The sequence below is a fragment of the Ruditapes philippinarum genome, unplaced genomic scaffold (genome assembly GCF_026571515.1).
Source record: "Ruditapes philippinarum isolate M1 unplaced genomic scaffold, ASM2657151v2 ctg3610_1_1_1_1, whole genome shotgun sequence".
In the NCBI taxonomy this organism is placed as follows: Eukaryota; Metazoa; Mollusca; class Bivalvia; order Venerida; family Veneridae; genus Ruditapes; species Ruditapes philippinarum.
Window position 1 is genome coordinate 48,801 of NW_026866660.1, and position 72,089 is coordinate 120,889.

General features: G+C 30.9%; 4 protein-coding genes across 4 annotated transcripts; all 4 read left to right on the plus strand.

The window, feature by feature from the left end:
* The first annotated feature begins 8,178 nt into the window (after nt 1–8,178).
* LOC132733262 (uncharacterized) lies at nt 8,179–14,163 on the plus strand. Its single transcript, XM_060719866.1, has 11 exons — nt 8,179–8,303; nt 8,875–8,956; nt 9,950–10,017; nt 10,174–10,246; nt 10,543–10,610; nt 11,035–11,107; nt 11,452–11,519; nt 11,662–11,734; nt 11,976–12,043; nt 12,325–12,349; nt 12,770–14,163. Exons 1-11 carry the CDS (start codon nt 8,225–8,227, stop codon nt 12,792–12,794), a joined length of 702 nt encoding a protein of 233 aa, XP_060575849.1. The 5' UTR covers nt 8,179–8,224; the 3' UTR covers nt 12,795–14,163.
* Nucleotides 14,164–21,142: 6,979 nt separating this feature from the next.
* On the plus strand, nt 21,143–24,794 carry LOC132733264 (uncharacterized). Its single transcript, XM_060719867.1, has 5 exons — nt 21,143–21,305; nt 21,939–22,398; nt 22,646–23,055; nt 23,343–23,411; nt 24,605–24,794. The coding sequence occupies exons 1-5, from the start codon at nt 21,239–21,241 to the stop codon at nt 24,745–24,747; spliced, it is 1,149 nt and encodes a 382-aa protein (XP_060575850.1). The 5' UTR covers nt 21,143–21,238; the 3' UTR covers nt 24,748–24,794.
* A 13,389-nt stretch (nt 24,795–38,183) lies between these two features.
* LOC132733257 (uncharacterized) lies at nt 38,184–43,699 on the plus strand. Its single transcript, XM_060719861.1, has 4 exons — nt 38,184–38,662; nt 40,388–40,798; nt 42,975–43,126; nt 43,640–43,699. The coding sequence occupies exons 1-4, from the start codon at nt 38,275–38,277 to the stop codon at nt 43,697–43,699; spliced, it is 1,011 nt and encodes a 336-aa protein (XP_060575844.1). The 5' UTR covers nt 38,184–38,274.
* Nucleotides 43,700–63,471: 19,772 nt separating this feature from the next.
* LOC132733258 (uncharacterized) lies at nt 63,472–65,807 on the plus strand. Its single transcript, XM_060719862.1, has 2 exons — nt 63,472–63,601; nt 64,970–65,807. The coding sequence occupies exon 2, from the start codon at nt 64,971–64,973 to the stop codon at nt 65,805–65,807; it is 837 nt and encodes a 278-aa protein (XP_060575845.1). The 5' UTR covers nt 63,472–63,601; nt 64,970.
* Nucleotides 65,808–72,089: the final 6,282 nt, after the last annotated feature.

Below are 72,089 nucleotides of genomic sequence, written 5' to 3' on the forward strand. Positions count from 1 at the left end.
ATTGTTGTTTTTTGTAAAAGTAAAAGAGGTTTATGTAATATTCCAGCCTTTAGTTTTGAAGGTAATTTGCTAGAAATTGTTGATGATTTTTCATATCTGGGTGTTAAGTTCTCTTATAATGGTAAATTTGCTAAAACAAAGAATCATTTATTAGAACAGGCAAGAAAGGCTATGTTTTCAATTATAGTTAAGGCTAGAAAATTGGATTTGCCTATCAGTATGCAAATTCATTTATTTGATAGCATGGTAGCACCTAAATTGTTATATGGTAGCGAAGTGTGGGGGATTGAAAATGTGAATATCATCGATAGATTTCAATTAAAATTTTATAAACTCATATTAAATTTGAAACAAAGTACTCCAAATTGTATGCTTTATGGAGATTTAGGGATATTACCTTTATCTATTCATATAAAAAGTAGAGTTTTGTGCTTTTGGAATAAGATTTTAAGTAGCAAACAAGAATCAATAAGCCACACATTGTATGATATGTCACACTCTTTGTATTGTAGAAATGTGTTGAAACTCCCATGGATGAATAGTGTTTGTAAATTATTAGATTCACTGGGTTTATCAAATTTTTGGATTAATAATGTTGCCACTTCTCTTCTATTGTTTAAGAAAATTGTTAAAAATAGACTGAAAGGTCAGTTCATTCAAAATTGGCATAGTGAAATGTCACAATCAAGTTAATGTCTGAATTATAGAATGTACAAAAGTGAATTCAGATTTGAAAAGTATTTAGATATTTTACCATCTCATTTAGCTTTGGTACTATTGCGCTTTAGATGTATGAACCATAAAATGCCTATTGAGTCTGGTAGACTTTGTAATATACCAAGAGAATTAAGAGTGTGTAATTTATGCAACAATAGCTCACTTTGTGATGAATATCATTATTTATTTAATTGTCAATTATTTAATACTGATAGAAAAAAATATATTACTAGAGAGTATAGTACTAATGTTAATTCAATCAAGTTTTCTATGTTAATGAATAGCACAGATAGGAGTATATTGTTAAAACTTGCAGTATTCTGTAAAAAAATTATTTCAGCATTTAAGTAACTGATAATTAAGCTTATTTTCATAATGTAACATTTTCATTTTTGATTTATATTTGCCATGTAATACATCAGCATATTTCGTGGATATCTCTTTATATGTCATACTTTATGTATATATTATTGTATATGTGACTGATGCCTCTATGAGGCCCAGCATTTTCAATAAACTGTTCAAACTGTTCAGGATATTACCACTTTATGCACATATAAGCAATCACAGTACAGGCATTCAAATCAACCATCACCATGCCTCTACAGGTCTCGATATATATGAATTAATTCATCAATCAATCTTTGAACAAAGATTTAAATTTTGACCTTTTGTAAATATTTTTAATCAGTGGCCACACATAATTTTTGAGTGTTACAATAGATCAGATAACCAGACCCATTCCCAGTGGCAATGGCAATTTGGCAAATTATGCTTATTGTTCCCCAAATTTGGAAAGAAAAATGTCCCTATTAAACTGAAATTCTTGAAATCAAAACTGACAAATTGATACAGTTTATTCCACAGTGACAAATTGATACAGTTTATTCCACAGGCACAAGTATCGGACCTGGGAAGAAAAAAATATGCCCGGATTGATAAAAAAAAACTGTGTTCATCTTAAAAGTGTCATAAACCAAAAAAATGAAAATTATGACCTTCTTTTAAAATATACTATAAGTTAAAAAAAAAGCCGGAAACTCCAGATTCGAGCCTACGAGCAAGTGATTCATTTCCCGGGCTGATGTGAAAACAATTGGCCAGACAATTAAAAAATACCTTTTTCACTATTTTCGCGAATTCGTGCTAAAAATCTTTGGTAGACAAAATTGCGGCACAACGATTCGGTACGTAAACATAGACTAATACATGTTTGTCAGCTGAGTACCGGTCAAAATCACTTGAATTTACTAAATAATATTACTAAATACATTAAGTTAGACCACTCACAACCGTCAGTAGCATCTGATACCTGTAAGCGAAATTAGAATTTCAAACCTTTCCACGGACTTAAAGTTCCTTTCTAAGCCAATCTCAATCAGCTTTTTATATTTTGTAACTGGAAAAATATTTTAACCATAATTAAAATGTATTGTAAATAGTGAAAAACATTCCTGCCACAGTTTAAAGATACAAAATACTCACCTGACTCGAAGTGTAACAGACAGACAGGCATCTTCATCATGGCGTATATAAATAAAAGGGCAGTAACTCCTGTATTTTAGTTATCCTAAATTATGTTGCAATATTTTTACAGTAAGTAATTGTTGTGCTTATGGTTATATAATTCGGGTCTGCTGCAGTCATTTTCTGTGTTTTTTCATTATTGTAACGGTAGTGTGGTGGTGTTGGTACTTTTAAGTCCTGATCACAGCAGTTATATATTTATAGAGAAAACAGGAATCCCTAAAGAAAGCCCAACACGGCAAAATTGAAAATGTTGCATCGCGCCTGTTTATGGACGGTACTGTCAAATGCAAACTACCGTCCACGCCCCCTCGCATCGACTTAAGCAGAATTCAACATTTAACATGAAGTTAAACTGGTACAATTTTGAAACATCCGCAGATGTGTTCATATGGCAGTCATCATGGTAGAATCTTCAATGTGACACGTAAGTGCCATTCCATGAAAAGTGGCATATGATCCCCAATTAAAAAAATGCGTGTGCCCTAAACGAGAAAACAATGGGCGGAAATAAATAAAATGGAATTCTGAAAGGGGATCTGAGGTTATGAAGCCTGCATAACACAGATAAGACGTCAAAAGCAAAATATATAAAAGCAGGCCACATATCCTAAGGGTGATTCAACAGTATTCAAGTGAGGAATACTGGAACCACGCAACAAGAAATAGCCGAATAGAAAGCACTAAATAATACTACCACAAGCACAACAATAATGTCGTTCTTAACGATCTTTAAGGATCAAAAATAATATATCTGATTGCATGTATGGGGCGACTTTTAACAGCCTCCACACGACACAGACATCGCTGATGTGGCAATAAAATAGAGAAAACAAGAATCCCCAAAGAAAACCCAACAGGGCAAATTGAAACTGTTCCAGGTTCGATATGATTGAGCCTATTCATGGACAGTACTGTCAAGTGCAAACTAACGTCCACGCCGCCTAGCACCGGCTTAAGCCAAATTCAACATTTATCATGGACTGGTACAATTTTGAAAACTTCCGGAGATGTGTTCATATGGCGTTTATCGTGAAACCTTCAATGTCACACGTAAGTGCCATTCCATGAAAAGTGGCATATGGTCCCCAAGTAAAAAATGCGTGTGCCCTAAACGAGAAAACAATGGGTGGAACTAAATAAAATGGAATTTTTAAAGGAGATCAGGTTATGAAGCTTGCAAATCACAAATAAGACGTCAAAAGACAAATTTAAAAAGCAGGTAACATATCCTAAGGGTGATTCAACAGTATTCAAGTGAGGAATACTGGTACCACGAATAAAAAATAGCCAAATAGAAAGAACTAAATTACTAAAATGACAACAATAATGTCGTGCTGAACGATCTTTAAGGATCAGAAACATAACATCTCTGATTGAAAGTACGGGGCGACTTTTTACAGCCTTCACACGGCACAGACAACGCTGATGTGGCAATAAAATAGAGTAAACAAGAATCCCTAAAGAAAGCGCAACAATGCAAACTACCGTCAACGCCCCATAAACATCAACAGATGTGTTCAAATGGCGGTTATAATGGAACCTTAAATCTGACACATTAGTGTCATTCCATGAAAAGTGGCATATTGTCACAAAGTAAAATCAAAGGGCTGCATGCTCTGTGGTATTTTCTGATCTTTCCTGTATAAGTTTATTTTTATTTACTATTAATCATCTTACGCAGCGACTGCGTTTAACAGTTTGTGATTGATACATATGGAATTTTGCATGCTTAGAGTTGCATCAAAAATCATTTTTCATTTTTTATTACAGCCACACTTTATTCTTGCATATCGTGGCAACTTCCTTACAAAAGACACTAAAAAAATGTTGCCTCGACAAGGATTTTAACCTTAGGCCTCTCACACCCTAAACGAGCGCGCTACCTCTGCACCACAGTGAAGTAATACGTATGTAGCGTGAAAAATAACAAATATATTGTAATTCTAAAATTGAGAATTTTCATTTCGTATTTGTAATCCTTATTAATTTCGAGGTATTTTGTTCACGATAAACCTGTTGTTAAACACTGATGAAAATAATTTAACGAAAATCTTGTCGCCAAAACAGTCCGACATGTATATATTCCATTACTCGACAGTCAGATTTATTTGTGTACTACGCTCTGGAGTATTCGGTAATCGACATAGCTAAAAATAGCATTTTCATTTATTAAGTTTTACGGAAATAGTCGAACATTTTTCATTGGGTAAAAAAAATATTCATGCGCGAAATTTGTGATTGTAACCTCATATTTCTATTGACTAATGTAAACTTTTAATGCACTGTAATTCGTTCAATGCCTACATTAAAAATTATTCTTTCTTTTTAATTGCTGGTTTTTAAGCAGTTTTGAGTGACAACTGCTTTGCGTTGTTAGGTCTGTGGGGAAATTTTGTGTTAGACCGTGGATGTTAGCTTTGCATTTACTGATCTTGCGATCAGAAAATACAAAAATGCGTGTGCCCTAAACGAGGAAACAATAGGCCATTGAATTAACAAGAGCACAGTTCAACCACCGCATCATTATTGTAACGGTAAACTATACCTTAAATTAAATTTTAGATCTAGTCCATAATCTAATTTATCTATGTTTATTGTTGAATGAAATGACATTTTGTTTGTTAAACCGTTATTTGATATAATAATACATCAATACATTTATATTTATGTAACTGTGACATATGATTACCGCCGTATTAACACATCCGCAGATGTTCCTTAATTCAAAATTTCACCATTTTTGTGTTTTAATGTTGAATTCTGCTTAAGCCGGTGCTGGGGGAGGGGGCGTCGACGTTAACTTGCACTTTCCAATACCGTCCATGAACAGGCTCAACCAAACCAAACCTGCAACATTTTACAATCTTCACCATTAACCCCCCCCCCCTCCACACACACACACGTGCATGGAAGCCAGAATGGACGTGCTTAAAGAATGTTAACACAACGCCTGAGTTCCAGCTATCATATCGCGCATTTCCAATTAGAAACATGGCGAATATAAACAATAACCCATAAGTGTGTATCAATAGCTTTTTATCTCAAATAAAATAGATAATATAAATATAAATATGCCCTTACAGCAGTGTAGATATGAATGATAGAGCTTGTACGCAAGTCACTGAGTAATACAGATTTATAATTATGTAGACAGAAATGTCATTTCTTTAATATTCTTTGTATTTTTGTTGATTCTTATTAGGACTACGAGTTAGAAGTTAAAAAGATGAAACAGTCATATCATACGTGAAAAACGTGTTTAAATTTTCCATAAACATTGCATTATATTTAAAAAGTACTGTAAATTACCTGTTTTGTTCCGTTTTCGGATAACTCCTAATTTACTCCGTTTTCGATAAGTACACGACATGACATTGTTCCTTCAACAACGTGGTAATCCTCATTATAATTAAAAAGTTATTATGTCCAGGTCATCTCATGGTAAAAGTCTATTTTGCCTTAACCCTCCACCCCTGTAAGATAAGTCGCGTGTTTTAAATGGTGCTTAAATATTATGAATGATTTGCGTTCTTAGGATGACATGATTTTGCTGTTATGAGTGAAATTGTAAATGCATACCCTACTATTGGAAAAAAAGCTAAATGAGAATTTTACTGAGTCCTTCCAAGTCAGTTGGCAAAATGATGTCAATAATAATTTTTGATTCAGTTGGAACTATATTCAGTCTTATGGTATAACAGAGGCAACGTCTGTACTGACTGCAAGTTTAAATTACGGACAATTTTGTTAACAATACTTTATATATAGTACATGTAATAGTTACCTTACGAGAAATAGTCTGTATTGTTTTGTCAAACCAGTGTTGCCATTTGAAAAAAAATGTATGTGCATACTTTTAATCATTGTTTTTTTAAACAGTACTTTCTATGTAAATGTCAATAGATTTAAAAGTCATATAGAACTTTTTTAACAAATGATTAAAACATTTATCAAGCTGAATCTTCTGCAACTTTCAATACCATTGGTCAAAAGTAATTTACCGCAAATCAGATTTTAAGTATAGAGATTATTTTGTACTTAATCGTAAATCGTAAACTGGTTGTTATGCACCTTGGTGCACAGTAATTGACTACTGAAATAATATGAATAATTTAATCAGTCCATAGGTACATGTTTTATGATAACATTTAATTAAATGTTACTTTGATCAATATATTTGGGGCATTATGTACATGAACAAATACGGTTTGATAATTGTTGAATAAATATTATCACTTCACTGGTTTCATAATGATATAAAGAGGAAGTTTTGTATTGTTTAACTATGTCATATTTAAATCTTAAATTTCTCCTTTTCTTTATTGTATTCACAGCAAATGAAGGTAAGTTATAACACTGATTTGTTTCAAATATTTTCTTTTATTAATTTCCGTTTTATTCTACGCAAAAATTGATTAGAAAATGTTCATTCCTTGAAAGTGAAATGATCCCTAATAGAAAGTCTGCAGTATCATAAAGCATTATTATGTAAGTATTTGTTTCATTCATGACAATAAAACCATGAAGAAAAACTGTGGATGTTGTTAGTGTGAGATACCTTATACAATAAAACAATTTATATAATCGAAATATTATTATCTAGCTTTTTAATGTTTATACTTAATAACATGAAACTCTATCAACATTGCTTTATTTCCTTTCTTTTCACACTGTTTCAAGAATATTTCAGAGTATCCAATTGATATATTTCCATTGTTTTGTCAATAATTTACTTACTCCATCGTAGACCAATCTATTTTAACATTAGTACATTTCAACGTTACACTCGTATAATACTATTTTCAAGCTCTGTAGTATGATATAAGTCACATATAAAGTTTGCAGCGAATTATTACATTGTTATATTGGAAATAATGTTATTCAAAATGTCGTATATTCAAAACTTTTGTTTTTCAGATGCATTCATGACACAAACTGGTTCCGACGATACAGGTAAATTGTTAAGATGATTCTACAAAACATTTCGGAGTTCTGTCCAGTTGGTCTCTCTTGTACACATGTATGTAATGCGGTAATTGTAATGTGGGCATTTTATGTATGCATTGCGGAAATTATAATTTGACATATTAGTTCAATCGGTATGCATGTATTTAAACTATCAAAAATGTTCCACAATACAACTTCTTTAATCTTATATGCTTACTTAACATTCTGAATTTGTTTAATTCAATAATTGTAATGAGACAAATATGTAATGCATTACACAACATTATTTCACATGACTATCAATCAAAAAAGGTTAATTATTTCAAAAAACATTAAACCGTCATTAATGATATATGATCACTTTTAGCAGCTCTCCAGGTAGAATTATAGACCTTCAGTAAGCAAGTCTAATAGATTTCAAAAGCCCAGTGCTAAGAATGTATATATATAATATAATATCAGGATTTTTTTTGTTCACTTTTTCAAGTCAGGTCCTAAAATTTATGTTATGCAGTTACTGTATAATTTGGAAGATTTAGAATCAAAGTATGAATGTGAATGTTTCAGAAAGTATTTAAAGTTTATGTAAGTCATGCATTAAACATGATATGATCCTGATGAATACGTGTAATTGTTTTGGGTAGTTTTGAAAATGGAACAAAACATTAAGGAATTTAAATGTCAAAATACAAAACAAAAATGACAGGCCAACAATAAAGGATCTGGTCAGACTGCGCGGATAAACATGTTGATCTAGCTATAATGCTGGTGACAAAAGGCGCAGCTGGCACTGTCGGTTCTAGCAGGGTGGACGAAATCTGATCTTCTTAAACCCATTTAGACATTAAATGTACACAAAAGTACCATAAAAAGTGCTAGTCAAGAAAATGGACCCATCGCTATATATAACATAAGTTATATCATTACACCTGTATATAACATAATACATACATTATATTTGATTTGAAGAGATAATTCAATCATTTCAGGATACGGCGATTTTGACCTACCATTTATTATTTTGGTTGGCATGGGCGTATTAGTGTTTGGTTTTCTGTTTGGTGTTTGCTGTGCTTGTGCGCTTTTACGCAGAAAAGAAAGTGTAAAAGGTAGCATTATGTTTGTTTATGATTGTTTTAAATCACTAATCTTGCTAAAATTTTGTGTTGACATTTTAATGCTTTGTGTAGGTCAATATATAAGAAACGATAAATTGTCATTCTATTGACAATTGAGATTTCTATTAATATTTGAATTGTTTATTGGACGCAAATACAACACAAAACATAAGGAATGTAGTACACAAAATTATCTTCAATTCAATACCATTAGAAGAACCACTGAAACTATAATGTTGGAAATTTGGCGCATCTATTCAAGATATTGAAATAACCGTTTACTTATGTTGCAATAGTTAAGATACCACTTAAACATTTTATCCATCGAAAATTACTTAAAATTACCTGCATTTCATTACTTGAAATAAAAAGCTATAAATACTTTGTCTACAAACCCAATGATATACTATTCTCAAATTTGATATCTCAACATATTGGTAATTTCTACACAGTTAGCACTATATATTATTGTATAATAAACAAATAAGTACCCACTAGGTACTATGTACATGAGTATATCTTCACGATAGCATTGTCTGAAATTGATTCAATTTGCTATTAGGCAGAATACGTCCGATGAAGCAAGGTCAACAAAAGCCAACACAGTCTGGGGAGACTGGCTTCATTGTTTTAAGTCCTATAGAGTAAGTTATTTTATGGTCTTACACAATGTATTTATAGTGGCATATTTCTGCCAACAAATAAGAACTAAATTGATAACAACATTAATAAGCTGAAACGTAAGTTAGTGTTGGTGTTTAGACTTACCTATCTGGTTAACAAGATATATTTTCTGTAATAAAAGTAATTTAAATATAAATATCTATTTATCAAAAACTGATAACACTTGCTCGACTATTATCTGATATTAGGTGGTTGTCAATGAAAGATAGTTGTTACTTATTATACAAGATAATTTTTGTTTAAATCCATTTGATATTCGTGCTTTTTGGTATTTTATAACTATTTGTATAACTTGTTAAATTTACAGGTACTTAATTATTGTATAATATTTCGGATATTTTCCTTGCACAAACATTATAAGAGCAAATTAACTTAGTTTAGATGTTAATTTCATTCAGAATTCTGAAATATACCTGATTTGATTTAGTAAAACAGTAAAAATCACTTTTATGCATACTAACTCATACGAAGTAAGATAAACATTTTTATCTGATATTTTATCGGGTAACATAAATCTTTTATGTATAACCACCAAATATGTCAGATAAAAGTTTTTCGTATTATCTTGCACAACTAAAAAATTATTTATTTATACAGAAAATTGTGCATCAGATAAACGACTTACTAACATAAATATTTTAAAGATATACAGATTATTTATTTATTAGTTATATTTTTTAACTGGTAAGTGTTAGCACGGTGGTTTACTTGAAACTATAGTGAAAAGTTCAAGATGAATTTTAGAATATTTTATATTTCATTTATTATTCACAAATAACTTACTTAGAAGCAAACAAAAAATCTACGCTTGAGATGTGTAAAGAATGGACTCTAGAATTAGATTTGAAGTGAATATTATCGTTGTATTGTTACGTTAGAACAAGTATCAATCTCAATACTGCAGCCATGTAAATTTTGAATTTTAATAGAACATTTAAAATTATTATTTCAAGGAACAATAACGCACAGATTCAAACGGGAACAAAAACAGAAAACAAACAGGTTAATGCTTCGCAAGACGGTAAGTTATTTCTTACATTGCAAGAATGTTTGATCCAGATCATTTTCCTAATATCTGACATTTTTTGATACGTGTTTTCGACACATCTCAAGCATTTATTTAACACGATGTACGTATGTGTAATGTTTATGTGTTTGTTGCTGTTTAACAAAATAGGTGCAGTAAAGAAATCGAAGACTCGGATAAAACAGACTCAGGAGACTCGATTGAAAGATTCTACACCTACACCGTATGTTATCCTTTATTGTTTTGTTTGTTCACATGAACTTTGTCTTGTATTCATATATTTTGATTTGTTTAAACATTTAACTTATAAGAAAAAGAAACGTCTCTAGCTTTATACCATCTGCAAAAATTACGCATTGATAAATTTTAGAAAAGAATTATACGTACAGACAACCGTTCAGGTCAAACCAAATCCCAATTTCGTTGAATTTGATTTGATCTGTATTGCTTTCATGACAAGATCGTAATTTGAAACTCTTTTTTCCGTATCTGTAAACTCTTTAAGTTTGTAATTTTTAGTCATAGTTACGAAGAATTTCAAAACAGAACAGACGCAGACAACGAAAATATTTACGATTCAATAGAAGGTATGTTATTTCTCTAACCTTTCTCTAACTCGATTTCGCACCCTACTGTTGCTAAGATACATGTATAGAAATAATTGCACAAAAGAAATAATAAGAAAAAAACTATTTTATCAAGTTTTCAACAGTAAAAACTTACGTCTTAGAATGGATTGTATATGGATTAAATTATTGGCGTTAGTGTATGTGAGATATTGTTTCGGTATTGTATGAAAAGAAAACATTATAAGAACTGAAATATAAATAAAAATTCTTTGTTCTTTTATCTTTAAAATGCTTTGTAAACTATATAACCGAGGGAGAAAACATTACATTTTTTTTTTGTCTATAGTATCAAAATCACGAGGGGTGTTGAACTAATGTTTTACACATCATAAGCAGTGGTAAAATATTATAAGTTTAATGTATTTGCTGCTTGACAAAATAGGTTTAGCGAATGAAGATCAGCCTGAACTAGGACAGTCACATGAAGCGTCATCACATGATTCGGCACCTTCACCGTATGGTTCCTTAGTTGTTCATATTCGTGCTTTTTTCTGCTATGAGATGTGCTTTATCTATTTGCATACGTTTTCAATTAAAAAAACTAATTCAACTAAGGCAGAAAATATCAATTATCCAAAAATAAATACTTGACTTCTAGTTTAATTTTTAATTGATTTAGTCCGTTCAAAATTGCCTTATTATGAATTCGAGCAATGTAAATGATATATGACACAATAAAAGTCAAACTTTATTTACGCTTTGTATCATAAGTATATGTGTTATTTCTTTAACAACATCATCTAAATCTGAAAGCTTTCATATTAAATTTGTAATCTTTATCGATTGAAATGTGTTCTAGAAAAAACAACGAACAAGTTCATAACAAAACAGATACAGAGAGTAATGAGACGTATGATTCACTAGAAGGTGATTTTATTTTGTTATTTCTTCAATTGTAATGTTATTGCTTGAAATAACAAGAATTTGAAAGATTAAGTATGATTATACGACTCAATTAAAGAATTCGTTGAACATTACGAAATGATGTATTTCTTGAATGACAAAATAGGCACAAAGACACAAGATCGACATCAATCTAGAGAGTCGGTGGAGACAGATTCGAATGATTCAGCACATTCATCGTAAGTCATCGTTAATTGTTTGCTTCAATTGAATGCGTTAATTATTATTTTAACATCATTGTTTTTTTTTTAATTTTTAGTGAAATTTGAAGTTTGACATATCTTGATCAGAATAATGAGTATCTCAATATGAATTATTAGATTATTTTGAATTTCATTTAATCTGTTCAAGTCACCGTCAGATGAATGTAAATAAGAATGCTTCCACATTGTAATTGTATTATCTGAAAAAAAATTCTAGGCAATCTTCCGAACAATGTCAATATACGATAGAGGCAGAAGATGGGGAGAGTGATGATTATCTTAACGGTACTTTTTTTATAAAATTGCGAGATTTATAATCGAAAATATAATTATATTATTCAAAATTAGAAATTTTCAATTATTCACGCGTAAACATTTAAAAATCTATACAGACTATGTCATTAATCCGTATTTCATACAAGAAGATCATTCAAGATACCGATTGACGATCTAAATTTTGTGTTGATAGTTTTTAATTCTTCGAATGTTTGAGTCAATTGTTTGAATGCACTAATTTTGATTAAAAATACTTACTCATAACTATAGTTTTTAAATAAATGTTTCAGCCGATGTCAATGAAGTACAGAATAGGTAATATAATGTTAAACTCTCATGAAAAAGATGTACTTTAAATCTAAATAGCTTATCAATCTAAAATAGTTCTTAGATACTTTACTTAGCCTGTGATGTTTATAAAATGTTTGTAAAAGTATATGAAAAAAGTTCAAGCTGAATTTATTTAGATTCAGGTAGAGAGATAAGTGTCATTTACGGCATACTTTTGACAGTAATTGCTTTAAATATGATTTATTTGAAGGTTGCCGAAGTAAAAAGGGTACACTAAAGTGTGTTTACATCAGTTTTAAATTATTTAGAATACAAACATTTATCATTTTTCGTAGGAATTATTTTCATTTGATATCTACATGTACCTAGTATATTATTGTACTTTATATAGACTTTATATGTATATTGAGGTTATTTAAACGTTATTTATTTGCCTATTTTCAGCCAATCACACAGTGACACACTTTGAGAGATGATATGTTAACCAAGAGCCGATTCAATTTTAAACATGGTGCTAATTTTAAATTTCAGTTCGAAGTTTTAACCTTGTTACACCGAAGTTACAAATTAAGCTCTCTGCAGACATTTTTTTAAATGTTATAAAATTTGACTCGAGAATAGGGATATTAGAATTTGCAAATTAAGAGCACTATACTTTTAAAAGAGAACTCAACTGAAAAGCATGTTCTAATAAGAATTATTAGTCTAAATCGATAGATAACTTTATTTAATATTAGCATGAGCAGGTGTTTTGAACACATTTTTTACAACAACAAAAATACATTTTTTTTTAAAATGTAAGACTTTAAATACCGATTATGCCCAAGAATATTTTTTTTTACTTTTTCAAAAGCTTTTTCTTTTGATTTCCAGTTTTATCAAAAATACGTATAAGCTGCATACAGTCCTGATATAGTGATATAGTATTTTGTATGAAAGTCAAAATACGACCTTTTTATATATTGCTACTTTGATGAGAAATAATTTCATATATAGCCCCTTTTTCAGGTAGCAGATATTCAATATGTTATTTTACTATTACCTAAATATTGAACAACTCATGTTTGTCTTTTTAAAAGGAAGGGCACACTTTGTTTCCAGATTTTTATTCGTTTCTGAGTCATAATGTTCATAATTTTATTAATTATCAGCGAAGTTGTTTAGGAACTCCTGTTTGTTAAAGATATATGCAAAATGGAAAAGAATTGAGATAACTCCATCAATAGATAATCAATATACCTGTCATATATTTGATGTCGAATCAATAAATTTAAAAGTTAAGCTTATATTCACTTATGAACAGATGATATACTTATTGGATAATTAAATTTGATTTGACAAATTGAATTCTTTGTGACTCTTTTCAGGGTTTGATTTCTTTGAAACAATATAAATAGATAGATTACCTTTTGCAAATTGTCACTTTAATTCTTATTTTATTTTAGGGATGATATTGATAGAAATATTTATTTGCATATTGAAAAATTTACAATGCCTTTTTATGTTTATGATTCAAACATATCTACGTTTACAAACCATTGTACATGTACTACAATATTTGTTCAATAATTGTGATTAAAGTCTGTGAATAGCTAAATTAGTGAAACTGATATTTTAAATCATTAGTATAATAGTTTATTATGATGTAATATAGACATAGTTACCATGAACTTACATGATATTCATATACAACCACGAATCTATGTGTATAGTATGCACACTTTTTTGTTAACTTATGATTTTCAGTGCTCCTTTTGGTTCGTTTATATTATTTAAGTTTCTCTTTCAATTGTCATTTTCTTACATCATACTTTCTTTACATAAATATTGGCTTTTTCCCTTCATGTTCACTGTTTTTTTCCTCCATATACATATGTTCGGAACATTGTAAAGATAATGCTCTCAATGCTAATAATATATTTCTTCGGATGCATGATATTGACAGCGCGGTTTTTGTTGTTCCGAACATCAATTTTATAATGACAAAACACCTATGCATGATGTCATGATGTATGTACATGAAAATTCTCCCTCTTACTGAATATGCTTGCTGTCCAAACATTATTCTAATATACTCGCTGCCGTATCATATATGGAATTAAGTTGAAGACAACATTTACATTACAGACAAACTCTTACCACGCTATGTGTGTTATATTCAAAATGTAGTCTTTACTCATTTATTCATCCCTAATCTCACTAAAATGGTGTGCATTCAATGGCTGTATAGTGTTATTAATCTATTTGTAGATATACCCCCACTACCCAAACTGACCAATCATCAAAAATTTTCTAAAATGTCGTCTTTGTCTCTGGACCTATCAGATCTAATATCGTCAGATTCCTGTTTACATGAACGTGCTAGTTTGTTAGCTCGTACATGTTCTGAAATACGAAAATGACGTCAAACAATTACATAATATAATCGTCTCACGTATTCACATGGCCAAAAATAACCACAATCAGAAACTTGCAGACTCTTTACATCAGACAGCGCATCAAAGGGTGACTGGTGGAGATTCATTAACAGAACAGAACATACTCTTTATTTTCTCAGGTACATAAGTACAATATGAGGAAATCATACATGTCACCGACTGAAAAAGGAACGATTCCGGCATTGTCTCATCATGTCACTCAACGATTTACATATAACAACAAATTAAAATGTGACTTGTTGAACAACCATTTCTTCAATCAGTCCTTATAAAGAAGTTCCTGACGATTTCTACTAGTAGTTTTAGAACACTCTCACATCCATAAGTATTACAACTCAAAATGTTGAAGATGCTCTCAACACTTTTAATACCAATATAGCTTATGGGTCTGATGAAACGATCGACGTCAGTTATCTTATCTCTACTCTGTGCTCTTTTTAATCATTCACACCATTCTTGTAAGAATACTCAAACTTTGAAAGATGTCAAAAATTGCCCATTTCTTTAGAGATGTGATACATTGTTACTCAAAATCAATTGTCTCATATCTCTCCATTGCTGTGTATAGAAAACAATTTTAAAGCTTTATTTTCAATTATATTTTTAACTTTCTTCATGACCATAAATTTAAATCTCTTTCTCTAAATTTTGCTTCAAACGTGACGACTTAACTGTAAATCAACAATCATTTCTTTACAAATCTTTCGGTAAGGCTCTTGATAAAAGCCGTTAAATACGAATTGTCTTTTTCGACACCAGCAAGGCCTTCGATAATGTGTGGGTTAAGGACCACTTTCTCAAGTTAATAGCAGCCGGTATCCAGGGATACCTTTGTCCATCCTTTTGTAGGTGAAACCACACGTTATACTTTACAAAATTTGATCGATAATCAAAACATGCATACAAAAACCGGTACGTTACGATACCGAAATCAACTTGATTTCGGTAAAGTTACCGAAATCAACTTTTCATTACCGAAATCAACTTATTAAATCATAATTAAGCATTTCATTATAATATATTACAATAGGTTAAGTTTGACTTTCATGCAAAAAATCAGTTCGAAATAATTATCAATAATGAAATTAGAAACAAATAACTAAATATCAAGATTATTCCCTGATTTGTCACGAACCGAAATATATGTTACAATGCCGAAATCGACTTATAAAATCATAATTAAGCGTTCTATTATATTTTTTTCATTATAATCTATTACAATAGTTTTAGTTTGACTTTCATGCAAAAATCAGTTCGAAATAATTATTTATAATGAAATTAGAAACAAATAACTAAATATCAAGATTACTTCCCTGATTTGTCACGAACCTAACTACGGGTATATGTTACCATACCGAAATCGGCTTGTAAAAGTTAAAATAAACATTTAAATAGATCTTGTTTAATTAATTAATATAAAGTCATTCAAACTGAACCCTAAACAAAGGAAAATAATATTTAATTATAAAAAATGATGATGTTATAGACGGATATGTATATTATATCATGATTACTTCCCTTGTTATTAAAGTGTTGCATTACCGAAATCAAATCAGATTTCATTTCAAAGATGAGAACAACCCCTGAATAATTTGCATGAATTTCAGAAATAGTTGATTGGAAATTATCACAGTATTTAATTTAAATCCAATGATTATGATTTGATTAAAATAAAAAGGCGAAGCGGTAGCCATTCATCATAACACCTTTACTAATAAGGATCAAGCATACACGTGCTCGGACAATGGAGGTGTTGACATAACATACTCGTTCAACGCAACATTGGCGCATGGAAACTTTAAAGTAGACATAATTATTTTACATGAAATTAAAGCTGATTGTCTCCATTAAGACAAAAAGTACATTACAGTTTAATATAAAATGACGTATAGCAACCATCCCTATATAATATGTATCAAAAGACTTTTTATATAGTTTTATAGTATAAATATTTCAGATCTAGTAAGCTGGTAAAAATATAATTTTATATTAAATAAATTGTCAAAAGATCTGTTTTAACTAACATATAGGGGTGATCGCGATACGTTTCCGTAGAAAACATTTCGGTATATGAGACAAGATGCATTGATATTATTATTACTGAATTGCATATCAATTTGTTCCAAAAATGTATGCGATTTTTGATGTCCCGGATACTTAACTACATATTCTACTATTGAAAAAGTGTAAAGTCATGATTTTATGTTGATTGATTTAAAATCATTTTAAATTTCATATCTGTAAACATCATAAATTTATGGAATGACTGGTATATATTTATATGATGGAAATAATGGAACACTTTATACTGACAAATTTCAATTATGAAATGTTGTAACTTGTACAATTTGACATGTTTTGTATTACTGTATTAAGTAAGGTGTGAAGTAATTAAGACAGGAGGTACAGCTGGCATACAATGTATGTTAAAGATAAAAGATTATTATGAACCATCTGTTTATGTTGTAATAAACATTTCAATAAATGACTAAAATTTAAACATATTAATAGAAAATCATAAACTTCTGATTGAAGATGGATATTAACATAAACATGTACAAAATTTATAAATATCTTTAACTCACCTGATTCTATTTGCAATCTATGAGATGATACTCTTAACCTAGTGAGATCTTTACAAAACCGTTCAACATTGATAATATTTAGATATGGTTTAAACTTAAAAACAGAAATATATCTATAAAATAGAGCTCTACTAGAGTTATCTAATCTATTATCTACTAATTATATACATAATTTAAACTTCACAGCTGATTTCGGTAATGCTAAACACATATAACGGGTTGTTTAGAACAAAGGGAAGTAACTCAATAATTACATTTTTGTTAATAACATCATTAAAATAAAATATTTTTAAAAGATTTTTTAACTGAAAGTCTATTTCATTATTTTTCATCAAATAATGAAGAAATAATAGCAATATTTTAACTAGTTTGGTTTTTACGAGTTAATTTCGGTAATGAAAAGTTGATTTCGGTAACTTTACCGAAATCAAGTTGATTTCGGTAGCGTAACTTACCCTACAAAAACAGGATTTTCTTCCTTCTGTTTTCAAAGAATGGAACAATCTAAAAATTCGCCTTTTGAAAGAAATAATAAATATAGTCCAAACTTTTTTTTAAATTAGGATAAGAAAATGGCAAATATACCAAGCACGTCTACGAACTGAATGCGGCTCTCTTAAACACCATCTGTTCTGTACTGAAAAATATATTTCGCCAATGGGGACTTCCAGAAGCTTACAATCATTTCTTTGTATGATCATAAAAAGCCTCTAACAAACTCTTACAGCTTACTGTAATGTAATTATCCACATATTAATTAATAACGACACAAACTTAAGTAAAGACATTAAAGTCATCATATTTCAGGCAGTTTAAATGCATATTTGAGATTGTAAACGATTAAGTATGTTTCACTCTACTACTACCCCGGTTTACTTGCTGTATAGATCATCCTCTTTTCTACTATAATTAATCATTAAGTTGTTATTTTTTCTATCTTAAATTATGAAAGGCTTACACTTGAAACATTTATTAACACGACAATTTTGCATTAACTCTATTAAGCCTCTACTTCTATCAGACATAAAATTTTGCTCTATTCACTTTTCGTTTTATGGGTCTTTTATTTGACTAATTGACGGCTCTTTATCTTTCTTCAGTCTACTAGGATAAATTGTTTATATCCTTTCTACTTATTCAATATTTAAAATATTTTCAAAAACCTGTCGAATTTATAGTAAGAAATCCTATGTTAGGAAAATTACTTTTTAAGCAGTTTATGGTTTCAAATACGACCAGTTTTTAGCCTTGTATTGAACGAAGGTGAATAATTAGACTAGTACTGAATTATTACTTTTGTCACAAAATATTTGAAAATGACACATACAAAGCCGGCAAAAGAATAATTATTTAATGAGCTTTATTATTCTTCAAACATCAACTAACAACGTTCAACAGTTGTTCTAAATCATTTGATAGAAACAACAAAATATGAAAACAAATACTAAAAGGATGGGTCGCTTTAAAGGGATATTTAGGCAAAATAATGAGAAAAATATTAAAATGATCTTATGCACTCAAATCACGCTAAAATGACATTTCTTGAAGTTTCAGCATGAATTTCTGTTTAAATTCTAAATATTTTGGTGTCAATTAATTTCAGAGTGTAAATTTGTAAAGCATGTAGTGATGCTAAATTTTGTTCGTAATGATATCATATCATATCTTCTTTATGATACACTTCATGGTAGTACTTTTCAAGTTTGTTCAATAAAGCTGTTTAATAGTCAATATAGAATATCACAGAATAATATCAACTGCATACCAAACGAGGAATCACCAAAATTATAATGAGCGGTCATAAAGTCGCAGTACCTTGATTACTATGTTGAATATCTGTTTCAGTATTTTATTCAAATATGAATATAGTAATTTAATTAATTACAGATTTTACTTTACAGGCAAATTATGCCTACAAAAGTTTCTGGAGTATCATTTGCCTTTAATCAGTGCAATTATGGAGATATATGAGTTACGTTTCACATCATTCAATCACAAATTTTGACAGTGTAATGAATTTCTGATATTTTTTTTTCTATGATCATGTGATGTTTATTTTACCAGAAAGTAAATCCTTGTATATGTTCAAAATAAAACGCTGGTACTTCATTTCACTTTTTGTCATATTTTCTGAGTTTTATTTGAACCATAGTGATCCTAATATTTTATGTGTTTAATTGAATACTGATTATGAAAGTATTAGAGGGCTTGAGAAAGTTGCTCTTTTCAGTAAATAAAACTACTAAATAAAACTAATTTTCATTATTTTAATCCTTTTATTCGTTTAGTATTTTGGTTATATTATTATTACAATATAACCACCGGTTATACGCAAACGACTATTCTGAAATAGCGAAAAGGCGACGACAATTTTATCGAAACCTATTGGCCTGAATGGAAGTTTATCAGTGTCTCACTTTTAATTGGTCCTTTCCCTCATTTTACAGTCGCAAACTTGTTTTAACTATAAAGTACAATTACATAAGAATCCAACGTGATTCAATTTAGTAATCATATAAGGAAGACTTTTATTCATTTTCATCGAAAATGAAACTCAATCTTCCTTGTTAAAGGCTATTTTATTTCGGAGCACGGCCGTGATTTTTCGATAAGCTGTGTGTATGTCTTAAGTACCTTTAACAATTAAAAATATGCAGTGAACTTAATATTTAATCAGTATAATAAATGGTCACTATAAATATCACCTGTACCACAATAAAACACATAAATTATGTGGTTGTTAATAAATTATTTATTACATTCGTTTCATATCTAAGTGTTGAATTCTACTTAAACGGTGTTAGGGTACGTTTGAGAAAAAAACACTTTAAACTCATACCATGTTGTGCAATCATTAAATTACAATGGCATTAAATATATGTATATGATTTCTTTTCATGCCGCCTTAGGTTCAAATCATATTTTCTATTATAAACAGCTGGTTTAAGGAATATAAATGGACTGTATAACGTACTTCAACCATAAATTCATAAATCTATCATAAGATTATACATGTATATATTTCACCTGACTTAAACTACTCCAAACCACACCACATAATTACATTTTTTATTTTAGGACAGATAACGCAAAACGAAGTCGATGACACGCAATTTGTTTTCGCTTATTTCATTTTTTCTGTCATAATTTTCGTAGATTCGTAGATTTCCCTCGAAGACATGTTTCATTCTGCTATAATATACTTACATACAACCTTAAGACATCAAATATTGCCACAAAAAGAAATTAATATGTTGGCCATTTGTACTGAACAGAGAAACTACATATTCATTTGGCATGAATAATGTCGATAAGATTTATTTGATGGTTACCCAAAAATAAATTCTTTCTTTGGTGAGAAATGCACAAATAATAAGTATTATAACTGTAGATAAACAATTATAAATAATGACAAAAAACTCAGTTAAAATGAATATTTAAGTTTACTATACATTGTATATATATTTATGTAAAATATGAATAATATGAATTTACTCCGTTTAGTATTCCGCCGTATTTTTTCTTCTTTCTTTCTTTCTATTTTTTTCTTCCCTGTTTATAATTAAGGCATGATAAAATTAACAATGATTCAGTACTTGATAGAACACAATACTTTTTTTAAACCTGATTATTGACAATGTTTTAATGTGTCTCAAATTACCTTTATCACTATAGGGAAATTATTAGGGCTCATTGCTGAAACCATTTTTCGTTTTTATTATGAAAGGTTTTTTATAACTTCGTTTCAATATTGAGACCACTTGAGTTATAGTTTGGAGCTGTATAAGAAATAAGCTTGCGTGACAATTAATCTCAAACATCGTTTGTGTAAAAAATATATTTTCCCTATGTGCAGAATAGAGTTCATGAAAATTAACTGATGTGTTAAAATGTCAAATTCTGACATGGGATTTTTTAAATATCTTAGCATAGTTGCTTTCCTTACAGCAACTGAAGGTACGTCCTCTTATTTTGTTTCTGTTGTTGTTATTTTATCAGCAAATTTTTTATCGAAAACAAACATAATTATCTTTTTAACCATATCAATTTTCTGTGTACCAAGTAAAAATTGGTCCCCCAACTTTTTTATAGCTAAGTTTGTATAACGAAAGAAATAACATTGATGAGCGATTTAAACAAAATGTTATGATATGTGATATATACGTGTATATTGAACTAGCAAATATATTGTGCTGGTTTACAAAGGTAAATTTATAATAGCATTTCCTCTTTTCCTTCCGGCCATTCCGGATTTGTGCTCATGTGGCTGCCTTGTGAGACAGAACATTGTTGGGTCTGCTTTCCATGAGCTTTGCTCTTTGTTGATGACCTTTAACCTTATACTATTTTACTGTTTGTAGCTAGACCGGAAATAATTGTGAAAACAAGCGGTCAGATTATAACAAGTCATTCAATTTGTGTGACGAACGACATTTTAGATGTTTAATAAACTAGTTTGTTTTGAATAAAATGAAAGTAATATTTTAATGAGTAATGTAATTCTCCGGTTCTTGTGGTTTAGCGCATTTCTATAATGAATTTTAAGACTATGGAAAAGCTACAACCTATGTCATTTCTTTCCATTTTTAGTACAAGTTTTTGGTTTAAATTTCACGATTTCCAAAGATCAAGTTATAATAGGTAGCACAGGAACATTAACTATGTCATGTGAAATCACAGAATTAGATGTTGAAACTATCTACCTGATTCAGATACGAAGGATCAAGTCAAAAATGCTTTCAGGGACAGATTCCCCTGATTGGGAAACGTTAGCATTCATGGAATTAGTTTCAAATGAAAGTCCTACGTTAAGTGCAAATATCACGGCAAGTACTAAAGATTATTTCGCCGATGGAGCTTGGAATTCTGTAACACCTACTTCAACATACCTTACACTGTCTATGAATATTTCAAAACTTGAATGTCACGATGCCAGAGAATATTTATGTGAATTAGCCTACAAAAGCAATATCACTTCAGCTGTCAAGAAATTTGAAATGAATGAAACTTTCTCAGCCTATGGTAATTTTTCCTTTGACTATTACTCATAGCCATTCTAGAACGAATACAAAAAATCATATTAAATATTTGAAATGACTTTAAATAGATAGTTATCTTACATTCAATCTTAAGAAATTACTCTATAATCAAACATTCTAAAACTTAATTTCAGTATCACATTTTGTTCTTTTCATCTACAATTATGTTTTAATTATTTAACATTTAAGCATCTCCATACATATATATTTTACTAACTGGTCAATATCATTAACGTATGTTCTTTTTTACTTTGACAGTAAATCCACGTGTACCGTTAATTGCAAGAAGGAATGGTTTAATTGTTCAAGGAGCTTCCAACCTATCAGACGCTGTGTCTGTTACACTGTAGGAGATGAATTGGAACTCAATTGTACAGCTAATATTGGAAGCTTGCCAGAAACATTAATTCGTTGTAATATATCATCTGGAACCTCATCAGCTGGTGAATTTGATGAGTATCGACCAACAGCCGGTAAATTTGATGACGGAACGGCAATCAGTGATAATCAGTGCGGATATACCAGAACTGGGTCTTTACAGTACAAAATAACATCATCTGATGTTCTAAGAGCTTTCTACTTGGTATTTGAGTGTTATGTTAGAGTCAATAAAGATCCTTATGGATCCTTTGTTACACAAACTAATCCAAGATTCTATTTTGACGTCAGTAAGTTGTTTTGAAGTATATTGAAATATTCAAATTTAAAATTGTTTATAAACATACCTTTATATGAAGAATAAGTCCAAAATTCATTTTTTATTTCTTTTCAAATAAATATGCTTCATGGATGGAAATCAATTTATTAATACTATTTAAAGACAAATAAATTCTGAAAAAATTCAAGTAATGAATATCTAAATTCTTTAGAGTAGTTTCAAAACAAATGAAAACAAACAAAATTAAATCGTATAAATGCTATTATGTATGTATCTGTTATTATGCATTTATTTTAGAAGAAGAAACAACAACTACAATACAATCTACAGTATCAACGTCAATTGAGACACAACTAATTACAACAGGTATATTTTCATGATAAATTCTATTAGTATGATTATTTCAGTCGAATCATTTTAACTAATGGCAATAAAACATTAATTTAATTTAATATATCAAAAATATAAAATATTTTTGTCATAAACTTTATTTAAGTACGTGACCGTACAAACGTATTCCACATATACATGTATATAAATGCACGTGCGTACAAATCCTATATTTATCATATGCAAAGTTTGCGGTGCAGTCAAAATCTCGTGAACCGTGATTCAAACCGTATAAGACGCCTTGAAAATTTTATTATCTAAATAAAAATATACTTGAATAAATATCTTATTTAACTTGCCATTTGGTACGTCCTAAATGTAGATACCTGAAGCACTTACCTATAGATATAAACTGGTAATAAAAAGTGGTAATATTGTCGTCATGACTGATAAGCGCTATTTCTCTTCGTTCAAACACTAAATCTTTCAAGTCCTTATTGATGATTTGTTAGCATATTTTATTCGAAACCTTTGAATACATCATTAGATTATTAGAAATGCATTTGGTAGACACCCATTCTTGTCAGGGTGTTGTTTTTAATAGCCTTGCGCGTCTGTTAGAACGAACAGTGTTGTTTTAGAATAAACATATATATATATATATATATATATATATATATATATATATATATATATATATATATATATATATATATTTAACATTATTTAATTACTTGTTTATGCTCCAATAGAAATGTAATTAAATGCAAGTTTTACAAGCATCTTAACAGTGTTAACAAATTCATCAACAACGACGCCAACAACTCAGTCATATGACGTTACAACATGAACACAGAATCCCATTGCTGCGCCACACATTTTAAACGTGTTATTTTTTATTTCAGTTTATTTCAACCATTTTCAAACCCGTCTTATTTCTAGTAATTAATTCTATGTTAGGAAAAGGCCTATATAAGCATTTTATGCTTTCGGATCTGATCCTTTTCAGCATTGTATTTTGTTATTCAATATTGTATGATAATTTTGTTTGTACAAAATGTTCGAAATAAAATATTTTTAAACCAAATGTGTTATTTTGTTGTGAAGTGACTTGACACTAACCATTAAATTACAAACAAGTCAATTAGATATAGAATGATTATTTACTTCAAATATTACTCACTCATTGCAAAACTGTTCATTTTCAAAATCAGTTACTATACTTACAGTCCAGACCCTTAATGCGGAACTTAAGGAAAATGAGAAAAACATGCCACTCGGAATAATTGTAGGGACATCAACTGGCATTTTGACTGTAGGAATTGTTGTAACTCTTGTTCTACGCAGAAAGGTCATCTTAAAAGGTAGTTAATTTAAGCTATGTAATAACCATAATTATTGTACAACATATCTTTCAAAATTATAGAAAGTATATGTTATTTTCATCATGTATGCTTTATTTTCTTAGATTCATGAAAGCTATAAATAAAACTAGTTACATATAATGACGCCATCAAAACAAGCATGGTAAATAGATGAAAACAATAATACACTTGTTTTCTGCACAATAATGATATTTTACGGTCCCCCTTTGACCTGCTTCAAGATATTTAATTCATGTTTATATATGACTGTACCATTTTGCAGAATGTATTCATTGAAGTGTATACGTATATCAAACATAAGGTATTTTAATATCTTTAATAATTAGATATATGATGATAGTTAAGTTTTCAGTTTCGTGTCGTTTTAAGGGCCCATTGTGCCTCAGAAGTGCTATCAATTTTATTTCTCAAATATTTCATGTTTTATCGTTGGTATCTTTTTACAGTTTCTAAACACATTTGCCATATAGAAATGAGGTACCTTTTACATCATTTTCTAAGTGAAAATTTGTAAAGTGATGGTAAATTAGTATTTTGAATGGAAGTCAAAACACTGTATTGTTTACAATTTACTACCTTTAGGATACATTATTGCACATTTTGCGCTACTTTCTTCAGTTGATAAACATCAAACACGCTCTAGATATATTAATATTTTTTAAAGACGTGTTTCACCATTTCTAAAGAATTAAAAAATGGATTTCTGAGGCATAATGTGCCTTAAAGTTTAATGAATATTCTTAATATAATCCTAGATTTAGGACGTAACATATTCTACAATTCAAAATAAAATGATTTGAATTAATGACGCGAAACTGCAGAGAAGTTATTCTGCAAATCAGGTCTACTATATTCAATTTGTTAATATATAAATATTCTCTTTTTTGTATTAAGGAAGATCACAGGCTGTTCCAGAATCAGGTTTTCAACAATCTTTACCGTGAGCAATTCAAATTATGCGATCTTTCATTTTTGTATTTATTGTTTTTGTGCTCCTTTTATAATTTAATTTATTTACTTAACAAAGTTTATTTTTGAATTTCTGATTAAGTCATTTACATATACATATAATAATGGATCAAAAATTGCATGAATAAAGTAAGAAAGCTTCAGAGACCTTTTTGAAAGAAGCTCTATCCGTACTTGCGTATGTTATTTCTTTTGATATAAAAATGGAACATTCTGACAGCAAATTAAGCTTGAAAGCAATTTAACATTCTGTATGCATAATGTCGAATTACATGTACTAACGATTTAATCTTAACACGCACACTATGAAATAAAAGGTAGCTATTCACCAAGTTTCAAGTGATTAATGCATGAATGAATTAGACTGAATCAGTTTTCATAAGTTCCCCATATAATTAGGTCGATATTTGTGAAAATTAAATATCTTGTAATGGTCTTACTTTCAGAATATCGAATTACGAAGGTCTTCAACTAGGCACATTTGAAACATCGACTTATGACTCAATAAAACATACATTGTGAAGATTTAAGAGTCAAAGTAATTGCTATGGAGAGCAAGAAAAATATACTCTATGTTAAGTGTATAATTTGTTGTAGAACGCTCAACGGAAATGAGCTCAAGTGTACTCTTACGTGATTTTATGTGTGAATTTTGAATTATTAGTATAAATATAAGTTTATATAGTTTGATAATTTTCAAATGCTGCAGATAAAAACTTTATAAAAAGAATGGTTAACATTTTTACAAATAGCTAATGTGTAGCCAAAATGTAATAAAAGTCAATAAAATACTGACTTGACTGAATTGTCAGTGAAAACAGAGAAAGTAAGAGTACTTATCTTTAAAAATTGATAAGCTTTATACTTTAACTCTGTGAAGACAATGTGGAGTAGCTATTTATATGGACAATATCTGGTCTGTTTTTATCTTAATTTCTCTCTTTCGATCTTAAAGTTTCATTTTTCAAATCAAGAAAATAAAATTATGTGAAAGGAGGGTATATCAGTTTGGGGACCATAAGTTTAAACATATTTTATTTCGGACATTTGCACATACAAGATTTACATACAATAATAAAATAATACAATGCTGAAATAGGATCAGATCCGAAAGCATAAAATGCTTATAAAGGACTTTTCCTGAAATCGGAATAATTACCATAAATTTGTCGGGTTTTGAAAATGTTTGAAACATTAAATTTTAGGTAGAAATACTAGTAGATTTAAAAACAAAATGAAGAAGATTCGTCACTATGTCAAATAAGCGACCTACAAATATAAACGGGCATTGAGTAGAAGTTTTTATCTAAAAGATATAGGAATAGGGACTTAATAGATTAGAAGAAATAGTTTTCGTGTTTATAAATGTATAAATTTTCAGAATTTCTTAATTTGAGATACACAAAGAAACTTTATTTTATAAGAAAAGGAAAAGAAGAGAATCTATTCAGGGAGTAAATTGGAGGAGTAATGTAGCGAAGACTATGAAAATCGTTTCCTGTATCGGCTAAAGAGGTTCCCATTAGACCTCTCGTTGCAGCTCATGATAAGACAAAAGTTTAGTAGTACCAGATACAACTATAGAAGCTTCATGTTTGAAAGCATCTTCAACATCTTGAGTTGTATTACTTATTGAAGTGAGTGTTCATAGGCTTTTCGAAGTAATCGTCAGGAACTTCTTTATCATAGTTGTCTTTCTAGAGAAGACTGGTTGCCGAAATAGTTGTTCAATAAGTCGGATTTTGATTTGTTATCATATGAAAATCTTTCAGTAACTGGGTGAGAGAGTGCTTGAATTGTTTGCTTTTCAGTCGGTGATATGAATGATTTAATGAGTTTCCACCAGTCTCTGTGATGTGTTGTCTGATGCAAGAGAGTCTGCAAGTTTCTGGATGTGATTACGTTTGGCCGTGTGAATAAGTGAGATGATTTAATTACGTATTTTTGAATGAGTGCCAGTGCAACGGATTTTGGGTTTGTTTGGCTGTGTAATAAAATTGTTTCGTTTACGAATAAGCTGTTTGATTTGTGTCGTTATCCATACTGCTTTAGTCGGTTTTACTATTTTTGTTCTTATAGGTATGTACTCCTTTGACAGTTCGAGAATTTTGTTGCGTGTTTATCTATATCGGTGTTTATATATTGATCCCAGTCAGGTCCTGATTTAGGTCTAGGAAAGGAAAAAAGAGCACAAACAGGGCAGTGGCAGCGAATATGTTAGTCTAAAACTGATTCCCCAACATCTGATGTTAAAACTCGGTGACTGCAAGAAACAAGAAAAAGATTTAAACCAGATGCTGACGACTCGATAAAATGTGTAGGATCGTTTATTAGTTGTTCAAGGTGAAATTGTTTACAAATTGAAAGAAGTTTGCGTGATAATGTCGGATTAGATGGATTAAAGTTAAAGTCACCAGTTACAATTATATACATGTATGTTATATTTGTTTCATTTGCGAAGTTAAGAGAGTGTTCGATAATAGTTGTATAATGTGCATCTGCATTAGAGGTGGAAAAAAGTACCTAACAAAAAACGTTAAGATTGAGATAATAAAAGCTCCACCCATACACATTCTATATTTCTAGTCTCGAGATCCCAACGCCGTTTGCAAAATAGTGAATTCTTAATGTATACAGAAACTCGACCATAACTGTCATCAATCCTGTCATTTCTTTCTGGAGAATGAAAAACTTGGTATAGATATATCAGAATTGGAACCACACATTAGGATTAAGCAACGTTTGTGAAAACACAAGAACATCAAACATACTAAATTCACTGGTTAGAATTTTTATTTTGCCAAGTCTGCTTTGGACATGATATTGTAGTACAGATGAACAGGAACTTGGCGACATTAGACTTACGAGATCCAAAGACATAGACGACGTAGTGGACAATGATGGACCAGGATTCGAGTAAAAATTTCTTGATTAAGTAAGAAGAATGTGCAGCCATTGAATGCACACCATTTTGGTGAGAATAGCAATGACTATATGAGTAAGAAATATGTTTTGCATGAAGCACTCATAACATGGATGGATTCGTCTATATGGATATTTAATGTTGTTTAAACTTCATTCCTTTGTGAAGGGACAGCGAGAATGTTTGAATAATATCTGTAGCAATGTGTAGAAGATCCAGCATGTTCAGTAATAGGGAAAATGTCCATGTACATGAGTAAGAGTGCTTGATAGTGGTGCCTGGAAATTTATTCATTGTGATTGACGTTATAAACAACAAAAAGCGCGCTGTCACAATCATGCCAAAGATGTTAATAATTAGAATCCAATGCATTCCATTAACAATATCCCGAATATATTTCCTAGGAGAAAAGGTGAAGTGAACATAAAGGGAGAACAGGTTTTAGAAGAACACATAAAGTAAAGAAAACATAACTTAATAAATGACAATTTAAAGATCAATTGTTTTCGAAACACAAGCCTTTAAAATTGTCATAATTCGGAATTAATTAGGTTACATATATGTTACCATGTTGTTACATAGTTGTTACAGCATTGTTACAAGTGTTTTATTTTGGAGTAAAATAAAATTTCCACACATAATAGTTACAAATTTGTTACAAGCCTTTTAAATGATCAGAAATCGGAATAAATACATATGTGTTACACGGTAGTTGCATAGTTGTTACATCATTGTTACAAATGTTACGAGCGTTGAGAATAAAATTAAAATTTCACACATAATTGCCACAAATGTTACGGGTTGTTCCAAGTGTTACAGCACATGCATTTAAAATGATCAAAAATCGGAATTAATAAGGTTACATAGATGTTACAATGTACAATTGTAACAGATGTTACGGGTTGTGTTAAGCGTTACAGCGAAAGCCTTTAAATGGTCAGAAATCGAAATTAATAAGGTTACAAAGATGGAACAGTGTTTTTATATAGTTGTTACAGCATTGTTACAAGCGTTACGAGAGTTTGGTGTGAAATGAAATTTCCACACATATTTTTTACAAATGTTACGGGTTGTTACAAGTGTTACAGCACAAGCCTTTAAAATGGTCAGAAATCAGAATGAATAAAATGACATAGATGTTACAAGGTTGTTACATAGTTGTTAAATCATTGTTACAAGTGTTTGAAGTGAAATAAAAGTTCCACACGTAAGTGTTACAAATGTTACGGGTTATTACAAGTGTTACAGCACAAGCCTTTAAAATTATCAGAAATCAGAATAAATTTATTTTCAATCTTAGTTTAATGAAAAGAAATAAAGAACAGCGAAGTTCCATGGTTAAAAGTAAGAACCTGACAAATCGATTAAAAATCTTAATATGATATACTTACTCTTAAAAATAATTACTGTATTTCTTCCATAATATACTTAGTAATAGAAATAGACTCTGTGTTGCTTTTGACGATTATCGTGAATTGAAGTTATATTTATTCTTCTTAGGCGCAAACAGGTCTTCTAACGACGATAAATCTCTTTAATTACTGTTTTAAGCTTTTGGTATATTATCTATATTGCTCATAATAAAGGTATCGTGACTTTTGTCAGGAAGTATATTTTTCAAAAAAGATAATAAGCGTAATTGTTAGGCGGTCACTTTCCACGATTTTTTGGACTTAGTTAATAACGCACGAAATTCGCAGTATTTCACTTCACTAGAAAAGAGCATCAAATATTCATGTTTATTACCATTTAATTGTTCAATATATCTTCACATGCTTCTAGAAGTTTAAAGTCCAAAACATTTCCTTCGTAACTATTCAAAGACTATTCAGCACATCAAAGGTCCTAAATAGCTAAGAAATTATTGTAAATTTGTAGACTGAAAAACACGCCGCCATCTTAACGGAAGTCGCTTGATTTTACATTTTGGCAGCCAATGGAGACTTGCGAAATAAAGCTGAGTCAGTGTCCTACATTGTTTGGAAGATAAATCGATTTTGAACATATGTGACACTAAGCTTCACAAGGCTATGTCGCATTTAATTAGTTGATTCCTTTTCAGTTTTCATGATATGGTTTTTCAATTTTTTAAGTTTCTGGGGAGTTATTATTCATAATAAGTGTAAAGATTGGTCATGATAAGTAGATGGCCCCTTTCGATTCTGAGGTCACTGGATCAAAGGTCAAGGTCACAGGGGCCTTGACTAGAAAAAGTTTGTCCGCCCAATATCTTCAGATTTCTTAAACCCACAGTCTTCATATTTGACATGGAGGTTAATCATGATTATTAGATGACCCCTGTTGATTCCGAGGTCACTTGATCAAAAGTCAAGGTCACTGGGGCCTTGACTATGAAAAAACGTTGTCCGCCAAATAACTAAAGATTCCTTTAACCTAAAGTCTTCATATTTAGTAAAAATATATATATTGATCATGATGAGTAGATGACCCCTATTGAGTTGGAGTTTGTCAGATCAAAAATCAAGGTCACAGGGGCCTTGACTAAGAAAAAATGTCCGCCCAATAACTTTAGATTCCTTTGACCAACAGTATTTACTTTAAGTATATTATAGTAGATAATCTTGCTGTAATTTGTACTGCATTATATTTATGTCAAATCATTTGTCTGTTAAACATACTTTCTTTGAAAACATGATGACATCTAAACTGAGCATGTGTCTTGATAATTCAGATAGCCATGAGAAATGCTTCATGTGGTTGCAAGGGCAAAGATATAAAAAACGGCTTTTTTTATTTAAATTTTTAAAATGTAAACTTATTTTTGGGTCAACGCTTAGCAATTGGGATTAGAAAAAGAAAAAATTTTACTTCTTTCCATAAAAAGGAATTCATTCCAAAAACTGATTTAAAAAAAAATTTAACGTTTTTTAAATGAAAAAAGATTCCTTATATGATTTTTTCTGTGTAAAAAGGGCTAAAAAAAAAAGTAACATATAAAAAGTTGACCCAAATCATGTAATTAAATAGCAATTGGATAGGTAAAATTCATGATATTTTTTCGGGAATAAAAAAAACAGGAAACAGTTTGGGAATGGTGTATCTGGTATTATACAAGCTTTTTATTATTTATTAAAAGGGAAATTTTTGAAATTTAAAGGCAAAAACTGGGGAAAGCACAATTTAATTTTACTATATTTCTAATAAACTTTAAAACCCCCAAAACAATAAAAAAAATTTTTGTCTTACGTACCCAAGAAAAAATTCTAACATAGCAAACTGGGGGGATTCATCTTTCCACAGTTTCAGTTCAAAATACCCGCTGACAGTTTTCATAACTAGCCGAACCATGTGAGTTTGTATGTGAAAAACCAAAAAAATATTCTCGCAAAAAATCGGGTAAAAAATTGCATTTTACCATATTTAAATAATTCTTCAGGAAATGGATTTTTTCTATTTTTATAATTATTTTTTTAATCTGGCATTAAAACAGGACTCTTTTTTGGGGTTTTTACTTTTTTTTGGGGTCAACGAAGGAAAAACTGGGGACTTTTCCAAATTAGAGCTCAAAAAGATTTGCCATTTTTTTTTACAGAACCAGATAAAGGTTTTTGAGCAATCTTTAAATTTTTTTAAAATGAAATAAAGGGGTGATTAATTTTAACTACAAAAAGATATAAAAAAATAGCTTCTTTTTTCTGGAAAATTAGATAAAATTATACGTCGGCACCCCTAAAAAAAAACGTGTTTTTGCGTTTTTTGTGTAAAATTTCCCTTCGTTTGATAAAATCTTTGTTTATAGTTTTAAAAAGAATTATATTTTTAGTTAAGGATATCGATATGCTCAACCCCCCGGTAAAACTTAAATTTTTATTTTCAATATGCATAATAAATATTTTACTTTTGCAATGTAGAAGATAACAACGAAAAAGTTTTAAATTCATTTTTTTATTTACATCGATGATGAAAAGTGAAAGATGGAGTAATTTTTTATTTGTTGCGTCATCCTGTTTCAATATGGGTATATGTATTTTTTGTTTTTTGAACCTTTTTTAACAAAATTTTAATTAAAAATTTTTATAATTTCGTCGATCGTTTTTTGAACTTAAATAATAAAATTTTTCTTTTTTTTAAAATATGTTTTTACCCCTTATAACCTGTTACTCCCAAAAAAAATTTTTTACTTTTTCTTTTTAAATTCAAATTTAAAAAAAAAAAAATTAAAAGTTCCTTTTCTCGGTAAAATTTCCGAATCAATCTTTCACGTTGAAATCTTCCATTTTTTACAAAAGCACTGATAGCAACAATAGCCTTAAAATTTTATAACGTGATTTTTTGCTTTTGAACTTTGAATTTTTCAAAATCAAAAAAAAAACAACAGTAGAAATTTAAAAGGGCAATATAAAAAGAATTTTTGGGTGCAAGATAAAAAAAAAACGCTTTTCACAAAAACCCAAAACAAATACTTTAATCCGATACATTTTTGTCCGGGGTTTTGTGTTTAATTTATTTCCCTTCCCCCATGATTTTATATAGTCTAAGAACTATTTCATCACATTAGCAAAGTTCAAGACTAGTTTAAGTATTTGAGAACGATGGTTAAATATATGCTACACCAAAAAAAAAAAAAAAAAAAAAGTTGGAAATTAAAAATTGTACGAACTCCTTTTGTCTGAGTCAACATAGGTACAGAGAGAACATTGTATTACACATTTTTTTACAAAAGATTAAAGATATACTATGCTCAAATTTGATATCATAAGATATTGATAATTGCTAAACAGTCTCTTAGTAAATATGAAATAAACATGTTTTGACTTCAAACAAAGTTAAAATGTCATGTTTAAAACGGTACATACATAGATCATTACAATATGGATATATAGAGTGGGTAAAACAATGGCAGTTTTTTTAAAGAAAAGACCAACTTTATTTGTCCTGTATTACAGAACGTGACTTCCAATATAGTTTATTATTCACTTTTTATTTAAATTAGACATATTCAGTAAGACTTTCTCAGGTTTTTAATAAATTTCTTCGATTTAAAAATTTTTACTCAAAGATAAGCATAATATATCTTTAATGATATAAAGCTGAAAAGCAGCTTCTAGGCCATTATGTTCATCTTCAGACATTATCGCATAATGGCGAGCAGCAACCAAGTATTCATCTCTAAATAAAAGCATAATTACGCGGAAAGAAAGGCGTTTAAATGCGCAGCAATAGACGCCATAAGGTAAAGAAAAGGTGGTATATTGTCAAAAAATAAGCATAATAAAGTGAATAAATTTGTTATAACTTACAAGAGGCGTGGTACCGCAAACAAATAAAACATTTAAACCCACACAAAAGGAGTTTATAGGAAAAAAAAACATATAAAAGCAAAACAAAGACTTTATAATGTGAAACAAAGTGCGCGATAACGTAAAAAGGCATTAACGGTAATCAAATGACATAGATAAGCATCACAACGCCTTTTGTTTCGCGTTATAGCTCCAGAATTGCGTTATTACCACTTTTTTCGCGTAGATACGCCTCTTTTTTGTCTAAGTCATTTTATTAAGTGTTTTTATTGAATAATGACGCATTTTTATTAAATGTACCATGATACTATTAGGCTTTCGTATATTTCCATTAAGCGATTATAGGTAACTACGCAACTATTTAAAAGTATAATGAAACATAACATCAATACGCGTTCGTTGAACATTATAAATTCCATTCTTAAGAATAAAGGTATCACCCCTTTGATAATTGGAATCGTCTTGTACTTCCATCAGTCAGTATGTTCGGAATCGTGTCACCCCTGCCTGATTTTCATGTCATAAATATTTACCATGTGTCGCAAAGACATATTAGTAGTTTCAGGTCTCACGAAGAGAACAAAGACATAAATGAAGTATCAAAGTTTTAATCAATTACTTTGCCATTACGAAATTACTGGCAACAAATGTTATCCGTCATAGGTCACGCATAAAGCTAGGTATGTATCTTAAAATTTAAGATCATACATAAGGGCCAAATGAATAATTGTAATTAAACTTATTTAAAAATGTTATATTTGTATTTCTAAATTGAAAGAATAAATTGTATTTGTTTGTATCATCTACGGAACCATTCGTTATTCAAATGGTTATTCAATTGTTTTTTTTTATTTTGTTTTTTGTTGTTGTTGTTTTTTTTTGGTGTTTTTTTTTCAATGAAGTAAAGAAAATATATGCATTACTCATAGGTAGGAGATGGAAACAAAATATTTGCTCGCCCATTTCGTTTATTGATCGCTTCCTTTGCTGATAAATGAAAATATGTACATTTAGTTAGTTCAAAGTCTAAGCGTATACTAATTTAATGGTTTGCAATGGTCTGTGATTTTGAGATTTTAATTTGGTTTTGTTTTTATCTTCATAGTTATAAGAGACATTTTCCGGTACCGATTTTCCCTTCAACTTAAGTTTTATCACCCATACATACATGTATATACACTTTGTTTATCATTTTTATCTGTTTGATACGCGACAAGATAGTTCTGTTTAAACACTTAACCCGTATTTTCATGTATGGTTATCAAACTTACAATTTATCTACATCAAAGCTTATAACAATAAGTTATCAAACTTTAAAATGTGTAAATGAATAAAATGGTAATGTTAATATGTTAAAAATGATTTGACGATTTTCCCATAATTGACACGTTTTTTGTCGCATTTTGTTATGAAATGGATTCTTTGTTTTGATGTGACATAATAATTATAACACAAATATAAAGTGAAAAAGAATTGGGTTGTTTCAAAAATAAACAGATGTCTTTAGGGATCACCTATTAATTATGTCCGACATTTTCTTCTCTTAAACTTTAAGTCAATTCATCTTTTTTCGTAAAAACTTCAAACGAATACAATTGCAAAGTTTTTCAATAATTTAAAACATGCAGATATTTCTTTGCCAAGACAAACAATATTACAAAAATCCTTTATAATAGATGTACTGTTTACATTTTTTGGTTCTGGTTCATAGCAATTTTCTTTGGAAAGCATGTAGCCAACAGATCAAATAACATGACTTCGAGGGAGCGTTGTCTTATATCTATAGAAAATAGGAGAAAAAAACGGCAAGGAAAGGTTGCACAGCCTCATAAATAGCTCGTTTTCTGAAATAATTATTTAAACATAAGTTTCCAATACATACGCATTTTGAGAATTCAAAAAAACAAACCTGCAAGATGAAAAATGTATAGAAATAGAAAAAAATAGTACAGAATTTTAAGTAATTTTGACGACCCAAAGTATTCTTTTAAATACTCGCTTGACTTAAATGCATAGTTTGAATAGTTTACTACCAGTTAACATAAACAAAAACTTAGACACGGTTTTCCTTTTATAAGTGTGCGTATTACTTTGATAGTATCAATATCAGATAATATTTTATCATATAAATCTTAAAACCTCTAACCGAACTTACAACAATATCTATATCATTTTTTATTATTATAATTATTATTTATCTTTGATATAGACATTTCCAAAATACATTTTACTTGAATATACCCAAAAGACATTTCAAAATCAGTAACCAAGTTTTTAGGACACTTGGCATAACTAAACACTTTCAAGTTATGTCCGCTGTCATGAAAGAGAAACTTCAATTCATCTATGGCATTACTAGTTTTATTATTTCAGAAACACCAAACCAAAGTCACATTCTATCATAAAAATGTATATGGTCAGTCTTTCAATATACAATCTATCTGAAAGATGGACCAATCAATGCTAATTTACATAACTTGAAAAGCAACACATTGTAAAAAAAACACAATGCCTGTTTTACATGTATATCAAATATTACATTTGCAATTACAAGGTAGATAATATTACCATACTTTAATATTTTACGAATGCAAATCAAAACAATGTGAATAAGATGTAAATAGATAGTAAGGTAAATGCTGGCATACTTAGATAATAAGCGCATGGAAATCAGCGTCCTTTACTAACAAGTTAAATAGTTTTTCGTTAACGGAAAACTAAGTAAATACTAAAAAAACACAACTTTCCCCCTTTTAAAAAAGATACGAAAGGAACCCTTGAAATTTTCCCTGTAACGGGTTTTGAACACATTCGGGTGTTTTTTAATCAAAATTAAATATCACCATGAAAAAGTTGGGTTCTGCTAAAGGGGGGGGCCTGGGGCTTTCCTTTTCCTCCCATGAAAGGCCCAAACAACCCAGCCTGCATATTTCATTTGGGTTTTTTGCGTTTTTTGGGGTTCGTTATTTTTTATTTTTTTTAGAGATTTATTTATGAATAAGTAGAGGTAATAAATTTCCTTATCCACATTAACACTTGAACATGCTCGCGTGACGCCCCCGAAATATTTTTAAAAAGTATTTTTTTTTAATATGGAAGTTTTTCCTTTACCACCTGTTTAAACTGTTATAATTATACAAATAATTATGTACAGATACGTGTTTTATTTGTGATTGAGAATTTAGTAACTTGCAAAATCATATGTATTATCGAGCGATATAAGAAATGCATGTCTCCCTAAATATTATTGCCATTGGCCAACGTCTCAGAAATTTAAAACTTTGTTAACTACACAACAGTCGAATGTTTTAAATAAGTTAATAAAATTTATATATTTACCAAATATAAAACGCACTGCGTTTACTGGTTAGATTTATATAAGTTCAAATGTAATACTGTATTACTTTTTTTTGCATGTAAAGCACATAATTTTTTTTGTGTGGCCTGATAACATGTACCGATCCTGTATAATACATGTTTAAAATTATACGACCCAGTAATCGAAATATTTTATCGGACAATGTAGTAGTCACTTGCAAATAAATTTATGTGCTACCGAATTGAAATGTATAAATAAGAGTGTTTCCATATACATATATATTATAATTGACATTTATCATCATTCTTTGTATATAACATACTCTTCTCATGATATGTGTTGCCGCCTAATATATTCATTTAGGCAAAAACTGTATATAATGTTTATATGCCTAATAAAATATTGAATTGAATTGAATTGAATATGTTATGTTTATTAAAATTGCCTTTTCAAGTGTCGTTTATTCTAACAAAAACATTATTCTTTTATCAACCAAAGTAAACTACGGTGCTCCTGAATTGACGTTCTTGACATTTCTTTTTTAATTCGAAACTACGGAATAACATTTTGTAAAAACGTAAAATCATTTCTTAATTACCCTAAATGCTAGATGGAGGTCACTATCCAAGGCCATCTTTCTGCATGAAAACTTGTTTCCAAAACCCATAATTATGTCATGTATTTTTAATGAAATTTTCCCTTTTTAATGCCTTTATTATCAAGACCCTTTTTACACATTTAAACATTGAGAAAAGTCGAGCGCACTGACGGCTCCTGTTACGAAATGCTGTTTTGTTTGAACGTAATTACGAAATAAAAAACTGTCACGGATGTCAGTTTATGGGCACCAAAGTAAACATATTGAAAATGCCATTAATATAATAACACGGTCTATTTTATAGACTTTGACGAACATATTTGTTTTGTGTGCATTCCTTTTCAATTATTGTTTTAAAATGTTGTTTTTGCTATTACAGTAACTGGTGTGAGATTTTCAATTTCTAAGGAGAGAGTGCTTTTAGGAAGTACAGGCACCTTAACAATGATATGTAATATCACAGAAACAGACATTAAAACTTTGCACAATATCGAAATCGGACAAGTTTCTTCAACTACCAATGCGGAGAAAGACCCTATTCAATGGAAGACATTAGCGGAAATGGAATTAGGACAAACCGAGAGCCCTACATTGAGTCCAGGTATCAATGCAAGTGCAAAAAATTATGTTGCTGGAGGATCATGGGATTTAACAACACCTGCTAACACGTATCTTACATTGTCAATGAGCATTGAGAAGTTAGTTTGTGATGATGCCAGAGCTTATAGATGTTCACTGTTGTATGAAAGTTCCACGAAAGGAACTGTAATTGAAAGCCCTACAAAAGGAACTTTAGTTTCAACTGACATGAATGCTACTTTTTCGGCCTTTGGTAAGGTTTACTTCGTTCGTTCTCTATCGTCATTTCACTTTAAAATTAAAGCAAGATTGAGTACAAAATGCAAGATATTGTTTGTAAAAGGAAAATCCAGTTTAGATCTTTCGTTTGTACAATTTGTGTGTTTGTTTGAGTTTTACGTCATACTGACACCGTATAGGTCATATAGCGACGTTCCAGCTTTACTGGTGGAGGAATACCTCAAGTGCCCTTCTTTGCATTATTCAGGCATGAACGGGCACCTGAGTAGAACCATTGACATTCCGTAAGCTAGCTGGATAGTTTCCTCACATGAAAGAATCCAAAGTCCGTGTCGAAATTCGAACCCACAGTGGTGATGGGCAAGTGGTTTGAAGTCAACAACCTTAACCACTCGGTCACGGACGCCCCTCGTCTGTATATACCGAGTGATGTAAAGTGTAAACTGTCTATTTCTTGGCTCATGACATAGGAATATCAGATTGTCTAAAAGGTTTAGAACCTAAATACAAAGAGGCAGCATGGTCGAGTGGTTAAATCATCGGACTTGTAATCTACGTACTGTTAACCGTGCGGATTCACATCCCATAAAGGGGAGGCTGTTAGCAAGAAACTCCACAAGCATTATTTAGTACTGGTTGGATCCGGGAATTTATTTGAGGGTCTTTATCATGTTTATAGAGAGAGCTTATAGCTTTAAGCACAATCAAACTTAAACAATTCTTATAGACTAATTAAGTTAATATTATAAGAATAATAGAAAACGTTTGCTTCATTTATATTTTCAAACCATCGATATATAAATATGTTGTATCAGTAGGTGTAACAGAGTAAAGTTCATTATCACAGATAAAAAGGTTATTAGGTATTCTTACTTTACTAATTAACAAGTAATTTTTTTTTTTTTTTTTAAATATGTATAAATGCATCCTTAGTGAACAAAAATACTTTAATTGTAAGTAATATATTTGTGAATTGCTCTAAGAGCGTTTTCAACAAACAATGCTTAAAAGAGCAATAAGCTATTTCAAAAGGGGGTGTTTTATTATGTGTACCTGCAATTATCATGACTTCGTTGAAACAGAAAGACAATTCGATAATGATTAGTACAGTCATTATCATAAGCAAAATTGTGTATTTTGCAATTCTTCATTTTTCTATAACTTGCAATTAATAACTTAAAATTATAATATGGTATCCTTATGAATACATAATATTCCATTTAAAGTTCATCCATCTTTTCAAATACATTTAGTAGGATTCATTTGGCCATATAATGTATGTGTGTGTCGGTGCATATTCTTCTTTATTTATTAAGTTAATTTTTATGTCAAATTAATAATAATAAAAGAATCGTTGTGATCAATGTCCGGATAAAAAAGTAGCGCATGAGCGAAATCATCGCAAAGTCGACTAAATGTCACATGTCATTAGCACGATTTTAAAGAGAAAAGAGATGATTTTCATTTCTATATTGTTAACTACCCACATTTATATGGAGATGTACCTCATGCTACATCATATGGGGTGTGTATTTCTCAATTAATTAGATTTGCTAGGACGTGCAGTCGTGTTGATGATTTTAATGAACGCAATTTATTCATTACTAACAAACTTAAGATAATAACATAATCTAATATTTAATTTCAAAATATTTATATTTACTGTTTGCATAGTAAATCAGAACTTATATCAACATATTTATGTATGATAATTCTTATTGTTATAATTTTTTTTTAGTAAAACCACAAGTTACATCATTAAATGTAAAGAAGAATGGTTTCAAAGTACAAGGAGGGTCGCCATCTGACATGACCACTGCTGAGGTAGGAGATGAGTTGGAACTAACTTGTAAAGCAAATATAGGAAGCTTACAAGGAACTATTATTCGATGGCATAGAACATCGGAAACTTCTCAGAATGATGACTTTATTGGCTATCAACCACCGCAAGGTACATTTGATGAGGGCACTGCAGTCAGTGACAACCAGTGCGGATATACACGAGTGGCTTCAATCAAGTACAACGTAACAGCAGCTGATGCCAATAGGGATAACAATCTGGCATTTGAGTGTTATGTTACAGTAAGTGGAGATCCGTATGGGAACACGTATACCTCAAAAAACAACCCAAGGTTCTACACTGATGTCAGTAAGTGATCAATAGATTTATCACTTTAATAAGTTCTAATTAACTTCTGATTGAAGTTATTACTGAAACATTCCCTACCTTTTCCATTAGTCCTTAACATTTAACCACTTCAACAACACATTAAAGACATATGCAAAGTTATCCTTCCAAGGAAATTCTAGGTTCAATAGAGTAGTTTTGAGATTTTTTGTGCAAGAGTTGTAAACTTTGTTAGATATGATGTGGTTGATAATCAAAAACATATATTCGAAGTTTGAAGTTATTTATGCAGAAAAAGAGTTAAAACTTGAATAAGTAATCTTGACGAGGTGGCCGATTCTTAATGTGTAGAACAGCACTCAACCTACTCCTTTATGTCAACATTAAAATAATGTGCATAATCTCAATACTGCCATCTATCCATATTTTAAGTTTTGTACAAATATTTTTAGAACTTTTTCGCGTCACCGCAGGATTTAGTTTTTGTGTCACATTTTCCATATTTTCAGTCTATTTCTTGCCATAGCAACCAAAGCTTTCAACAGAAATAAAAGGAAAAAAACTTGCATAATCTTCAGATTGCAATCTATTCATATATCAGATTTCATAGAAACATTTTCAGTACATTTTACGTAATCACAGAATCCAGTTTGTGGACGGACAGACTACCGAATGCACGGAAAGACGGACGACTACATACCACTTTGGTATAATTTCACTGTTTTAAGTTTAAACCCATTAAGGTGTTTAAGTGAAATGCCAGCGTGCACAGTAATGGGTACCAACTGAATGACGTGACGTTATTTACGACGTCACGTTGTATTATTATTTGGCGCACTTTTCATTCAGTATTAGCTTTTATGTCTTTTTTAAAACGTTTCTTTGCATATATTAAAAATAAAATTTGTTTATATAATTATAGACTGCGCCACTCGTGAAATATACCTTTTGGTGCTCACTCGGTGAAATATATTCTGATCTTACACTGAACTAAACAAAAATCCTCTATATATCTTTTGGAACATGTGACATGACACCCCTGCAAAATTCTAGATTGTGTTTGTTTCATTTTTCGTCACTCATGATTTTATTCATAAATAAATCCTCAAGAATGAAGGCTTTACCTCAAAACTTAAAGACATGTAGCAGTCTACCCATATGCAGACTATACATAAGAGTTAGAGGAACTGTTAAGAGGGAATAGTAGTCTGACCTTCCTAGTATCACACTTGTCCGATTAATATGGTAAAAAAATAAATGAGTAAATTGTCAATTGAAGCTCATCCATAAAACTTTTGCTTCAACACGGATGATTCATTATTTTTTGGACGATTTCAATCACCGTGACACAGATATTTTAGCACATATTTTCTACATTAAGTGTATTTACTTGAATTTGTTTTCCTTGCATGATTGCTTTTCATTCAAAATTATTAATCCGATTTTATGTATGATTTGCTGTTCTACTTTTGCTTTTCTAATGGTTTTGATTCATAAATGCCGGGGTTGGCTGTATTTTTACCAGAAGAAAAATAAACAATATTATTACGACGCTTTGATGTATATACGTGGGCTGTTCATATACTCTTAATTTCAAAACATATCTTATTGATTCTTTCACTTTATATAGAGGATATGTCCCGATATTATTTTCTTGTAAAAATGTGCAGTTTAATTGAAATATGTGAATAGTAGAACTGCAGTCCTTATACTTTTTTGAACAACCCTCGTATGATCTTCATTTGCATATTTTATTATTTCGATAGCAACCCTTCTATGTTATTTATCTGGAACATGAACTCTTTCAATATATGCGGACATAATATGTGTTCTTTACATGATTTAAATTTGTACTATCTTACTGGGAGCTATTTGGTTGACACTGTCTATATTCTCGGTTGTTTTCAAATTCCATCTGTAGTCATTCCAAGGTTCCATATACCAAAGAAGGCGCGTTTTGCACGGGAGAGTAACTTTAAACTAGAACTATCAATGGAGAAAAATTGATATAGCTAAAAAGAATCTGTAACAAATAATTTCAAATATTTTTTATAAGAAAATGATGAAAGAGCAACATATTGATGTTACATTATGTATATGCATTTCAGAGTTATACAACTAAACATAAACAGCTTATTAAGCTATGCATTAATAGAAAAATGTATTTGTTAAATTGTTCCCACACTTTATATTACAGCTAAGCCAGATGGTGGAACAACAAGTTCAAATACACTAGCAGCAGGTAACAAGATTACTAGTGAGCAAAATGCAGGATTCGTAAATTCCATGTTGTTCAGCTTTGATCTAAATTCATGCTTAATATTTAACTGTAGTCTTGTTTCAATGCCAGTATCTTTCTTTGACTTATATACATGTATGCGCAGGTTCAAGGTTGATATACACATAAAAAAGTGTATAAGTAGACTAATGTAATGAAAATAAGTGCATTCCACTTTCATCGACAATCGGTTTTATACATTCTACAGTATAAACAAAATCGAAGTAGCTAAATAAGCAAGTTAATACTATATCGTGCTAACTTCGCGCGCAAGTTAATAATTTAAACCGCTTCCAAAACAGTCCATAACTGACAGTGAAAGTTCAAATATATGAAAAATGTATCTAAAAGATATGTGTTTTTAAAGCACATTATGACCAATTCAGTTTCTTAAATTCTTTAGAAAGGTCAAACATGTGTTTTGTAATGTTTAGACAATGGATTTAGAGAATATTAAATACTGAACAACTACACAGTAGCGCCAAATGTTCAATAATGAGTCGTGAAGACAAAATGTAGACAAAGAAGAATTTTGACTTCCATTCTTAATATAAATTCACTATAATCTTGTTAATTGTCAACAGAGCAGAAGAAGCAAAAGACAGTTTATTCAAATGGCAAATGAGTCATTTTTGGAACTGTAAGAAGGTTTCAACAATAACATGTGTAGAGAAATAAAATTGATAGCATTTCTGAGGCATAATTGGTTTTCAGCCAAATTGAATAAAAAATATATTTAATATAAAATTTTGGACAGATCGTCATAAAGTTGAACGTGCCGTCAATAACGTCGGACAAATATTATTATAATACTGCACGTTTGTAACGTCGCTTTTCATTGGATAATCGTGACGTTTATATAGCTTTATATACACGGCTGCTGTCGATTTATAAAGAAATCTCGCTTTATTCCTCTAAAAATGATGCTTGCTGTATTATAAATTCGTTATAAAGATTGTTGACATGTTATATGGCCGTATATAAACGGCTGTTTGCAATATAACCCTCGCCTAGCGGCTCGGTCATATTTACAAATAGCCGTTTATATAGGGCCATATAACCTGTCAACAATCTTTATAACTAATAATATTACCGTTATTTCGGATGGCCTTAAGATAATTGCTGTTCTTATTTGCTGATTCGCGTTGGCGTCGCGAGCCCGCAAATAAGTTGCGGAGACCACTAAAGGACGTGTAGACCTCATGATAGTGCAATTGCGTTATATTCTTTCAAAAGATAAACATATCCTTTATTGTAGCCAGCGTATACTATATAATAAATTAAGACTTAAATGTTTTTTCTTACATTTTTAAAAACTATATCGAACTCAGATTTTCGTCCACAGCATTATAACTTTACTCGGGGCTGAAAATCTGTTCATAGACCTCAACATAAGTCGTTAGGTATATAATATCAATTTGATTGTTAATGTCACATAGATATACATCCAAGATAATGAGTATTTAATTGTAATTTCCATAAACTTCGCCTAGTAAATACAATTCGTAGTTGTAAAGAATAAAATTGAGAAATAAAAAGAACATAACAAACGAGATGGTCATTAAGCGACTGCACCTATACAGACATTCGAAATAGTATCACTTATATCGATATTCTTGTTTCGTTCTGAAATATTAATCTAATTGTCATACTACTTTTTTTAGAAACTCAGACATCGTCCAAGATGATTGCATCAACATCATATGAACATTTTAAAATTACAACAGGTAAATATCAGTTATTAAATTCAACCATTATATTTTTTATAGAAAATTCATGTTTAAGTCTAAATCTGCCAGGTTAGTCCGTTTAACTGCCTGGACTATTTGGAAAAATAAGTGTAAAGTATGATGAAAATATGTTAATTATAATGACCCTAACTGTATGATCTAAAAATAGCTTAAATCTCAGTGGTCCAAACATTAGTCAATAGATTACATTATTAAAGAATATTCACTTGATGTAGTATCATGTTCACTGGCTGAATTGGATTTCCCCCTTCTAAAATTAGAACCAGACTCGTATATGAGTCTCATTCTTTTTTTAGGTTTGGAAAAAAAAAACAATCCAGCCATAGAATATGATACTACACCCAGTGAATATGATTTAATTTATTGTTCTGTTGACTACTGTTTGGACCAATGAGTTGCATCTATGTTTAAATTATACTTCAAAATATGTTATCATGAAAAAAATGTTTAATTTCCGGCTATGGAGGACCAATGTTAAAATAATTACAACAACTGTTAAAAATGTATTTGAATAATGTAACCATCATCTCAAGTTTTGGGATTAATTTATGTCTTATAGATTTACAATGAATGAGTTCAATTTTGCAACTACATGGAAGGAAAGTTAAATATCTAATAAAATAATGGTATACTTAACTATTTTGAGGTGTTAACATATTGTATCATAACCGTAAACATCATTCACAATGATTGAGGTTTCATTTCGATATTGAGTTTATTTTGTTTTTAAACATTATTGGTATTTTTCAGGAATGATCAACGGTGCAACAACTCCAGAAGTGCTATATATATGCTTAAGTATTAATTGTATGCTTGTTGGCTTGGGGTACCTCTTAAAAGTATAACTTCACGAAACAGAAACCACGTTTTATTGATGCATAATTGTTTCTTTACTTGACTTGAATACTTTTATTTTGTGCCTATATATTCATATATATTTCTGTGTAATTGTTTTTTATCTAGGTTATAAACTTATATATTTACCGGTATCTTCTATCTATTAAAATAAAAATAAAAAGAATAACATTATCTTAACAAAAAAGTTGTTAAACGCAGTGTTCGTTTTATCATTTTATACACTTGTATTTTTCAAAAACAGTATACAACAAGTGAAATTTATAGCGCAGCAACTATTTTGATAATCTTAGGAAAGATCATGATTTCTAGATATCTAAGTATATAAGAATATATTGTGGAAGCTTTTTTGCTTTAAATATAGTGGTAATATGTTCAAGAAATATTATCCATACAATATTTTAATGCCATTTATTTGTAAAATGTAAAAAGTCCCCAAAGTTAACCACTTTAAACAGAGCAGTTTATCATTTTCATAGACACACATTAATGTAACACATTTAACTTTTTACCTGGAAAAGTAAGAAAAGAAAACATACTACATACTTTTTTCAGCTAAACAAATAAAAACTCAACCATAATCATAAAAAGACTGACTTGGGGCTGAGTTCATTCTAGGGCCGAACTTAATCTGATTCTATTATGTACAACATTTTTATAAATGTGTTGTTATGTAATGACTTACAGTGTGTGCTTGATAGAGCACTTAATACCCCCACAATGTGTTTATCTGACTGTTTTTGCATGAGCTGTTCTTATAACTGCTGTCAAGTAATAGTTACCGTACTGCATAATATAAATAATAATACAGACCCGGGTGCGATTTGAAGACCAAAAGAGCGTAGCGATCGAGGTTTTTAAAAGGTCACCCGGGTTAGTAAATACTAAGCAAACCTAATCCGAGTGTGGTAACTATCTAACCTACAAGCTCATTGTCTTTTTGTAAAAACATCGGTTTTTATCTCAATATTTATTAAGTTTAAATATTCTTTACAAGAAACTTATTATTTATGTAGTTTATCAGTTGCAGGAAAGTATTCCAAAGCTACTCAAAGATACTATTTGCTACGCTTTTGTAATTTTTTAGTGCACAATTCATGTGTTATTTGGAAATTCTAGTGTTTTTTGTGGGTTTTTATTAAGTAATAAGGTCAGGTCAATGTTCATATTCACATTTGTATACGGTCAGCAATACTAATAGTTATAAATGTTTATAAATGAGCATAATATAACAATACAAGTAGACATTTGTTACCATTTATTTGTAGTAACAAGAACACATACGGAATAACGTAATAACCCAAACAATCAAAGAAATATACATGTATGAATAAATACAGCAGCGGTTTTAATAAAAATTAAAATAAAGTGATATCATACAGTTATCACAGAATATGTATGTTACAATTTGTTGATATATGTTGATAGTAAGTAATTTCATTATGCAATGTCCGTCAGTGTATTGTGTTGTACTGTGTATTGCATTGTATTACTCAAGGTGTTGTTGTTTTATTTTGTGTCAAATCTTAGCCTAACCATACTGTTGTTGTTCATATGTAGATTTTGAAATAAAGAAGTCTTCTTCTGTACTTACCTAGATCTTTGCAAACTGTTTGTGAAGTTAACAAGTAAAAAAGGGAAAAGAAACGACTATAAACAGTTCAAATTGCTTAATTTGTTATAAGTGAAAAGTACAAACATTTATAAAGTACCAATGAAACGTCAAAGGTTAATAATAATCAGCTTAATTTTCATGTTAACATATCCACATTAACAATGCTAACATATATGAAGAAAAATCTTAATAACATGGCGCAATTTTATATTTAAAGATAACTAAGATATAGATTTTCTTCAAACATTATCGTCGCCTGTCCTAGCGCTGAATGACCACGTTGTTCATTAAAGCCGAGAAAACCGTGCGTTTCAAAGTGCCACCTAAAGCGAACAGTAACAATGAAACAGGGAAAATTAATTTACTTCTAATTCACTGCATTAATATGCAGAATGTTAAGTCACACATGATGAAAACAGATCTTACCGAGAGTCAAGTCACACATGATGAAAACAGATCTTACCGAGAGTCAAGTTACAAGACTTTGATATAAAGAGTGCAAATGTAAGATCATTATTTTGTAACATATAAATTATAAAATAATGATGATAATGATAATAACAAGTTTGTTTCTTAAAAAAGAAGCGTGCGAGAGGTATTTATGCAGCTGTGGAAGATTTGTTTAGTTAGAAAATATTTGGAGATATTTTTGCATAAAAGGCACAATGATTGAATGAATTAATTACAACTTTTTAACAAACTAGAATTTATTACAGATATATTGAATAGTTTCAATAGTTTATTTCACAGTACATTTGGGCAATATGCCCATGCATACACAGTACATATAACAAATAATACAATACAATCATAATGGTCAATGTCACAACTTAAAAAAACATATATCATTAAGTTACACAGTATTTTTAGCAATCAGAAAACGTTCACTATAAATAGAATATACTATCAACATGTCTCAATTCATATACTGGTAAATAAATACTAAGGACAGATACCATCCTATTAATAAGGAAGTAAATCACAAAACAAAACAAAAATAAGTGTATGTAAGAAACAGTGATAAAGCGTTTGGGACAAACTTTTGATTACCTGTAAAGAATAGTGTTTGAACATCGAAAGCTTTAAATATATACATTGATAAGTTTCTAATTTCTATTTCATTTTCTGAATTCATCAATGTAACAAATTTAGGTATATTTGGTCATTTCTAAAATGTTTTTTTTTATATAATTTTTTCGTAATTCATTATATAGAGAACATTCTAAAATAAAGTGAAATTCATCTTCCAGAATAAAACAATTTTTACATTTCCTATCATCAAAAGGTATTGCACTAGGTTTATTTCACCTGCCGGTTTCAATCTCGAGTCTATTTGAAGAAACTCTTAGCCGGGACAGAGCAATTCTAAATTTTTCAATATTAATACAGTTTAAGTACTTTTGAAATTTAAAATCTGCAAATATTACATATGTACGAGCTCTAGTTGAGTTATTTATTTCTGAAAACCAATCTTGGATAAAAACATCATTTACTCTTTGTTTTACTAAACTAATAAATACATCTACATTGCCTACGCCTTGAGATATCCATTCATCATTAAAACCAAGCGACTGTTATAAATCTTTAACACTTCTAACCCATGTTTTTTGTTAGGTCTTACCTGTAACTCTCTGTACAATAAATCATAAACTTTTTTAACACATTTTATATCTTCAAGCTGTATAATTTTAAACAAGTATTTTATTACACTTACAATTCTTCTGCATTTCAAAATTGTTCTGAGTTTGCAATCTGACGCCTAACATTTTTTTACAAAAATTTAATTGCACTTTTTCTAATTTACAACAATCATATATACCGCTTAACTCTGAAGCATAGTTCAAAATTGGTGAGATCAATTCATCAAAAAGGTCTAGTTTATATTTCAAAGTTACACATGGGAATTTAATCAAATCTAGTTGTTATTTATATAATGCCTTCAAAGCCTGACCAGATAGTGTTTCAAAAGAAGTATTAAAAGATCCACCAGTTGTAAAGACTACTCCTAAATAAGTAAATTTTTCGGCAATTTCTAAATTTTCTTCTTTATATACGATGTTATGTCTTAGTCTGCCTTTTCTGAAAATCATTATTTTAGTTTTCTTGATATTTACAGTTAATCACCACTTATCACAATTATTCTCCAATAACAATAAACCTTTATGTAAGCCTTCTTCTGTTCCAGATAGAATAACGATATCATCTGCATATAAAAGTAAAAACAATTTTAAGAAACCTATATTAACTCCTTCAAACTTATTCATAATAAAATATTCTTCTATGTCATTTAGATACATGGCGAACAAAAAAGGTGATAAAGACTCTCCGTGGGGATGCCTAACACAAATGAAAATTCTTCACTCAAAACATTTTGATATTTTATTCTCGATCTTACCTTTTCGTACATTGATTTAATAACGTCTAACATTTTACCTCTTACACCATATTTAATTAATTTAAACCATATAATATCTCTAACTAAATAGTCAAAAGCCTTAGTAAAATCAACAAACGCAGCATATAGTTTCTTATTGTTATTCAACATAAACGTAATAAGGCCGTGCAAAACAAAAATGTTATCTACGGTTCCCATTTGTTGTCTAAAACCGGACTGAGCTTCAATGTAGACGTGATATTTTTCTGCTCAAGTATTTAATCTATCGTTTAAAATTTGTGTAAATAATTTACCAAAAGAACTAAGTAAAGTTATTCCTCTATAATTACTTGGGTCATTAATGTCACCCTTTTTATGAAGCGGTACTATAAAGCCTTCGGTCCATTGTTCCGGAAAGTAACCTTACAATCAAATATTTTATTAAAAAGAGTATTTAAAGCATTAACAAAATGTGTTGAACAGAAACCGTATTTAAAAAATTCATTTAATAAGTAGTCGGAACCTGCTGATTTCCCAGAGTTTAAGTTTTTGCATGCTTTTATTATTTCCAGGTTACTAAATGGTATATTTAACTCAGAAAACATAATATTTAATTCCCCATCCAAGTACCTATTATTAAAATATAAAACATCTTCATCTGGTTGATAAAAAACTGAATCAGGATCATTTATAGCTTTAAAATAACGTTGAAAATCATTCGATGACAAACTACTATTAATACATTTATTTACAACAGTACCTCTTAGCATCTTCCAGTATGCTGTAGCATTCAAAACACGTTCATTTTCAAGTTTTTTAGACTGATCTTTGTCATGAAGGAATTTCTTTTTTCTAACAGTTTTTTTATATTCACCCCTGGCCTTTACCATAGCTACCCTGTTTTCATCACATGAATAATTTCTGAACATATTTAAACATCTATAATAATTCTGTTTCAAATGTTTACACTCTCCATCAAAATAAGGCACATTTATATTGGTAGGCTTTCTTGTTTGAATTTATTCTCTTTTTAAACAAAGGGGAGCAAATATCGTCTTAAACATTACAAAGTTTTTTCAAACTATCATTTATATGCGAACTATTTTCTGCAATTACAATATCTTGGGAAATAGTTTTAAGATTTTCTTCAACATTACGACTTGACATAATATTAATATAATCTTCTTTCTTATTGTTGTCCCATTTATACATGAAAGGAACACCTTTTTCATTTTTATCATCTTCTACCGTATGTATTGTATATATATATTATTAATTTATCATTAAATAACATAACTTGTTACATATTATTGTGTTTACAGTGTAACATTAATATTTCTTTCCTTAACATACAGGGAAACCTAGTCTTAATGAACATTTATTTTCTTGTCATTTTGATCAGTAATAGAAATTAAAGGTTATAGCGAATCAATTGTTTGAATACTTTGTGATCAGTTTACTTAGATAATACAGACACTGAGTAGTAACGAAGACCAGAGTACTTTTTGGGACTTTAACCTAGAAGGGGACATCACCGCCCATGGTGACCAAGCAAGTCATGACCCAGATAGTAGTCCTGTAGTCCAGAAGCCTGGATCGCCACTCACTCCTAGAATGGATCAATGTGGGGAAATTATCGCAATCCCAAGTGGAGAAATAACATTCAAAGTTTCAAGGCAGATACAGTCAAACCCATTTTATAAGACCATGGAGGAGACAGCTAGTTCCCTGGTGTTTAATGGTCAAGATCATTGCACGGCAAGCAGGTACAATGGACAAGACCAGTACATTGGGGATATGGAGACCGTGATTGGGCGTGGAGTGGTTATCAATAGAGTCGTTGGCAACAACATTCGGACCAAGACCAGTGGGCAACCCAATGTTGGTTTGAAAACCCAGGTTGCTGGAAGACCTCACCCTGAAAATCCTTTGTGTTTTGAAATGTCTCGTCCACATGGTTTAATTGGCGAGCAGGTTCTCGGTGGTACGAGTGGGCGCATGTATTATACAGTAGGAAACCGGCTCATGCGCAACAGAGCGGAGGTGGCAACATATTATTACGACTGTATAGATGAACAACCACAAACTCATGTAGCAAACCATCCTAGGTTTAATTATGAAAAAGAACAACCCCAAAGAGAGTATGTCCAAAATAACGTACAAGTTAATGACAATTCAGTTCACCCCAGAACAAATAACCCGTATATGTATTCTAATTATGAGGAAACTAGTCATTTGTTCCAGAAGAGAAATCTGAAACCAGCGACATTTGATGGTACGTCATCTTTTTATGTCTACTTACGTCAATATAACCTTGTGGCCAAAATGAATGGTTGGTCAGATATTGACAAGGCCATGAATCTTATAATAAACCTATGGGGAAAAGCCCAAAATGTTATCAATGAAATAGATGAAAATGATCAGATTAATTTTAACCGTATAGTATAAGTACTCAAAGAAGCCCAGTAATCAGAAAAATTTTCATAAAGCCAAGTTACGGGCTAGGAAACAGAAGAGAAACGAGTGCATACAAGAACTTGCTGCAGATATGAAAATTTTAACCAGGAAAGATTTTCCTGGAAGTACATCAGCAACCGTTGAGCAAGAGTCCATTGTGTATTTTATTCAGGCCTTAGATGATAGGGAACTTAAATTTTATGTTCAGCAATCACGCCAAGAAAACATGCATAATGCAATCATTGTAACTTTAGAGAGTCAGCTTTTCCTTCAGGAGAGAACAAGACAGACGATTTTTAGTCGAGGTGTTATAGTCTGTCAGCAATCCTTACAAGAATTTACAAGAATAAGATATTTGTAACCTAGAGAATCGATTAGCTAAAATAGAAAATGCTGCTACATCACCAAAAACAAGATCAGATGATAGAGGTTACTTATGTTACCAATGTGGAAAAAGAAGTCATTTTCGTCCCAGAATATACCCAGTAACCTATCCTTTAACAAATATCACAATAAAAATGTTATGCTAGAAAAAATAATGTAAAATAAACTAGACATTACAGCAAGAATTGGCAAAATGAACAATTTAGTAGCCAACCCCAAGGAAAGAACCAGGAAAATAGGCTGTAACTGTGAGTCAAGATACAGCATCAGTTTTAAAAAGACCCATTAATTATAATGAAATTTATATAAGAGTAAATATACAAGATATGAAAATAAAAGCCCTAGTGGATACAGGTGCAACATGTAGTATTTTGCATCCCAAGAAATATGAAGAATTAGCATTGAAGTGTAAAATGCCAGATAAAATAGACAATAGTTCTACCTTAAAAAGTGCAGATGGAAAAAACATACAAACCGAAATAACAGTTTAGCTATCCGTATCTATAGGTCAGAAAATGTATAAAGAGAAATTTGTGTTGGCAGATGTTGAAGTACCTATGGTGATAGGATTTAATTTCCTATATCAAAATAAGGGACAGATTGACATCAGTGCCTCCTCCATAATACTAGGTGGAGAAGTTGTACCCTGTGTTTTAGAAGAGAAAACACCTACTGTATACAAAATAAGATTAGCTGAAAATGCAACAGTCCTTCCTGCCAGTGAGGCCATAGTGAAAGGTACCATAGATGACCAGGATATTAATTTGCAAATAGGAATGATAAAGTCTGTTAATGTTTACTGGCAAAACAATGGTGTATTACTAGGAAAATATTTTGTGTCCTTGGACAATGATTTCATTCAATTACGTATAATGAGTATAACCACTAAGCCGTAAAAGTTGTATAAAAATACCAATGCCGGTCAAGTAGTACCAGTTGATGTACTAGATATAGGTGACCTTGATAATTTTGACCTTGAACGAGTTAACAGAATGTAAGAAAATGCCGATTATAAAGAACCTATTCCATAGCATTTGAAGGAAATATATGAATGGTGTAAATCAAAATTAATACAGTCCCAACTGTTAGAGGTCAAAAGTAACTTATTAAACATCAAAATGTATTTTTCAAGTCAAAAACTGACATAGGTCAGACAGATATAACACAACATTAAGTAAATACAAGACTGGCACCCCCTATTAAACAACAGTCTAGACGATTACCTATAAGTATGAGAGAGGGAGTAGAAACCGAAATACAGAGAATGATAGATGCCGATTTAATAGCACCGAGTGCTGGACCATGGAATAGTCCCATTGTCCCTGTAAGAAAGGGTTCAGGTGAAATTAGGCTTTGTGTAGATTACAGTAAAATCAATGCTTTGACCTTGAAAGATTCATATCCCCTACCCCGTGTCTGGATTCACTTCAGGGCGCCACATGGTTTTCAACATTAGACTGTACTTCAGGTTATTATCAAGTACAGATGCACCCTGATGATCAGGATAAAACATCTTTTGTTTGCCATAAAGGCCAGTATGCATTTAAAGTTATGCCTATGGGCATGTGCAATAGTGCCAGTACTTATCAACGTTTAATGGAATTGGTTATGGCTGGTTTACAATATAACAAATGCCTGATTTATTTAGATGAACCGATTTTGTATGCCAAGACTTTTGATGACCACCTGTAAAGATTAGATTTAATTTTACAGATACTTAGTAATGCAAAATTGAAGGTGTCACCAAACAAATGTTTTTCTTTTCAAGGGAAAGGTTAATTTCTTAGGTCATACAGTTTCGGAATATTGTGTGCAAACAGAAACAAGCAAAATTGAGGCAATTACTAAATGGCCAATTCCTACTACTGTTAAAGAGATTCGTAGTTTTCTGGGAACTGCTAGCTATTACAGGTCCTTTATAAAATCATTTTGAAATAACTCCTCGTAGTTGCACAAAACATGGAAACTGTGATGGTTTGTCAAGGAGGCCATGTGAAAATTGTAACTATTGTGAAAAAAAGAGATGTCTTTAAATGAAGAAGAAATTAAAAGGTCCTGTAGAATGGTACATCCCGAAATCCCTGAGAATAAGGAAGCTTTGGAAACAATAGTTTCAATGAATAGAGAAGATTGTAATCCAAGGGCCCAGGAAAACACTGAAATAGAACCAGCAATCGGCTGGACTTTCTGCTGACAGCGAAACCAGGGATCAATGGATAAAATCAATTGAAACTGAACAAATACTTAAAGAGTTGTTAAAATATGAAAATCTTAAATTTCTTGGAAGAAAGAAAATAAAAGATCTCCTTGGACTGAAATTGCCAATAAAAATTCTGATCTTAAAAGACACTGGTCCCAGTGGGATAGAATTATATTACATAATAACATATTGTATATAAAATGGTACAATATTGATGACTTTTATCATTGGCAGTTGATAGTTCCCGAAAATATGAGAAATACAAATATGACTTTAATACGTGACAATAGAACGGCAGGTCATTTACGTATTACTAAAACTAAATATAAACTGCAGAAGTTATTTTATTGGGTGAACAGCCAAGAAGACATAGAAGACTGGTGTTAAGTTGTGAAATATGCCAAGCAAGGAAGTTGCCTTTTACAAGAGCCAAAGCCAAAATGAAATGAAGCAGTACCAAGTTGGGTGTCCTATTGAACCTTGACCTTTTTGGACCTTAACCTTTGTCAAATTTGGGCAACAAATTTATATTAATTATTATAGGCCATTTCACTAATGGGTAGGGTTATATCCATTTCTGAACCAAGAAGCTTAAACGTGTGCTGATATTTTAGTTATAGAATTTGTTAGTAGATTTTAGATCCCAAGACAGATTATAACTGATCAATGGAGAAAATTTTAGTCAAATATATTTCAAGAGTTATGTTCTATTTTAGATATTGATGAAACAATGTGTTCCCCATATTATCCCCAAACTAATGGACTTTGTGAAAGAATTTTTAAAACTCTGGCAGACATATAAGCAAAAGTCGTTGATTGTAGCCAAAGAGATTTGGATAGTCATTTGCCATTTTTTCTTTTAGCTTACAGATCCTCTGTACAAGAATCCACAGGATATACTCCCAGTAAAATGATGTTAGGTCAAGAACCATTTTTTCGCAGATCTATTGTTCGGTGCAAATAAACCCGAAACCGAGACAGTGTCGCCAAGAAATATCATACAGCAAAAGCGTGTTATCATGAATAAAATGCATGAAATCGCGTGTCATAGTATGTCACTTGCGTCTGACCGTCAGAAAAAACAATATAATACCGTTCAAATTCAATTTCTTACCAGATCCGTGATAAAGTATGGCTGACTAAAGAAGTGAAGACTCAATGTAGAATCCCAAAACAAAAGAATACATGTAGATGGGTGGGTCCCTTTGAAATCATTGATAAGCTGTCAGACCCCAATTACAAGATTAAGTCTTAAAAAAAGATTCAAATTGTTCATCATAATCGCATTAATACAGTTGTTAATAGAAAGTAAAAAGGAAATAGCTTTTTAATTGTAAAAATATTTTCAAAATTTGTATTTTGCAGTTTGCCGAAGTTACCGAAAATACCTAAACTACCCTATCTTACAAGGAAGTTTGTGTGTAGAGAGTGCTGTGTAGGCTATGACACAGACATTCCATGGGATAGGCATATCCCAGACCGGTACGAAAGAAAAGTCGCTTGTAAATATGGTTGTGATGAAGATTATCCGGTGCGCTTTTCAAGGAATCTAAGAAGGCATGAAGAACCTGTTGTAAGAGATGCAAGGCCATGAATACCAACACAGTCGAATATGAAAATATTAATACTCAACCAGACTTTGGCATAAATAATGAAGAAGACCCAGATGTTGTGAATAGCCATCAGGTCGATGTAAATTTGCCAAGCTATAATACTTCATCCGACAGTTTAATGCCATTTGGCAATCCTCAGAAACTAGAGGGAGCTACGGAAGAAGCTAAGGTACAACCGGCATTTCATTTCTCCAATCTACCACTACTGAAGAACCGTTAACGTCAATTCCAGATTCAAACAATACCATGTCTTCTTATTGGTCGTCAACGGATCCATTGCTTACGACACCAAGCCTTGATTATCTTTTAGATGATAATCTATTTACTAATAATCTTATCTAACACCATGGCCATCCGTATTCACTCCATTAATATCTGTTGAGTCAAGTTCAAGTGTATCTGTATCTGCGCCAGTTATTTCTACCCGGTGCCAGCTCAAGCAGAATCATCACCAGCATCAATTTTATCAGACGATACAATATCTAGGTTCAATTTGCTGGAATTTTGGCAAAACTGGTAATGTTGGCATAGCTGACTGGAAAGCATGTGTAGCAGTGGTATACTGTGAACTTGGTGTGGATGAACGAAGCTACAACGAGGCTCGCGACCACAACCATACGTTTATTGACAACATGGTTCATACTTAAATTTCCCGGAAGCTTATCTAGACAATCGAAGAAAAAATCATAGACAGCAATTTCGATATTCTTCCGAATATGTTACCAGAAGTGTTCTTCTTTAGAAAAAAAGACAATTGAGACTTTAAGCCAGTATTATATAGGTAAATGGCACTTACTCCTACAAAGGTTAGTGTTCTTGAAGAAGAATCACTAGACGTAATTACTGGGACTGAACAACACAGTGACCTTTAGATTAAAAAACATGTCCATATCAAAGCTGACATAAAGATTTGATAGTCTTTTTGGCCTACCTGATGACATTGGTTTAGATTATCTCATTCAATAACCTATGTGCCTGGAAAATTGATTTATATTCCAGAAAATTTGTCGCATGTTGAATCTGATACTTAAAATGATACAATAACAAAACTGGGTATGGCAAGCTTAATGATAAAAGGTAGCCGACAAATGTTTTGCGTACTTGGTAACAGATGAATAAAAATAATTAAAAGGAAAATATAAAGATATTTATTTTTTAATTAAACTGCATCGAGAACGGATTATTTCTCTCCTTTTTATCTTTTGAGTATTTGGTGTACTTGACATCCGTAGGTAGCTAGATCTGATAAAAATTAATATTTCATTTTATAACATTTTTAAGAAGATGAATCATTGACACATACTTTGAAAATACTTCAGCAAAAAAGATAGAACCGTATTAGGACATTTTCTGTTTGTCAGTACATGAATAAACAATATTATAATATTGCTAATAAAATTTTCAAAATACAAATTTAGGATTATTATCTTATTAAAAAATAAACTTTTGAATATCAGTTAGAACTACACCAGTTAAAATATCTAAGCGTTATGTTGCACGTGTTTTTTTTTTTCTTTCAAATAATACAATATAAGCAATTTTTTTGCTGCAAATAAATAATTTCTACACAACATGCTCTGTTTTTGACTGTCGAACATATTAGTAAAAAAGGAAAACAAAAATCGTTTGAATAAAATTTATTTTTTGCATTATCTTAATAATCTATCTTTTTTAGTAATTTCAATCGAAGTACGAACAGAAATTAGAATCTACTAGTAATCTAAAGATATTCATTTATTGCAACGTATAATTGTGGACACATTCGTGTAAGTATAGAGATTCCATCGGACAAGCAACGGTCCTTGTTCGAACCTTGCTATGGCGATGTGTAATTTCTTTGTGTAAATCAATCCCGAATATTGGTTGTCCTTACCGTTGTTTCGGGAAATGTGTGGAATTATGAACTGTCATTAGCATAAAAGTTTAATAAAAAAAGTTATTATAATATATGCAGAGAAATATGTTTAAATATACTTAAATGCGTAAAGGTAATCCTATATTTTTAAGCGACTTAAAACATGATTACTATCTTAAATTGTTTGAATTAAAGATATTTCGTTCTTCTATTATTTTTACTTTTACATGATACTTATTAATAATAAAAGATTCTCCTATTATTATAATTTAGCATATTAAAATTTAAATAATAATTTTTTACATGATGCAACAAAGTCAAACTGTTTAATATAAGAGCAATGAATGATATTCTCTACAAAAATAGGTTTGAAGGATTGAATTCATAGGTTGTATATTAAGTTATTTTACTCTTATCTATTGTTTGTATTCTTTTTGTTGCCTGCTATCACAACGTCCTCAAGGTGAACTTTGGTGATGGCCCATTGTCCGTGCGTCATTTCGTGCGTTCTTTAAGCAATTTCTCCTCTGAAACCACTAAGCCACATTTGTTGAAACTTTGCAGGGATGTTCTATGCATAAAGCTCTACCAAAAGTTGTTCAAAGGATTAGATTCCATAAAGAACACTGGTTGCCATGGCAACCAAAAGATTATCTTACAAAAAAATCTTTAAAATCTCCTTGTAAAAAAATCGAGATAATTAGAGCTTAGACATTTGGCATGAAACATTTTCTAGTGGATGTCTACCAAGTTTGCTCAAAGAAATGCCCTTAGGTTAAAATTGGCCCGTCCCCAGAAGTCATTCATTTTCCTTATATATATAGAATAATAACTTAAAAAATATTCTTGTGAATATCCATAAGAGCTGCAGCTAAGATATTTGGCATGAAACATCTTCTGAAGGATGTCTACCAAGTTTGTTCAAATTAAAACCCTAGGATCAACATTGGCTCAACCCCAGGAGGTCATTTATTTTCCTGATATATACATGTTTATAGTAAAAACTTAAAATCTCCTTGTGAGAATCCAAAGAAGCTAGAGCTTGGATATTTGGCATAAAACATCTTCTAGTATATGTCTACCAAATTTGTTCAAATAAAAGTCCTACGGTCAAAATTTGCCCGGCCCAGGGGGGTCATTTATTTGCCTTTTATGTATAAAATAAAACTTTTAAAAATCTCCTTGTGAAAATCAAAGAAGATGTAGAGCTTAGATTTTTGGCATGGAACATGTTCTAATGCATGTCTACCATGCTTATTGAAATAAAACCCCTATAGTCCAAGAAATCCGTGCATAAAAAAGGGTTAATTTTGCACCTCTTGTGAAAAGCATGAAACTTGGCATGGTGGCAGGAAATCGTATTTCAATTCATTTCAGCCTGGGATCCACTTTTTAAAAATCCAATATGGCCGCCAAAATCCAAGATGGCCGCCATATATTAAATTTTCAGAATAATTGGGTATTTCAGCTGTAGTCATAACTAGAACTGTATGAAATAGCACCAATTCATTAAATTACACATCAATTTTTATTCAAGCCCTCTGATTCAGGTTGTGCAAATCCAAGATGGCCACCAAAATCCAAGATGACCACCATATATTAATTTTTTCAAAATACATTTATTGAAGTTTTACAGCTGTAGTCATTACAGGTCAGTATGAAATAGCACCAATTCATTAAATTATACATCAAGTTATATTCAAGCCTTGGACCCAGGTTGTGCAAATCCAAGATGGCCGCCAAAATCCAAGATGGCCACCATATATTAAAGTTTTACAGCTGTAGTCATTACAGATCAGTATGAAATAGCACCAATTAATATATTACACATTTATATATATTCAAGCCTCGAATACAGGTTGTGCAAATTCAAAATGGCTGCCAAAATCCAAGATGGCCACCACATTAAAATTTTCAGAATGTTATAGTTTTCAGCTGTTGTTGTCATTACAGAACAGTATTAAATAACACCAATTTATAATTATTGTATTACATAACTACATATTTATTTTGTTCAAGCCTCGGATCTAAGTTTATATTAGAAATTTATTTGGTTATTTTAGTTTACCAGCTGTAAACATTTTCAAATTAGTATAAAATAGCATAGAACATTATATTACACGCTTTTTTAGCATATCAGCTTGTAGATAATATATTTATTGAGATATTAACATGGGTGCCAAAGTAAAATATGGCCGCATAACCTAATATAATTATGAAACTGTTTTAAAAACATCCATTTCATATTGAAACATGCTCATAATTAAACTGTCTTAGATTTATTTTCTCAAAGCATTTTTACTTGGTTTAAGAACAAAATAAAAGAAACAAAAGTACTTTAAATAAAAAATGGGAGTTAAACCATCTCATAATTTCACTACCTGCCCTTGAAATTAGAAACTCTTTGCTAGTTATAGATAATTTCAAGGGCAGGCAACTTGCAATCAAACTAAGCTGAGCCTTATTTCAATGAATTAATATGTAGCTGACCTCCCATTTGGTCATTTTGCAAAAGTTAAAGGAATGGTATAGCACCTTTCGTATATTCTTACTAACAGCTATCAATCCCCCCCCCCAGCAAAACACTTCATAATAATAATAATTTCATAGGATTCTAGGCTATGAAATTTGTATTTTGATAACAATAAAAGGTAAAACGTAACCAAAAACTACTTAAAACTTAGATAAAAAAGCCACCATCTGTAATATCAAGAAATACATATTCTTTTGAAAGGCTTTATCTGGCATTTCGACTGCTATAAAATATAAAAGGAAGAAATAAACAAGAAATTTAAGAGCGTTGCCCCTAGAATACAGCCCTTACATTCACAGTAGTCAGAAAGTTAGTAGGCAAATCTTACAAATGGAATCTCATATCAAAATTATCAAATATAAAGAGCTGTAAAGTCAAAACTTGATCTCATATTAAATCATGAATGACTAATGTTAATAATGCCAAAAAATAGAGAGAAATAAGAATCCCTAAAGAAAGCCCAACACGGCACAATTGAAAATGTTGCAGGCTCGGTTAGATTGAGCCTGTTCATGGACGGTACTGTCAAGTGCAAACTACCGACCACGCCCCCTAGCACCGGCTATAGCAGAATTCAACATTTAACATGAACTGGTAAAATTTAGAATTTTGAAACATCCGCAGATGTGTTCATATGGCGGTTATCATGGAACCATCAATGTGACGCGTTAGTGCTATTCCATGAAAAGCGGCATATGGTCCCCAAGTAAAAGAATGCGTGTGCCCTAAAGAGAAAACAATGGGCGGAACTAAATAAAATGGAATTTTGAAATGGGGATCAGAGGTTATGAAGCCTGCATATCACAGATACGACGTCAAAAGGACAAATTTAAAAAGCAGGCCACATATCCTAAGGGTGATTCAATAGTATTCAAGTGAAGAATACTGGAACCTGCCAACAAGAAAGATGCCAAAGAGAAAGAACGAAAAAAACACAAGCACAACAATAATGTCGTGCTGAACGATCTTAAAATGATCGGAAATATAACATCCCTGTGGATTGTACAGGGCGACTTAGTTTGATCAAACACTTAGTTTGATTACCGAAAAACCCAAGATAATTTTGTGTTCAATATTATTCTGATTTTCTAATTTATTCACAATGCCTTGCCAAAATAATGCCATAATAAGAGCTTGATTCCGTTATCTATGACACAAAATATGCTGCTCAAACTACTTATGATAAAAAAGAACTCGTAGCTGCAGTAAGACGGTCACAAGGATGCTGAAAACTACAGTTTTTAAAAAGAATTGACAGGAAAAGAAACGTATACGTCTTCCGACACTAGTATAATTAGGAATTGTCTGCACTTAAATATACCATACAATAGAGGATTATTTCACCCTTTTCATGCATTTACATCTAAAGAAGCGCTAGGATCCATTTAAAGCCCTCATCCTATGGGCTCGGGATTTAACTTCTGCAGATGTGGATGCACAAAAACATGTATTAGAGTCATTCTTGTATAAAAGGATATGACTGTTTCGTTGATTCTACGATATGTTGTTTTCCACATAAAACTTGTTTCGTATTGATTTTAACTCGCTTGTGTGTTATGTTTTGATAGTATGGTAACTGGGGGCCATCGTTAAAATTAGCGGTTAGCATGGTACCAAAATCATGTACATTAATAAGAGCCATTATAAATTTATTGGCCTTTAATAGTGACCTTATATTATGCTTATAAATAAGTGTATTAGGTGTATACCTATTTCATTATGTAATTTTTACAAAACCAATTTGCATGTAAAACCTTAGCTAAACGACTTTTGTCTAAAATATCGCTCCCTATTCTTCGATATATAAAGCTAAATAATGTGCTAACATGGTTTTATCCATGTATGCAAGTTTTTTCTCTGTGAATGTACACCTGTGTGTGCAGGATGGCTTGTTTATTTATGTGTTATATGTTTGAAAAATGTTGGTCATATAAATTATCCATATCATAGAAAATTGTCCAAAAATCATTATTTAATGGCGGCCATCTTGGATTTGGAAGCTTGGATATCATTTTTTCATGCCGTAAATAAATTCATTTTGTCATGTCCCATGTACATTGTATATTTTGGCGGCCATCTTGGATTTTGGCGGCCATCTTGGATTTTTAAAAAGTGGACCCCAGGCTGATATGAATTGAAATACTATTTTCTGCCACCATGCCTAGTTTCATGTTTCTCACAGAAGGTGCACAATTATTTCACTGATTTCTTAGACTACTAGGGTCAAAATTGGCTCAACCATAGGTCGACAGTTCAATCCCCAGCTAGGTCAAGTGTTTGTAATCTTTTAATAAGCACACCTCTCACAGTGACAGGCTTAACTGTTTAATAACATGGCTACCAGAGCTTAAATAACAAAATAAGATTTAAACAACATCTAAGCCATTGGTTCAATTTTGAAATAATTTTTACACAAACATTTTCTTGGCGACAGTGTATAATAATTGTTCAGGTTAAACTGTCTCTTGTTTTCAAATTGTGCTTTTGAGGTGACAAGTGGCTCCACTTTGACCGTTTGATCTATTTCTCAGGTGATCGATCAAGGGCCCTCTCAGTCCTCTTGTTTGATTTTTGCTCTATCTTTATTCAAGTGTTTACCTGAAGTAAAGATAAAACTCTTGTTTGTTTTAATGTACAGTTATCAAATCAGTGATTTTGGCAACCGTGTGTAAAGTCTTCCGTGTGTAAACAATCGAGATAACATTTTATCCTGTAATTTATCACTAGCGTTATAATATCATGTAAGCGAGATAGTGTTGTGGATATTAATACGGTTGCTATAATATCATGCACCATTTTAAATAAATTTTTAAACTAACCTTTTCAGATTTTAGTTGAAACTCGTGTACATTTGGAATAACCTATTGCAGTTAATATTCTCGCGGGCGGCTTAATCGAAAGTACTTGAAGTAAGTGTGCAGTCTATACTATGTCTCCAAAATTTATATGATGTCATGCTTACGTACATTTTTTATTCTTTTTTTTTACTTTGCCTAACACTGTAAAGGTAATATGGCGACGGTGACTTTCAAGCTTTACTGGGGAAGACCTATGTCTTCTTACATGATTCCAGGCACATTTGTTTGTTTGTTTGTTTGTTTGTTTGTTTGTTTCATTTTACGCCTTTTTCCAACAGTATTTCAGTCATATAGGCGGGTAGTTTCCTAACCATCGTTCCTGGAGAGTTACACCAGTACTAGACTATCTTCCTCCGCGCTAAATTTCCAAAGCATCTCCCGGGGATCGAACCCACGCCAGAGAGGTAACTGGATTAGAAGATCCATAGATCTATGGCACAAAATACAGGCAAATGTAGATCTTGTTATAGATAGAAATATATCAACAATTTTAGGTACAAAATAAATGAATTCAAAAATCTATTTCCCGTACTATACTGTTATGGTGACACGTTTGTTTCTGTCCCTTGTTGTTTTCTCGTCTACGGTAAGTATCTTCCCTTTGGCCCTAGTTATTTTTTTTAATTTTGCCTCTCCCTGCTCGAATCTCGAGTCCCCTTTCCCTGAGCCTTTGACTTCGTGGCCTATAAACTGATGAATGATTTGTTTCTTCAATTTTCTTGTCGGTTACTATTATTTCTTTTTAAGTATGTTTAAGTGACAGTTCTGTCCGCACTCTGCCCTGTTTTCGTTTGAGGTTGTCCTGGGCTTCTTGCCGCTGGTTCTTGTTGCTGAGTCGTGTGGTGGTTGCGTGTATTGAACGCCGCCTTTCCTTGTTAAAATTTTAACGTTTCCATAATCATGATTTCGATCTTATTTGTAGTTTTGTATGTTAAATATTCTTTAAATAACATTTATATTCCTTTTCTTTATAAAGTCATGCCGTTGTATTTGTTTTGATGTCTAATGAGAATTTTAAGTAGATAAAAAAGTAAAAACATAACCGATAAGATGAATGTATTTTATGATGTTCGAATAATGTGACTAGAACTGTTCATTTAAATAAAATAAACATCTTACTTATTTTAAATAAATAATTATAACAATCAATAACACATGTTTGCCATTTCTACCGAAACAAAATCATCTCTGAGATATGTTGTGCTTTAAGATGATATAAACTGAAATATAGCAATAATTATAAAACATATTTGATATATACACCTTTAATGTATAAGTCAACATTTTGCTGTAACAAAATAAATTGCATAATTACCTCTATAAACATCCTTGCTAGATTAAAAGATGGTATAAGCAACAATATAACATAAATTGAATGTAACACAATTTAATACAAATTTGTTTTTTGTTTTACTCCAGAATGTTCAAAACGCCTGAATACAGTAAGAGACTGTCAATGAAGTTATCTCAGGTGTTTGAGGATATTGGAGTAAATGAGAAGATGGTGATAAAAAGAAGAAGAGCGTTCATGCTTATAGAGAGTATCGAAACAGTCTCAAATGGTAACGATTGTACTACGTATTACTTTGGTAGTCAATCTGAGGGAACAACTACACTAGAACTTGGTTCAGATGTTGACACGATGATTGTATATCATACGGATAATGTTATTCAGGAGTTACCAGAATGGAGACACAATAAGAACAATTTTCTAATGATACAAGACGAGAATGTAACGCCAGGGTATTGTTTCTTACAACTGTTAAGATACGATTTTCCTTTCCCTGTGACAACCATTCCAAATGATGAGTTCTTCCGTGATAAGAATCGTAGGATATTATTAAAGAATACAATAAGGAGTGGAATAATTCGTGACAATTCTGAGCGACACGGGCCGTCCGAAGCTTTAGCCGGTCGAGAAGGTTACATTGATACGGATCTCGTTCGTGCTCTTCCTTGTTTTTCATGGCCAAAATCTGCATCTCACTTTTTAGAACAAGGGACAAGAAAATGGCCATTTAATGAAATGATAAGATATGCTACTAGCAATGGGTGTTTTGTTGTTGGCGCTTCAAGCAAAATAGCTGTCCACTCAAATTTAGAATGGAGAATTTCTACATCTTTAGCAGAAAGATGTTTCATGTTTAATTTAAATTTAACACAGTTACAGTGTTATGTTTTATTGAAAATAATATTGAAAACCTTCCTTAATACTAACAAAACAAATGAATTGTCAAGTTATATGTGTACGACATAATACAAAACGAACAACATTTTTGGAAACGTGAAAATCAGTTTGAATGTTTAAAATTATGTCTTAATGATTTATATGATTGTGTCCAAAATGAAAATTGTCCACATTTGATTTTTCTGAAAACAACTTGATGACAGGGAAATTAACAATGGAAACAAAACAGGATATTTTAAAAAATATAACGTGTTTTTTGAGGGATGGTAAACATTTATTCAAAATACAAATTGATGACATAGGTCATAGACTTCGAGTTAAATTGAATAATATTTCCAAATTAGCTTACAATTTAACTCCAATAAATATATATTATAAATGCTCGTTTCATCTTTACCGAAACATAACGAATGATATTAGCTATAAAGTGCTTTGTCTCTTGAACTTTAATAAAGACATAACAGCATGCAAGAATGCTATTTTAAATTTGAAATGCAGTTTAAGTAGAAGCGGAAGCAAACTTGAACAGGTGGCAAGTAAATTGCTCATACCGTTTCTTTGTTCGTCGCTTGGATCGATGATTGTGTCATCAAATATTGGACAAAATAGTCCAGTGCCATTCAAAACGATGTGTTTGTTCGATTTAGGATTAAACTCAGATGTCACATCTGGTAGACTAAAGCTAGCATCAGTGTTCTATTCAACAAATTATTGGAATATAGCAGAGGCTATTCTGCGGTTTACAAAAGAAAGGTATGACACTGACGTTATTGAACCTTTATGTGCCTGCTGGCCGCATTAACTTCGAATTCATAAGAAAATGCAGCAGGCAACGTGAAGATTGCCTCAACAAGATCACATCATATTGCATCAGATTCGCAAGGAGTGAAAAAAACTGTGTTCCTCGAGAATTACAGTATGAAATGTGGAGATCAACACGAGATGACATCCCATTTAGAAGTATGTATGAAAGAAAATGGATGGACTTTGCCGTCGTTGATTCACGCCCTTATATTTTTTTTCTACAATACAAGACATATGGTAATTTACAAAGACGACAAGATCAACAACTTGCTCTCAGTGACCTATTAATCACTATTCACCTCAGTGCAAAATTTGGTCATAGAGAGACGGCTTTGAACTTACTCGGCCAGTGTATGGAACAGGAGTCTAGACTGGTTGAGGCATTACACTATTACTTGATGTCTCTGAAACAAAGACAAAGAAACAATGCAGCAAAATGGCATATTTTTATTGCACTTGCAAAGTACTTCTCTCACTTGTAATTTCTTGCGAAGAAATTATAAATATAACATTGATGGACATGTTAAAGGAAAACACAAACCTATATACAACATGTAACTATTGTTAAGATCTACTAGAGAAAGAGTTTTTTTAATTGTTAATTCAGAAACTCCATCATAGCTACAAAGTGGTCAGGAAGCATCCCCAGTTTTTCACACAATCACAGAAATAATATATATGGATGGCAAAGATATACATTGTGTTAGTTTGTGAAACATTAATGTAAAGCAAGATGTTCATAAACATTTTATAAAAACAATCCTATTAATCATTATTTTCTTTGATACTGTAATGCCATTTGCCTTTAGAATGACGGACAATTTTATTAACATTATTGGAAGGTTCTAAGTATGAATACAATTGTCAATTTTAGTGTGATTTCAGAGAGGTTATTGTAATTTGTATTAAGATATGTAAGAAGGCCCATGTTCAAACAATCCGTAAAAAAACTTCCATTCAAGGGTTCCATTAGATATATTAACCATATACTATGTTGTATTTATTCTTGATTATATTTTAGAAAAGAAAATAACTTACTTAATGTTGATACTTTGCAACATTATTTGAAAGGAATATATTTTATGTGGCCTCTGAAATGAAAATCACCATTATTTTCTACACTACAAGTCTATATAACCTAAGTGAACCCTGGGGCATGATAATTAAACGTGTTTTTTTTCAGGTACACTTGATAATGATTCAAGCCAATCTAAACTGTAGGCATTGCCGATCAACCAAAGAAGATATAAATTTATTTTCTTTCAATATAAGCCTAGTATATTAACATAGTGAACCTCGCGGCATAGTTAATTATAAACACATTTATTATCATATATATTTTCATCTATTTTAATTTCAGGACCCCGCTGTACAGATCAGAAAATTAAGATAGCTTTGGCTGATATCGTTGATTAAATTAGCAAAACACATCTTTTACAGGCACATAACGCAAATATAAGCATTCGATCCGAAATCGTCAATTTGTTACTTATATCATACTTTTTTAACATACATAGTTAGAAAAATGATTTCTTTTTTCACTTTGCCTATGTAAACCGCCGCACTAGTACACGAACTTTTGTAAACATCGCTCGTATAAACAAATACTTTTTTCTATATATTAAATCTTAAAACGAAATATCAGTTCAACTTAATTTGCTGTTTATATTTTATCTAAAATGTGAAAACGGTTAAACGTAATTTGCTTTAAAAATGATTATCTTACCTTGAATTGTAATATCAGTTCAACTAAACAATATGTTAAAGCAAATTATCGTGTTTTGCAGTCACTTCTTTTAAAGTACTGACCATTAAATTATTATACAGCAGTATTTCTGATTGATTTGAGATAATAATGATAAACCAAAAAAATATTGATATGAAGATTTATACAATTGAATGACCCGACAGTTATCACGGCTTGTAAACTCTTCTTAAATCTTTTTTTTATAAGAATAATGATGCAAAAATACGAGCTCTGTATACTTTAAAATGTGCTTGACCTCCGTGGCTTCCTTTAACACTATTTAACTGATAGAGATGACAATGTCTTTTTTGTAGTTTTATAAGGTATAAACCAAGTTCTTTTTCTAACTTCTTCAACTCACTTTAACAATATTCTAGTGCAATTAAGTGCTTTCTTCTGAGTCTCGGGGTTATGAGCCTTCAGAGATTGGTGTACATACATATGTTAAAATGTGTTCAACTAGAAATGACTCTATATCATACATTCATTTTTTTAGAAGAACAGGTATACGAATCAAGGAGAAGGAATTTATAATACTTATCCATACGCTATAATCATATGTTTGAAATGTAAACATGTTTTATTTGTATTGTAAATGTTTAATTATATGTAAATGTATGTATTCTGGAAATAAAAATGTTTAAAGGTTTAAATACCAGACAAATTTGTTAACACTGATTGTAAACATGTGTGCCTTCTGGATGTTAATCCGAAAGTAACGTCTAATCATATCACGACAGCCACCCTTTTACAACCTTTCTTTGATAACGAGCAAGTAGTTACTAATTTCGCTGCGAGTGACTGGCTACTAATCTTCATCAGCGGTCCTAGAAATGTCACAAAAACATTCGTGACGTGTCCACTAGAGAAATGTAAGATTTGGTGATCTATGCCTACGTTGTTATTGCTGCGTTTAATGGTTGCTCCCTGGCTTTCAAAAAGACGATTTATAAGAGGATTTATGGTGATTTTTTTAACATAAAATATTACTAATAAAAGAGAAGATTAATGTATTGAGTGACAGTGTGCAATGAAATTGATCTAGGACATATCAACTGAGTCCACGAGTTGTTCCTTTTATGATCAAGTAAAATCAATATCTCTTATGCTAAAGAAAGATAAATTTAGCTGTTTCTAAACTGCTAGTTTGATACGACTTAATGCCCGATTCTTAAATCTATTACACCAACGAACGAAATGCTCGTGATCCTAGCTTTGTGTCAATATATTTTAACACATCGTTTGACACTAAAGGTATTTAAATTGACTTTTAAACCTACCACAAGTGAGACCATTTTACATAACATTTATATCGGAGATACACAACAGGTTATTTTTACCCGCTCAACTACTAACAAGTAGAGATTTTGATGCTAAAGCATCAAGTCGCCGGATAGAAAAATGGTTGTATTATCATAAATATAAGAAAATATAAGTTTAATGGTTCAAGTATAAAAAAAAGAGGAACAATGAGTTGAGTAATGTTTGCCACTGAGGCTTGTATAAGGCAAGTGCTATGCTGGTGATTCTTCTTGTAATTATTGTACTTTATACATATACTGTTGTACCATACATTGAAATCCGTATAGGTTATACTAGTTCAGATTCAGATAATTACCGACAAATAATTACCGATCATCGAATATTTGCAAAGTGACTATGAAAAAATATATGTTTAATTATTACATGAAACAATACAATTTTACTGTAAAAGTGTTGTACATCATTATTATGTGCTATAGGAAAAATATATAATTTAGTTGAAATCCATACACGTATTCCAATCGTTACATACGATATATAAAATTAACGTTTAATTGCCTTTCAGTGCGATAAAATATCAACACAAAGATAGTTTGTTTTTTTTCTATGTATCTAATACGATTCCGAACCCCTGACGTCATACCGTTTTGGAAACCTGCGTGACGGAAACCGACGGAATATACCGAAATCAACTATTTCAATAATGTGCCTCTTAAGCATAACATTATTTTGGGATGTTCAACCTAAACTAAACAATTGAACTTTCTTGTCGAATGTTTGACAGAAAGGGCCAAGTTAAACCCTTTACCAAGAAGAAAGGAAAAGGTTTTGAAAATGTATTTTTAATGTAAACAGGTTTCTCTTATGATATAAAGTATGAACCTGATTAATGAAAAATAACTTATGTAATTATCTGTACAAAATTACAATGATTTACATCTTATCAGTTACCACCATTAACAAGTTACCTGTCTTATCAGCTATCTGTAACTATTAATAGATTTTATAACGATATACAACATAATATATAAACATGTAGTCACGTGATTCTTACGAAAGACCAGGGAGCATTTGTTTATAATTAGATAAAATAATGTAATATAAAAGGTCTCATAAAAATTAAACAACCAAATAATTCTAAAGTGTCATTTCAAATATCATTCATGATTTATTTATTATAAAATAACAATGCTTGACACATAGAAAAAAGTAAAAGTATCTCTAATATTCAATGACTGATCCTTGGGGATACGTTATTGATTCATTTTATGAAAATTGTAATGTTGCTTTTTAAGACGTCAATATGTGCATATTTCATTCCACTGAGCAAAGCTATCATATGTTTGATTTTTTGTGATTACTGAAAAATAATTGTTATCTTTAATTGTTCAATGATTGATATGCTTTTATTTTCAGATTTTAAGGGCTTCTCCTACCATAGGTATAATATTAAACTATTACAAATATAGTCGCCGGTTTCTACCGGCGACTAATAAGAATAGGCGTCTGCTAGTTCGGAAACTGTCAATCGGTGTATTTCATCCTATATTATCTGCATAAGTGTGTGCGCGTTAGCCTCTGCCAGAGAACCGTCTTTATAATTATATGCACCCAATCGGAACGTCCTTGGCTATTATCTATAATGACCTCGGAATAAATACAGATTGAAATCACGTGGTTTCAGATGTTAACAGGAAAAGTTGTAATCTTTGATAATATTAAAAATGTTTAATTTTAAATGTTTTTGTTTTGGCTCTTTGTCATTGGTCCTGTCTTGTTGCGTCGTGTGGGAGTTGCTACTGGTGGTGGTGGTGATGATTATGATGATGATGATGATTATTATTATTATTATTATTATTATTATTATTATTATTATTATTATTATTATTATTATTATCTTGTTGGTGCTTGCGACGACGACGATGGTGATAATAATGATAAGACTATGTTACAGTACAGAAAAAGTTACCCCTATATGTTACTCCAAGTGATTTTGTTTGCATTTTACGAATGGTGCATCTTTTCTTACGTATGGTGCATATCAAAAACTATTTTACATATGGTACCGAAAATACTGACATTGGGTGACAAAACGGCAAAATATTTCGTATTTGGTTCCGATGTTTTGACATATGGTGCACCATTTTACAAATGGTGCCGTTTTACATATGGTGCCTTAACACACGTTCACTAGCTGTAACGATGATTATGTTGTGAAGCCCTTTTTTAGACAGGTACCTTCAAAACCATCTGATTTTTTGTACGTGACTTCCACTTACTGAAACAAAAACATGTTAAAGCATCAAGCTTCTAAAATTAAACACATTTCATGAAAATGTTTAAAATGTATTTCAAAGTAAAATATTGTAACGTGAACAAAGATATCACTTTCCACATTGCAATCTATATAAAGTATCATGAAGTAAGAAATGTATATTTTATTATATTATTTTTAAAACGCATTTATTCTTTTTAATGAAATACCTGAAGATAGTGTAGAACTTCTCACAAATTGTGTTACTTATCAACTTAAAGTT

Coding starts and splice junctions, on each gene's coding strand:
- LOC132733262 (XM_060719866.1), top strand. CDS start 8,225: ATGGGCGTATTAGTGTTTGGTTTTCTGTTTGGTGTTTGCTGTGCTTGT. Junction 11,735..11,975: donor AATGATTCAGCACATTCATC/GTAAGTCATCGT, acceptor AAAAAATTCTAG/GCAATCTTCCGAACAATGTC. Junction 12,044..12,324: donor GAGTGATGATTATCTTAACG/GTACTTTTTTTA, acceptor TAAATGTTTCAG/CCGATGTCAATGAAGTACAG.
- LOC132733264 (XM_060719867.1), top strand. CDS start 21,239: ATGTCAAATTCTGACATGGGATTTTTTAAATATCTTAGCATAGTTGCT. Junction 21,306..21,938: donor TTTCCTTACAGCAACTGAAG/GTACGTCCTCTT, acceptor TTCCATTTTTAG/TACAAGTTTTTGGTTTAAAT. Junction 23,412..24,604: donor GACACAACTAATTACAACAG/GTATATTTTCAT, acceptor CTATACTTACAG/TCCAGACCCTTAATGCGGAA.
- LOC132733257 (XM_060719861.1), top strand. CDS start 38,275: ATGATATGTAATATCACAGAAACAGACATTAAAACTTTGCACAATATC. Junction 40,799..42,974: donor AAGGTTCTACACTGATGTCA/GTAAGTGATCAA, acceptor TTTATATTACAG/CTAAGCCAGATGGTGGAACA. Junction 43,127..43,639: donor GTAGTCTTGTTTCAATGCCA/GTATCTTTCTTT, acceptor AATTGTCAACAG/AGCAGAAGAAGCAAAAGACA.
- LOC132733258 (XM_060719862.1), top strand. CDS start 64,971: ATGTTCAAAACGCCTGAATACAGTAAGAGACTGTCAATGAAGTTATCT.